Source organism: Pinus tabuliformis, chromosome Q (genome assembly GCF_031772625.1).
Source record: "Pinus tabuliformis cultivar Carrire ecotype Pingquan chromosome Q, CPIR1, whole genome shotgun sequence".
Lineage (NCBI taxonomy): Eukaryota > Viridiplantae > Streptophyta > Pinopsida > Pinales > Pinaceae > Pinus > Pinus tabuliformis.
In genome coordinates this window covers 767,695,244-767,759,198 of record NC_142296.1, presented here as the reverse complement: position 1 = coordinate 767,759,198, position 63,955 = coordinate 767,695,244, and the positions used below count along the sequence as shown (strand labels likewise).

General features: G+C 37.9%; 1 protein-coding gene across 1 annotated transcript; it reads right to left on the bottom strand.

The window, feature by feature from the left end:
* Window positions 1-34,156: 34,156 nt before the first annotated feature.
* LOC149221754 (cypmaclein-like) lies at window positions 34,157-35,228 on the bottom strand. The gene is made up of 4 exons (XM_089383027.1): window positions 35,157-35,228; window positions 34,596-34,640; window positions 34,456-34,492; window positions 34,157-34,335 (listed from the first exon to the last, which is right to left on the bottom strand). The coding sequence occupies exons 1-4, from the start codon at window positions 35,226-35,228 to the stop codon at window positions 34,157-34,159; spliced, it is 333 nt and encodes a 110-aa protein (XP_089239153.1).
* Window positions 35,229-63,955: the final 28,727 nt, after the last annotated feature.

Here is a 63,955-nt window from a genome sequence, read left to right as displayed (position 1 = left end):
AGCTATCATGAGTTCAATTTGGACACCTGGAAGGCCTCCAAAATGTCCTTTCAAAAAGCGTTGTGCATAGAGCTTGGGCACTGCGCATAGGACAAAAATTGTGCTAAGTTTCCATCTCACTATGCCTTGACTGTAATTTTGGGTTTCCTCTCATGGATGGTGTTTTACTAATGTAAATGATGATTAGGCATGTAAATATGATGGATAATAAGTACTAGAAGGTAGATTCATTAGATTAAAAGCTATCTTGAGGACAAATGAAACAATTTCCTCACTTTTAGAGGCAAGTTTTTAGGATGCCTAGATTCCAGTTTCTTGTTCAATTTTGGTTAGCTTAGCTCCTCATTTTAGGGATTAGAACCCTGAGGATGGGAGGAGGTTTAATCAATGTCTATATCTTCTTCTTCTTTCTCATTGTAAAGGGTTGGACTCAGTGGGATGCTTAGGCTTTGATAGACATCATTTTGTATCAGTTATAGTAGGAGATTAATGAAAAATTGCAACTATTTCTTTGGGATCCATGTGGTATGATGCTCAATTCAGTTTTCCTTATGTTTTCATGTGTTAAAATGTATTTTTGAATCCATTTCATCATTTCATGCTCTTTATGTGAATGTATACAAGTCTGAAAGGCAGAATCCATCACTTCTATGCTCTGTTTTTGGGTAGACATTTCACAGTCTATGTTTTCTCCAGTTTAGGAAGAATCCATGTTGCTTACATGATCTTTCTATCTCCTCACCCATCTTAAATCACCTCACCCATCAACCCTAGATTTTTGAGCCTTGTGCCTACCTTGCCCCATCGAAACCCTGCAATTTTGACCTAATTTCCTTGCCCTAACTGTCTGACTCCTCCTGATCCAGCAAAACCCTTCAAAATCAAATCAAACCTTGTGCTACTATAGCTAGCCTAGTATATTTTCTTTGATCCAGTCATCTTGGCTAAGATCCTTATAGAGAGAGCCCTCTCCTGGCCTAGTAGGGCTAGCTACTTGGCTAAGTGTGGTTTGTGGTTACCCTGACATTTCCTTCCTTTCAGCCTGAGGTTCAACCCAGGTGATAACATAATGGTGACCATACTAGGGAGGAAAGATTAGAAGTTAATCACCTCAATAAGATGTTTCATTTGAATTCTTAAGCTTGTGGATGATGAGTTTTAGAATTTACTAGGTTGAATTGGAAAGTTGTAAAGAAATATATAAAATTTCAAAATTAGACATACTAGCTTCTCGAAAGTACACCAAATCCAATCTAGATCGGAATCCTCCAACCATTGTCAGTGATCCTTATAAATTGGGCGAAAATTTAAGAAAGCTGCAGAGAAATCCACTTTAGCCGAAGAACAATCAAGTGAGGATTTCATTCCTCGTTTCAATTCACTCTTGGGAAGGTTAGACACTTTGCAATATATTGAGTTTGATGTTAATTTTGAGAAAAGTTTATTTCGCAGTAAATATTTAAGTTGGATTGATCAGATAGTTGTTGATTCCTCTATATCTTTTGAAAACCCCGTTGAAGACTTGTTTTAAATGAATTAGAGTCACAACTTATTCATACTCTTGATCAGTTGCAGAACCTCTCTTTAAATTTAAACACTTGGGTGCAAAATAAGACTCATAGGCCATCTTTTGATTTTCAAAATATCTCCTTTACATCTACTGCCTCCCAAACCATCTCTCATCCCCTGCCTTCTTCTTCACAAATTGTTCACACCACTCAAGCTATCTTTAATCCCCCTTTGAGTATACAGAGTATCCCAATCCTTGCTTTAAATCCACTACCTCCCCACCTCCAGTTATGGCTGCCCGATATGCACCCCTTGTCTTACCTCAAAATCTTGGTGCCATGCCCACTGATTATCAAACCAAAATACCTTTCTTTGATGGCACCCAAACCATCACAGCTCAACAACACGTAGACAAGATGAATTATTTCTTTCACCTCCATGAAGTTGAAATTGAAGATGTGATGATGAGGCTGTTTGTACAAAGTTTTGGAGGAGAAGTTAGGAAATGGTTTAGAGCCCTACTAGCAGCTTCTATCACTACTCTACCCGTCGTCCACAGGCAGTTCCTAGATCGGTGGGAGGTGAAGAAGAATCCCCTTTAGATTCTATGTGAATATGAAAACATCAAAAGAAATGTTGGCGAGAGTGTGCAAGACTATTGTGTAAGGTTTAATGCAGTGTACAATGTTATCCCTGCAAACATCAAACCACCAAAGGGATTGGCTTTGCTTAAGTTTCCAGATGGATTTGATTCTGATATGGAATATCAGTTGTGTGAACGTGATCCTGCAACTCTAGAAGACATGTAAAAGAATGTTGTGAGCGTAGAAGCGAACTTGCTGGCCAAACGAGCAAGAATGAGATCAGAGAAAAGAGTGACCATGAAAGAAGAAGCATCCACTTCAGATGTGAAAATGGATACATTGATTCGAACAATGGAAAGGATGTTTGATCGGTTGAACATCACAGACAGACCTGAACCTTAGATCCGAAACCCAAACTTTAGAGGGCAGCAGCAGCCCCAATTCCGAATTAAACAAAGAGAGCGAAAAGCACCGAAACAACCAGTGCAACAACAACAACAAATCAGAACTCCCTTACAACAAAATTATGTTCAAGGAGTAGAAGAAGAAGACGAGGAAGATCCGGTAATTGAAACAAATCACTTTTTCACTGCTGATGGTATTCCTATATTTTTGACCGAAGATGAAGAGTATGCAGAAAGTTCCGACATTCAAAATGATGAGGACTACATCTTGGCAAATGATGTTGTTTTGGAGGCTGAATCTAATGATTATTAGTGTGGTTACATGAATTCTTTGAGCGCACAATAGAGACAATATCCTTTGAGGTGTAGAGATGTAACTGTCAATCCTATTCAGAAGAGGAAGGATGTTAAATCAAAGAATGATCCCCCAAAAAATCAGAAAAAGGGAAAGGACCTTGCCGATCAAAATTCCAGCAAGGTAAATCAGCCATCAACAAGTACAACTACACAAGAGAAAGACAATCAGCAAAAGGATAGTGCAATGAAGGAGCAAACAGATAAGGGGGACATCGGTGTCAAAGAGGTAGAAAAGGTCACGTATTTTAATTTAGAAAGTGAAATTGCTAAATTGAAAGTGTCCATTCCTTTGGCCGAGCTTGTTAAGAATAGCCATTACAAACACCATGTGTCTAGAATACTGCAACTTGATCCTTTGTCTGACATGGTGAATGTTGAGGATGATCACCCTGAACTTATTTTTGGTCTAGCTATAAAAGGTCAGCTAGAAGATAGCGAAGTCCCACCCTTTTATTTGAGTTTTACATTGCATGAGTATATTCTTCATAATGCTATGCTTGATTCCGGAGCTTCCCACAATTTGATGCCCAAGGACATCAAGGAAAAGCTGGGCTTGGATATCACCCGAAAATATCATGATTTGTATTTATTTGATTTTGGTAGAGTTTGCTGCATTGGTCTCATAAAAGATTTGGTGGTTTCCTTGGATCAAATCCCAGCCAAGAATGTCTTGATGGATGTGGTAGTAGCTGATATACCACCTCGATTTGGTATGTTTTTGTCTAGATCGTGGGGATCCAAAGTCAAAGGCACTTTACAACTTGACTTCTCTTATGCTATAATCCCTGTTTTCGGTCAATTGAGGAAGTTGTATCGGGACAAGAAGATGAAGTACATGATCACTAGTAAAGAGAAGCCCATAAATCATTCGATAAATGCTGTACATATAGATTTAGATTCTTTTTTTTTTGTACACTGATAGTGGATTAAATGACGTAGATATTCAACTTGTTGAAGTAGATGATGTACCAAAAATTTCCGAGAGTTTTAGAGCAGTTCTTAATCAAGAAAAGGAAAAAATGGCAATTCCTTCTGAGAAGCCTCCAAAAGAGTAGAGAGTCAGTGAAGAGTAGGAAAATGAAGCAACCAACAAAGGTAAGATTGAAACTAAAGCAGAATTCCAACATTTGGAAGATGAAGCCAACCTTTGGAGCATGGACTTCGATGGTGGTTTGGGTCAAGACGAGGTAGGTATTGGAATTTGGATTCGAAGTCCTATTTTTCAGCCAGACAAAGTCCCAAGCAATGTTAGAGTGTGTTCCTATAAATTAGATTTTGATTTCTCTAATAATGAAGCGGAGTACGAGGCATTTATTACAGGTCTAAATTTTTTGAAGAAGCTGGGTGTGAAAAGGATTTCTATTTATGGTGATTCAGAGCTAGTGATTAAACAAGTAAAAGGAGAATATCAAGCGAAGCATCCACGAATGATAGCTTATAGGAACACACTCCTGGATATCTTGAAAATGTTTCTAGAATATACCTTGACAGCGTTGCGGAGAAGTCAAAACATCATTGTTGATTCACTTGCTACAACAGTGAACAATCTGAAAATTCCAATGAATTTTAGCAATAAATTTGAAATTCATGTCAAACATAGGCCTATTTTTCCTGATAATATGAGATATTGGCAAGTTTTCTGGGATGAAAATGAAATTAATTCCTTTTTGAAAAATGAAGGGAAGTTTAAGAATGCTTTCATTGATGATGTTAGTGATTTTGATGAACAAGACTAAAAGGTAAATCAAATGGATGTTTTACAACTGAAGGATAATGTTATTCCTAGAGGTCTTATACCTTTAGAGTAGTTGTTTGATCAAGATGATGTGGTGAGAAAATCAATCTTGGTACCTACTGACAAAGGAGTTGAAGATGTAAACATTGGGACAACGGACCAACCTAAGCTTGTTAAGTTATCAAAAACATTATCTCCTAAGTCAAAGGCTAAGTATGTTAAATTTATTTCTAAATTTTCTGATGTTTTTGAGTGGGATTACTCAGATTTGAAGGTATATGACAAGAAAATCATTCAGCATACCATTCCTATCAAGCTGGATCAAAAACCTTTTAGAAAAAAGTTGAGGAGAATCAATCCAAAGCTATTGCCATCCATCAAGAAAGAGGTAAATAGATTATTTAAAGCTGGTATCATTGTTCCAATTATATTCTCTGATTGGATTTCAAATTTGGTCTCGGTAGAAAAAAAGACTGGAGAGATAAGGTTGTGCATTGATTTTCGGAACCTAAATAAAGTATCCCTGAAAGATAATTTCCCTCTTCCTAAAATGGACCATATTCTACAAAGAGTAGTTGAAGCATCACAACTGTCACTACTAAATGGCTACTCAGGTTACAATCATATCTTGGTGCACAAAAAAGACCAAGACAAAACTGCCTTCACAACACCATGAAGAACTTTTAAGTATGCCAAGATGCCATTTGGGCTGAAGAATGCTGGGGCCACTTTTTAGCGGGCCATGGATATATATTTCGCTAATGAGAAGGATGTTTTCTTGGTAGTTTATTGAGATGACTTGAAAGTATTTTCTGGTTCTGATGATAAACATTTACACCACCCGAGGATTGTTTTTCAGAAATGCAGGAAGTTCGGGATTTATTTAAATCCAAAGAAGAGTCTTTTTGCCATGGAGGAAGGTAAAATCCTCGGTCATATAATTTCTAAAGATGGTATTCGCATTGATCTTTCAATGGTGGATGCAATCGAACAAATAGACCGTCCACGCAACAAAAAGGAAATTCAAGCTTTCAACGGTAAGATGAAATTCTTACACAGATTTATACCAAATTTGGCTGAGCATTTAGGTGAGTTAACTAATATGTTGAAGAAGGACATCACTCTGAAATGGACCAAGGATGCCATGAAATCTTTCAACGTAGTAAATCTTTCTTTCACCACAGCCCCAATTTTGATCAGTCTCGATTATACTCATGATTTTATTATATTTTCATTTGCATCTGAGCACACTTTGGATGCAGTGTTGATGCAAAAGAAGGATCAGATGGAACAACCCATTGCATTTTTTAGTCAGACTATCAGAGATGCCACTTTGCGCTATAACATCATCAAGAAATAAGCTTTGGCTCTTATAAAGGCATTAAAGGATTTCCGAGTTTACATTCTACATTCACATACTATAGCATATGTTCCTAATGCGGCTGTAAAATATGTCCTTATGCAAACTGATATGGAGAGAAGATGAGGTAAGTGGATAGCAACGATGTTAGAGTATGATCTTGAGATTAAGCCTACCAAACTGATCAAAGGTCAAGGCTTAGCAAAACTCATGGCTGAGTCGAATCTTCATGCTCTAGACATAAATCTCATTGCAGCAATGTCAGATGACGAAGATGGTGGCACACTCATTCAGGTATCAGAGATGTTTCTCAACTCACCTTGGTATTTCGATATAGTATATGTCCTTCAAAATCTTTCTCCTCCTCCTGGAATGTCAAGAAGTAAAGGTAGATCACTAAAACTAAAGTCTGCAAAATTCTGCATTTTAGATGGTGCTCTCTATTGGAAAGATCCGGGAGGGGTTCTCCTTAATTGTTTGGTTGAAAATGAAGCTCAGCAGGTAATGAATGATTTCCATAGAGGAGATTGTGGGGGTCACTTGTTTTGGAAAAAAAACAACCAATAAAATCTTGAGAGCAGGATATTATTGTCCATCTTTGTTTTCAGATTTATATAAGATAGTCATGAGCTGCCACAAATGTCAAGTTTTTCAAGGAAAAATGAATATGCTTCCTCTTCCTTTGAAATCGATTGTAGTTAGTGCTCCTTTCCAGCAGTGGGGGCTTGATTTCATAGGATAAATTCAACCTACATCATCAACACAGCAAAGATATATTTTTATGGCTACCGATTACTTCACCAAAAGGATCAAAGCCATTCTGACAAGGCAAGCTATGGACACGGTAATCATTCAGTTTTTAGATTCGAATATCTTGTCTCGTTTTGGTTTCCATCACAAGATTATTACAAATAATGAAACAACATTTAAGTCGAGAGAATGGTTGAGTTTTGCAACAAATACAAAATCACATTGGGTCATTCCACGACATACTACCCATAGGGCAACGGACTAGCTGAGTCTTCAAATAAATCCTTGGTAAACATTATTAAGAATATGTTGGAAGCAAACAAAAAGAATTGGCATCAGAAGCTTGTTAATTCTTTGTGGGCCGATAGAGTGAGCAGTAAGAAATCAATAGGTATGTCTCCTTTTGAATTGGTTTATGGTACTGATACGGTGTTTCCCACATCCTTTGCAGTCTCAGTCATGAGATTGTTGCAAGAAGCCGATAATGAAGAGGATGATATTCAACGTTGGATCAATCAAATGATTCACCTTCAACAAACAAGAGAAGAGGTTTCTCAAAACACTTTCCGACTGCAAGAGAAGATAAAGAAGATTTATGACCGCAAAACCAAGGCAGAAAAGTTTCAGCTAGAAGATGTAGTGCTGCGATGGGATGCACGAAATGAAGAAAAAGGAAAGCATGGTAAGTTTGACAATCTATGGAAAGGACCGTATAAAATCTCAGCCTATCAAGGACAAAATGCATTTTTATTAAAGGAAATGGATGGTCAAGAATGCTCAGGAGGACCAGTTAATGGTAGGCTCTTGAAACACTAAAATTTCTGATGTAGTTTGCTGAAGTTGCTTCAATATCATTGTATATACCAGTTTGCTTTCCTTGCAAGATTTGAAGTACAATGTCATTTGAGCTTGGGGCCCGAAGTGAAGGCTATAAATCTTAAATGATTTGTGCTGAGTTTAGTTGGTTTTTGAGTCAGTTTAGAGTCGGTTGTGAGTTAGTCTTTAGTTTGTATCGAGTCATCAATTTTCAAAATTTTCAAAAAAGTTTTTTGTTTTTCACTTGTTTGACTGTATTGGACCAATTAGCTAGGCACTTGGTCTACAGTGTTCTTGACACCTCCAAGGAGCTGCCATACCCAGTAAGGCCAATGTCAGTGTCAGTATATGCATACTTCCATCAGGGATCAAATCTGCTCTTTGCATTTTCATTTTAGGTGTCTCATACTAAATTTTGGATCATTCCATTAGTTCATGTTAAAATGGTCCAATGATGGTTGTCTTTTTCTTAGAAAATCAAATATTCCCTCATGAGGTACATTTTCTGACCCATTTCCATGTTGTATTTAGTTGAGGTTTCAAATATGTTACTTTAGGTGTCAAGGCAGCTGTCTTTCCATTAGGTTTTAGGGTTCATTTCCAAGGTATTTCCATTAGGTCTTAGGGTTCATTTCCAAGGTCAAAAGCATGATTTCAAGTGTAAATAAATGGAAACAAAGGTATGAGGATGACCAATAAACAAAGAGTAATTTCCAATAAGTCATGATGATTGTATAAAGATCTATTGTCACTAATGTAATTTTCATCTCAAAAACATGTTTTTGAGATGAAAACATAGTATTTTTAGTTGATTTATATTCTTTTGATGTAATTCAATCCATTTTGTGTAATAAGTGTTCCCAACTGCCCCAAACATTTCTCCTTGCTGCAAGAAAATGAAACCACTGAAGAAATCAGTTCAATCCAAGCATCATCCACCTAAAGAGAGACAAAGAGAGAAAGGTATTATATAGAGATTTGGAGGTAAGAAGAAAAAGTTCCAAAACATTAGAAAGTGGGTTTTTCTAATGAAAAATCAAAATAAACCTCTATATAAGATGTCACACTCCTTTTCCAAATTCATCATTCTCATTTGACAAAGAGAAAGAAAAGAATTGAAGAAGAGAGGGGAATTGAGGCCAATTGGTGGCTAAGGAGAAGAGGCGCTGTGCATAGGAGACAGGGTGTTGCGCATAGAAGACAGGGCGTTGTGCATAGAGAAATTTGAGGAGGCTCTGCGCACAAAGGCCAGAGTGCTGTGCATAGGGACAGAGCATTGTGCATAGGGTAGTTTCTCCAGTGCAAATTTGAACGACGCTACACATAGAGCCGAAGCGCTGCGCACCTGTAGGTGGCACTGCGCATAGGTCCAACAAGTTCCAAAACACTCTCTTAGCCACTCAAAATGTGTTGTTTACCTTCTATATCTTATAAACAAGTAAGTGTAATCTCTGAGCTATCCTCTTGCCATTCAATTCATCATTTTGAAGTTGGTTTGCTATTTCAAAAATCAAACCCTAGATTGCCTACAAATCCCTCCACCTATTCCTTAAACCCTAATCCCTCTTATACATCCCTCCACCTATTCCTTGAATCCTAATCCCTCCTATAAACTCCCCCATATCCCTTTTACCCTAATTCCCTCAAACAAATCCCTCCGTATCCCTTATTCCCTAATCCCCAAAGCAAAATCCTAAAACCCTATTTACTAAACAATCTCTATCAAAGAAGAATACCCTCCTTCTCATTCTCATATCATATATATTCCATCATACACTGCATAAGCTCATTTCCCCTCCCCTATCCCTGTTCACCATAACTCATTCCTTGATTACCTTCTCTAGGGTTACACAACTTCAAAATTCGACAAACATGGACAAAGAGGATAGAGATTATGAGAAGGAAGAAAATAGTGGCAGTGAAAGCATGGGAGATGAACCTCAGCATCAGAGAAAACCACATAAGGGAGGCAAAATTATTAGGGAGGCACCATCAAACATCAGAGAGTTACATGCTTCTCATATGACTGTCACTTGTTTCAAACATCTAGGGTGTTATGAGTTTTGTGAGCAGGTGGAAAGAGTTCAACATCATCCTGAGTTGACCAAGCTTTTTGTAGCCAATCTCCGTGATAACAAGGTAACTCTTTCCGGGGTGAAATTTACAATTTCATCCTCCATCATTGCTGATGCTACAGGGATTCCAAATGTGGGGGAAAAATGGTATAAGGCACAAGATTTGGATGAGCACTACTATGAGCCATACATCAAATCTAGGTACAGAGATTGAAAGAAGAGGACCTTTCCTTTCAAGTTCCTTGAAGACAAGTATGCCCCGATGATGAGGATCATTATGAAGTACTCTGCATGTGAGGGAAAATTTTTCTAGATTGTACACCTATCATATTAGTCTTCTTATGCACTTCACAAGGGTAAAAATGTTGAGCATCCCTTATTTCTTATTCAGGAACATTGAGAAGATGGCCTACATTGTGCAGAAAAAGCCATACCCCCAGTAGATGAGTAGTATCTATCACTATTCCCCGATTAAGATGATTGTGCTACATCATCTCACCCTACTAAACATATCCTAGGATACATTCATTGCAAATGACATCTTCAATGGTCCTCAGATTCCTCCACTAGTGCCTCAAGGAGTAGAAAGGTCTTCTAGCAGTGCCAAAGTAAAGAAAGATGAGAAGGTTAAAGAGATTAAAACTGTTGAGGAGCCAAAATCCTACAAGAAATATCAGAGAGGGGCTAGAAAGTTGTTTGTAGTAGATAGGTAAGTGTTTACTCCACTTGATGTGGATTATGCAAGAAGAAAATATTTTCCTATGATTGTATGCAGTGAAATACATTTTTTGAAGTAATTAATTCAATAATAAAGAGATAGTTTGGTGTTAGGATTCTTGTGTCAAGCAAATGGTGATGTTTCCGTCTTTGTAAATCTATTTCCTTTCAAGTTTCACATGAATCTTTTCCTTATTAAATTTTTTACCAGAAGATTAAGGGCTAAATTTACTTTCAGTACTCTGCTCTAGCTTGTTAAACAATATCAATGTTTTCTTTATGATATTAAGTATAGAATTCATTTGTGTATGCTCTAAATTTAATTCAACTTAATTCTCATTCATCTTATTCACACCACAAAAACTCTACAAGATCCAAGAGTTTTCCTACCTCGCCTTGTTTTATGCTCCTATATATTATAATTAATTTTTGAAGAGTTTATGACTCCATGCCCAATGGACTTATCTTCCATTTTTCAACCAAAAATTTATAAAATATATCTTTTCCTTTCATACCTAGCCTAAAATATAAACATTAAAATTAAAAATCATACAGATAGAGCCCTCTCTGAAGCTGGAAGGGCTAGATCCCAACTTTGAAAGTGGTTTGTGGTTGCCTTTGCAGTTTCCTTTTCAGCATAGGAAAACTACAAAGTGCTAACACAACCAACTCCAGAGCCATCCTACATCTTTGAACCATCAAAGTATAAAATCAAAATATAATTAGCTAGCGAACTACTTCATATACTATTATTACTATTACTATGTACATCTATATTACAAGATTTATTACCACCAGTTGGAGAACAAGGAAGGGGCTCCAACTATGTATCTAGTGGGATGGGTGATGGTTGTGCTTGATAACACTCATGATGAGTTTTCAAGAAACAATTTCTAAAGATTAAATCAGCAAAGACAACGGGTTCATTATGACCCTCAAGTGGTGTCATGGTGTATTTCATGTATGATTCACTTTCCACTCGAATCTGGTTGTTTCTGCCCTTATATGGAAGCCACACATGTGACCAGTATGTAGCAAAATACCATTGTAATTTAGTAGAACTGTCTCTACTCAGGAGTACGCCATAGGCTTCAGGGATGACCGCAATTAAAATATTTATACATTGATGTACGCAATTATTAGATGATAATCAGATAATGATATTCTTGAGTTCACCAATAGTTTGGAGAAGATATATTTCCATCTGAATATTAACAACAAATGATGGCATTACATTCACTGATGCACCCAAATCGTCTAAACAATTATCTACATTGTAATTAAAAATTTCAAAAGTTAACAAAAATGGAGGGTAGAGAGTGTTAGCATCTAATGTTACAACATTAACCATAGATTCAAGGGAACCAGAAGACTTACCAGACACCTTTTGAGAGGTAGAAGCTTTGTCACCTGGAGAAGGTTGTGAAAAGGATTGGACAAGCAACTCTCATTGACCTGCTATCTTCATAAGCTCAAAGATAGAAATATTGGCACGAGCTCTCTTCAAATATTTAACTATGTTATAATCAATTGTTTCACTTTTAGCAGGAAATGTTGAAGTGTCTAGGGGAGTAGCTTTGTTTGACACTTCCAGAGTGATGGAATTCCTTTTTTTACTATTGGAAGTGTTCTTAGAAGAAGTAGCATTCCCAAGCTTTCTTTGTGCTTTATGAGAAGGAATGACCGGTGGTGAGATGATTCTTAATAATTGTTCCTTCAATTTTTGTCTCGTCACCTCCTATTTAGAAATGGTCCCCTGGATCCTCAATTTATATTGACCATTTTTCTTTTGAGGGGGCCCCTTGTTTTGAGGTGGTTATCAACACTCTTCTTGTTAGCAATGAGGATATAATCAAAAGAATTCACTGCATATCCAATTACCATTCTTTCTTCAGCTGCTGAAGGTTTTTTTGTTTCTTCTATTTACTCAGACTGCTCATCTGCTTGTAAGGTATCTACAATGTGTGTGGCCAAAGCATTCATGCTGTGGTTATCAAGGATGGGGACTGGGCCGAGGAGGAGGAGGACTTGGTAGAGGCCAGGGTCAAATTATTTGTTACAACTGCGGACAACCAGGGCACTATGCACGCGAATTCTAGAATCATACATGCCTGTCATGTCAATACTGCAGCCAGTTTGACCATACTATAGAAGAATGCCCGATGTTGATAGCTAAAATGCAAGAGAAGAAAGCACAACCTTAGTAGCCTACACAAAACTTATAGATGATGAGAGTTGATCCCTGCGAGGAGGATCAAATGGTGAATATAGTGCTGAGAAGTGAAATAATGACTAGTGATGATAAAGGAAAATAGCCTGAAGAGGATGGATGGGTCTGCAAAGCACTAGAGAAAGAAGTTGGCTTTGATCTTGAGTGCGCTAAGGAAATATTTATGGAAGCCAAGAAGAGCTTCGCTGGGGCCTCCACCTCAGGAGACCAAGACAATGTGTAAGAAACAAATTTGCTTATAGAGGTTGATCCCTCCATACTCACTATGTTTTTGGAGACCTACATAAAACTGTTGTGCGATAGAAAAGCTGTGGAAGGCCTAAAATAATTAATAAAAATATGCACCAGCGAAGAGGAGGTCCCTGATGGACACTGGGTGGTTAGAAAAATTGTAAACCTAAGGCACGAACAGGGCGCACGATGAGGCTCACCACGCAGATAGGTGATTATGAGATGGATCAGGTCATCTTGGATCTGCAGTCCAATGCTAAGGTATTACCAAAACAAACATGGGAAAGAATGGGGAGACCTATGCTGCAGTGATCTCCAAATCAGCTCAAAATGGAGAACCAATATAAAATCATCCCCATGGGACAATAATATGGAGTAACAGTTGATATAGAAGGTGCGGGAATGATGGCTGACTTTGAGGTTATACAAATCTTTGATGACAGTAATCCTGACTGGGCCATTGATATGAATGGGGTCATCAATTTGAAGAAGAGGACAATGTCGTTTGAAAGAAAATTGCTTCAGGTTGTAGTACTGTTGGACCCTGCAGAAGGGGTGCGATATACTAAACCAATCCACGATTATGAAGAAATTGATGATGAACTGGATCAAATATACAAAATAACAACACAATATCAGGACTGGATGAATTTGACGACAGATGGGAGGATTGCATGGGATCGGGAAAGTTCCTGCACCTGTGATTCAGACGAGGAGCTAGAACATTAGCAGAATCGCTTGCATGAAGTGTCTATATTGTGATGCAATATGATGATGAAGTCGCTACGCTGTGTTTCGTTAGAGGTAAGGAAATTACCCTCTTATGATGGTTTAACGGATATTGATTTGTTTTTGGATGAATTTGAGCATGAAGTCCCTAAGGGTCGCCGCTTCCAAGCATTAGAGTTGGAACTGCACGGTACACCTGCACGATGGTGGGGTACGCATAAGGATAGTTTTGATGGGTAGAGAGATTATAGAAGAATGATGAAGTTGCGGTTTGGGCGTGTTAACACCAGAATGAATGAGAAATATAATGGAATGGATGATCTGCGTGATCACCTAGCAAAATGGACTAAAGCATGGGGGACAGAACCGTAGCCAGAGTGGGTACACATATTTTTCCATACTTTGGATACAATCCCATGAATTGGTATCTGGAAACAGAATCCGCCATGGCACCGGGGAATGGGATATATTGAATGAAGGGTTCTGATTGACCTTCAACTTTGAAGATGGATTCGCAAGCATCAATGAAGTGCTACAAGAGATTAAGGCAATTATCTTCAGAATGCCAAAGGAACCTATGAAATGGAGTCAACCAAATTGGAGCACCTAGCTGCACCATGCGCTGGAATGTTATAATGTAACCGCTGAAAAGGAGGATGAAGAGCCATGAAAAAATAATATTCCAGAGGTAAGAGGGCATCGTGAAGTCGAAGGCCCACAAATAGAAAACCCAGACATCTCCGTGCCATTGAAGATAAAGCAAGTAAACATTGGCACTAAAGCAGAACTGAAGTTCGCGAAGATTGGAAATTATTGGGACAACGTTACCATGGATAAAGTTGCTGAGTTACTTCACTAATACCAGGATCCCTTCCCTACTAAGTTTTCGGATTTGAAAGGCATAGTTAGCGATCTGGGTGTCATGAAGATCACTTTGAAGCCAGACGTGAAGCCTATTAAACAAAGGTTGTATCGCCTTAATCCTAAATACAAGGAGAAGGTTTCCCAAGAGTTGGATAAGATGCTAGAGGCAGGCATCATAGAACCAGTTGAAGAATCTGATTGGGTGAGCCTGATGGTGGTTCAGGAGAAGAAACAAAAAGCTGAAATAAGGATTTGTGTCGATTTGCAAAAGCTTAATGATGTGTGTGTCCATGACCCATTCCCAATGCCATTTACATATTAAGTGCTAGACAATGTTGGAGGGAAGGAGGCCTATTCCTTTACTGATGGGTTTTCTCGGTATCATCAAATTAAGATCACGTTTGAGGATAGGAGCAAAATGAACTTCACGACAAAATGGGGTTGTTTTAAATACATTGTGATGCCATTTGGGCTTAAGAATGCGCCTGCGATATTTTCCCACGTAGTCATACCAGCATTCAAGGAGTTCATTCATAATTTTCTGGAAGTCTACTTTGATGACTGGATGGTGTTTGGATTAGTGAAGCACCATGTAGCAAGGCTGTGCCTGATGTTGGATACATGTCACAGATACCAGATCGCGATGAATTTGAAGAAATGCATATTTTGTGTTCCCTTTGGGATCTTGCGCGGTCACTTGGTGTACAAGCAAGGATTGATGGTGGACCCTGCAAATATTGCGGTAATAGCAAATTTACTAGCCCCTAGGAACATCAAGCAGCTACGTGCGACGCTGGGACATATGGGATATTATAAAATTTTTATCAAAGCTTATGCTCAAATTACGATGCCCATGGAGAAACTGCTGAAGAAGGACGTAACATTCAGTTGGGATGAAGAATGTTAGCGCACCTTAGATGCATTGAAATAAAATGTGGTCGCTGCATCGATCTTGGTATTCCCTGATTGGAAAAAGGAGTTTCACGTACACGTGGATGCCTCTTGCATTGCGTTGGGTGCAGTGCTAATGCAGGTCAGTGAAGGAGAAGTGGACCATCCTGTATCCTTCCCAAGTGGGAAGTTATCAAAGGCTGAGAAGAATTATTCAACGACTGAGCACAAAGGATTTGCCATGGTGTACACGCTACAAAAATTCAGGCACTATTTGTTAGGAGTGAATTTCAAGATGTATACAGATCATTCTGCATTGAAATACCTGGTCAATAAGCCTGTGTTGGGGGGAAGAATTGCAGATGGTTGCTATTATTTCAAGAGTATGACTTTGAATTCATTGTGAAGCCAGGAAGGTTAAATGTAGGACCTGACCATCTGTTGCGGATCGAAACAGGAGAGGAGCCTAATAATATGGAGGAAGGGTTGCTAGATGCACATCTCTTTGCAGTGCACGTAGTGGATGATCATTTTTCCGATATTATTCACTTCTTGACTACGGGGATGGCACCAAAAGGATATACAAGTCAGTAAAATAAGGAATTAGTAGTTCATGCGGCCGATTTTTCAGTCATTGTAGGAAAATTGTATAAAATGGGGGCTGATGAAATATTACGAAGATATGTGCTGGACTTTGAGCGAGATAGCATTCTCGCTGAAGCTCATGCGGGAGTTACAGGAGGTCATTACATAAGCAAGGAAATTGCGCAGAAGATTTTGCACGTAGGTTTGTGGTGGCCTACCTTGCACAAGGATTCCAAGGCATATTGTAAGGCATGCCAAAGAACAAGCAAACCATCACAAAGGGATGAGTTTCCATTACATCCTCAAGTATCTTTGCAACCATTTGAGAAATGGGCGATTGATTTCGTTGGGCCAATTCAGCCCTAGGAAAGAAAATAGGCATGTGCTATATCATCACCGTGACAGAATATCTAACGAGATGGGTAGAAGCACAACCAGTTAAGGATTGTATAGGGGCTACGACAACAAAATTTTTGTTTGAGAATTTCTTAACTAGATTTGGCTACTCGAAAGTGTTGATGAGTGATAGGGGTACGCACTTCCAGAATGAGACGATCAATGCATTGACTGAAGAATTCCAGGTATACCATCAGAAGAGTACACAATATCACCCATAGGCGAATGGGACTGTTGAAGCCTTCAATAAGATTTTGGAGAACAAGCTGACTAAGATTTGTGACGCGCAATGAAATAACTGGGATGTGCATGTACTTGTAGTACTATGGGCTTATAGGACTACTTATAAGAAGCTGACAGGGAAAACGTCGTTCAGATTAGTATATGGGGTTGAAGTTATAATGTCGATGGAGTACATTGTGCCTAGTTTACGCATAATAGCCCTAACGGATATGGCATATCACGAGGCCTTGGAGGAGTGACTCGTGCAACTAATGGAGCTCGAAGAGGATTGATTTTTGGCAGGATTTCATCAAAAAGCATAAAAGAAACGTGAAAAAGCGTGGCATGATCACCATATCAAACTTCACACCTTCAAGGTAAACGATCTTGTCCTATTATATGATAGTAAATTCACTAAATTTCTGGGTAAATTCCAGATGCATTGGTTAGGGCCATATATTGTCAAAAAAATTACAGATGGAGGCATAGTTCAACTTGCAAAGCTAAATGGGGAACCCTTCCTGGGAAGAGTGAATGGAAGTAGGTTAAATTTATATACAGGGGATCCTTCACAATGACTATATAATAGGAGGATAGTCTTAGTTCTCTAGGCAGTTGCAAGGGTGTGCGAGACTATAAAACACAGTGTCCAATTTGGAGGCAACGTAGTGAGCAGGCTGCACGAAAAATGACGAAGATACGACTCAGGAAGCTGCACCGGGGGGGGGGGGGGGGGTACCACGCAATGCAGCAGGAAAATGATCATTGGAGTTATTGTTCATGACTTGGCGGTTAGAAGACGGTTAAGTGGATCAGGGTGGCAGCGGCAAAAATCTTTGAAGATATGTCGCCAAAACAACATTTATTGTCATAATTTGGGGGGAATGATCGGATTTGAATTCAAAACCCCCAATAAATTGCGCGTTCTAGTCCAACAGAGAACACTTTGCGCTCTGAGAGTTGTTAGCGGATTTCGTTATTTGTTGCCTATGAGCTAAGCGTTTTGAGAAGATTTAGTTGCGATCCCCTTGTTTTTTGAGTTGCCTGAGATAAAATAGAAGCGTATTCTTAACAAAATGTTTGTACCTAGTCCTGTTGAAACCGTTAGTACTGGCGATGTCGCCTCTGATACCGCTGCCCTGGACATTGTAAGTATGGAAGCTCTGGATGTTGTGCCTATGGCGCCGAGGTTCCCTAGTTCGAAGCCTACCCATACTAGAGAAACCCAACTAGCCAAATCAAATCAATCCGTGAAGGACAAGTAGAAGAAGCCAGCATCGGTGCTCACATCCCCAAGGAAGCATACCGAAACAAAAGTAGAAGAAAGATAGGCAGCCGAAGAAAGTAGTGGACCTAGAGGCAGAAGAAGCCTAGGGAAGAGAAGATATTGATGCTGAAGGAGTGGAACCCATAACAAGGCTACCCAAGTATATCCATCCACAGAAGGGAAAAGTAAAGGTTGCAAAGGACCTAGATGCCGAGAAATTCACAATATCCACACCCTTGCTACCTGAGCAAGTCCCCTTTGAAGGTCCATGGCTCTCAAGGGTCCCGTTGTTGAAAATGGAGGATTGGGACCTTGCAAACCACTCTAAGTTCCCACACTTAGTGACGAACAAATATATGAGGATGGTTTATTCTGCAAAATTAGGTGTTACAACATTGGAAATAGAGGAATGGGTTTATGATGTTGAGCACTCAGGGTTGCTCAATTTTCTATGGGTGCCACATTACCACCGCACCCCCATCAACACAATATGTGTGCCATAGTTGCTCACATTAGTGCACGATGGTTGATTATGGCTGGGAGGGCCTATCCCCATTACAAACATACTAATTCACAGAATCACGCACCTGCCTTATAAGGGCACGGACCCAGCGAAGGAGTTTGGCGGAAAGACTGGGAAAAGGCCTCACAGAAACGATGAAGACGGATTGTGGCCTCCTTAACAAGTTGCGAGGGTATTCAATTATTTCTATAACAAACCCAACAGTTCAATTGGCTGCCCATATTTTAGTAGGGAAGCTGATGTGAAAATTCCACGTGGATGAAGTTCTGGCACTAGTAGTTTCCCTGGCTACACAGTGGGCGAAAGGCGTACAACTTAATTGGGAAATATACCTCTGTCAGGAGTTCCTAGTGAACTACCGCGAAGCCTAGGATGAAACCAAGTCATTCCACTACGCTTGGTTGTTGCTATCAATTGTGCTCGTTGCATGGGAATTTCCATAGGATAGCCAATTTCCTCCACTCGAGGAAGGATTGCCAGAGGCAACGCAATTCTCTTCCTTATGGTCTACAAAGGATGTCGCACAGATTACAAAGACAAAGATATTTTGGGTTCTTATGGAAATGAATCTCTACATGGCCATCAATCAACGTCCGAGGTTGTCCCCAACATTGTTCACGCAACTCCCAGCCTATGCAACATTCAAGGCTTACTTTCACAGAGTATATATTCAAGCGCGGAAGGATCTAGAGCAAAAATGGCACAAGTTTCCATATTTCGTGTTAGAAACAGACGTCCAGGAGGTTGTATCGAAATGGCCTGCACAGTGGCACGCCCCGTTAGACTTAGCTGTTGGACCCAACATTGGTGCGGAAAGTTCTGTGAAGCAAAAATGGAAGGAGGCCGCTAAGAAGGCTGTGTGTACCCTGGAAGAACAAAAAAAGGAGGAGGTCGCAGAAAAGGCTCGTGTGGAGCAAGAACGCACTACCAAGGAGCTGGCGGAACAGGAACAATGCAAGTTACAAAAAGGTGATAGGTCACCTTCGCCGGAGACAAAAGAGGAAGAAATCTTAGGACAAGGTGACAGAAGCGATGAGGGTCACAGCACCCCATTTATTTTGAAACAATGTGGCAATGAGCAGCAGGGTGGAATGCGGAAAAAATAGAAATCAAATAAGTCACAGGTTGATCCCATTGTGTTAATAGAAGGCGATCTTAATGAGATCGGTGATAAAATCAGGGATACCACGGCCGAAGTGCTGCAGTAGTTTAAGCATTAATACATGCAGACGTTGGGGAGCGTCCAAAAGGATCTGCGTTAGTTTTAGATCCAAGCAAGAAGAATATAGGTGGGCACCGGACAAGTGAGCATGGAGCAAGTGCGCGTGGAGCAAGCGAGCCTGGCAACTGGGACAAGCCAAGTAGTAGAGCTAGTAAGGACCCTAGATCTCAGAGATATACCATTTCCAGACATGTCCATTCACGTAGATTCCGTCGACGATTGGATGATACTTAGCACAATCAAGAACCTTGGACAAAATATAGCGACACTCTCCAATGAGACCCTTCATGTGCTCCATATGGGGGTGGTAGATGAATTGAGAACCAGGGATCAACGCGCCTTCAACCTCATCAGTGAGTACAAAGTCAATAATGAGAAAATGTTCACTGAAAAGATGCAGGCTTTGAAGGAAAAAGAGGCACTTCAGATGCGGAGTTCAAGTCTAGAGTCAATAATAGCAGAGGCATGCAAGATAGTGCTTGAGCTTCACATCCCTGAGGATGCACAGGAAGAAGCCAAAATCAGAAAACTAGCCGCTGGTGTGCGTGAGGATAAAGCAAAAGTTAGATGGGTAACCTTTGAGTTCAACATGAATATTGTAGAGCTATAGTTGAATTTACAGCCCACGACTCTGCCTGACGTCCGGGAGCAGGGCAGAGCTGCAATAAATGAAGGCATGGCTACCTTGGATGCCACAGTCACTGACTGTGCGACATTGTTCAAGCAGCCTATGGAGCTAGTGACCAATCTGTAGTAGGATTCGAAACTGCAGACACTGAAAAAGAGGTAAGGGAGCTACAACAACAATATGATGAAGTCAGGGTGACTGTGCGCTCCTTAGCACCAACACAATGCCTTGCCAAATTACATGAAGGAAAGAAAGTACTAGCACAGGTGGAGGAAGCGTAGAAGAAGGAGGCCTTGCTAAAGGCCAAGTTGTAGTTTTGGTTGGAGGAGGCTTATCAAGTGACGACTACCATTCAGGATAATCTTAAGGGACTGTAGCAGAAACAACGAGCGATGACGCTGGTTGTAGAAGGACCAGCCATAGAAAAATTTGTTGAGGAAGCCAAGCAGGTAGCTACGCAGAGCGCTACCGAAGTTGCAGTGGTCCAGGTGGAGCTGGGGGATCTTCACAGTAAGATCGTAGTGCCAGCAGAGTGACTCGAGGGCAAGTCATGATCTTTGTGTTGGCGGCCTGTTAGCTTTGCTGTTCAAAAGAATCAAAAGTGGATTCAAACACTCTCAAAGGCTACAAACATACTTATAATCATGCCAAAGGATCCATTGATGCTGTTGAAATCCTCAAATTGTGGCTAAAAGCTGCCCACCGATCAAAAAAGTTGCAAGAGAAAAGCCCCTTGGAAGGCAGAAATACACTATCAGGAGGCGGAAATACCCCAAAAACTATGTAAAAACCAAGATTACAGGCTTAAGGCTCTGCTTCAATCTCAGCCATTGGATCTGGCTGATCAACGATCCAGATCGTGTCGGCATATCGCAATGGAGGACTTAACAAAGGGGCCTTATTATGCGCCGACGAGCGATCACCGATATCGCATCGACGTATTGCTATCGACACTTCCAATGGAGCATGGGCCTTTTATGTTCCGATCCGACGGGCCGGACCCGATATATGCACAACACTCCATTTCATATTTTTCAAGTCCGCGCCCATAGTGTTTTCAATGTATTTTGTGTATTTTCTTTGCATAAAGAAAATACAAAGGGAAGCCTGTGGCAAGCATCGATTGCGATGGGATTTCGGATCCGAAAGGGTTCTAAAGGTCAAATATATATATATTTCAAATCCGCCAAAGCCAATTTTTCATGGTTTGCGGCAGTTTTGCAGGTATTTGTCAAATATTAAAAAACAAGGGAGGGGCCTATTTTAACGTGAGGTGCGAGCCAAAGGCGGACCCGATAGTGAATAGACTATGCCTGAGCCTTTTAAAAGTTAACATGGAAGCAGTGATGGGCGGGAATGCATGGTTTGGGCATCGTTTCACTGTTTTTAAACCAAAGCAGTCATGATAGAGTCGTTTAATGATTCAATAGCATCATTTAATCAGCAGTATGGCCAAGAAGGAAACAGGACACCACAGATCTAGACAGAGCATTCAATGGTTATGGGTTTCATCCATATTCCATTCCACTTGCCCAAGGAGGACCGCAGAAAGCCAGAGAGGGTCAAATCTATTTAAAACTCAGACAGATTTGCATCAGAGGCCCATTTCTGAATATGAATATGGTTGGTGGCCATTTATGGACTCCTCCATGCATTGTTTAATAGATATATTTTGTATTGTAACACTATATATACTCAGAACTGAGATGTAATCCGATTGATGAGTGTTAGATGAAGAGAACCCTGTTGTAAGGTTCAACTTCTGGAGACTGTAACTACTTTGTAACCTGTAGTGTCTGGTCTTCATTTCCAGCTAATACAAGCTTCTTTTGCTATTCATTGCTCACTTTCCACTTCTCTTTCTTGTTCCAGGCTGTGCCTGTTTGCATTTGTTCTATTGCTGTGAATGTTTAGCATCAGAGGGGCTATCATCCCACCTCTGTGGAGGATTTAGCATGTATGATAGAACATGTGTGCAGGTTTCTGTTGTTTAATGCATAGAGAGCTGTCATCCTGTTTGTGCATTAGAAACTAGATTTACAGACCTCTTAACTAGTTGCAGCCGGCCATCACAGGGTCCTGTGCATCTGCTGGTGTGGTCAGTCTTCTCCATTATCACCTTATCCTCAAAATATGAGTAATAGGTGGTTAAAAGCCTTGTAGTCTGGGGGTGTTCACCCATGTCTGGGGTCAATCATAGTAGAAGTGGTTATCTGGCTTGAATATGCAGCATTTGTTCCATTCATCCACCATTTATCCAACTATATTTGGTTGAATTTGTAATGTTCCCGAGCATCACCGATATGCAACCTAGGTGAGTTTCTTTGGGTGATAACATTAAATGGCGTCGTTGCTGGGGAGAGGAGAATCGAAGCTCAACTTCCCTGGGAGACGACACAACTTCAAGCTTTTATGACAGACAAGGTTTGAACACAGACGTTGGTTGTAATCATCTGTTTGGCGACTCCACTGGAGGAAGGCCATCCTTTGGCGACTCCACATTGAAGTTCTGGCGCAGTTCGTGAAGCATGCTCGGAGAAATCTTCAGAAATCACTAGCTGGCCAGTGCTTGATCCTGAGAAGATCGATAAGCAGAAGAAACTTTGTGGAAGGGAGCATCAGGATCAGGTAAGCCTTAAATAATTTTTATGTGTCTCTATTAGTGAAGTTCACCTTCAGAGATTCATACAGCTCCTTATTATTCATTTCCTTTTCGGACCTCAGTAGAAAAAGTATCCCATACTATCCATCATATTCCTCTGTTTCTGTCATTCTTTTCATTGATTCATTTCACTCAGTCCACCAGTATCCCTTTCGTATACCTCAGCCATGGCAAGTCAGCAAGCTCTCACAAAGATAGAACGAATTGTTGCTGCTATGTATGGGCCTTTATTTTTTCCTACCCCTTTGAATGCCATGCCTGTAGGAGATTATATGGAATATATGCCTAAGTTTACTGGTGCAGAAGGAGTATTAGCTGAAGAGCACCTCGAATCTTTTTATTGTTATGCTGATAACCTAGACATCAATGAAGAGGATGTCTGGATGAGGGTTTTTGTTCAAAGCCTAGATGGGGAGGCTAGAAAATGGTTTAGAGATTTACCCCCTAGGTCCATTGCAGACATTGATGCTTTAGATGATGTATTTTTAAAGCACTGGGGAAATAATAAAGATCTGCACTTCTATCATGATGAATTTGGGAACTTGCAGAGAGAAGATGGTGAGCTACTGCCTGATTTCAATATCAGGTTCAATCATTTGTACAGCAGAATGCCAGTAGAAATAAAACCTACCCCTACTTCTGCCATGATTATTTATTCAAATGCCTTCGATTCTAGGTTCTGCCTACTATTAAGAGAACGAAGATGTACTTCTTTGGCTGATATGCAAGCTGCAGCCTTTGAAGTAGAAGCAAATATTATGGCTGCAGAAAGACTTGAAGGTGATGATGAATGCAAAAGTCAGGGAGGTGAACCCTCATCATCCTATGAGCCTGAGATAGATAAATTGGCCAGGATGATAAAGCTATTGTCCTCTGAAGTTTCCAAGTTGAAAGCTGAGCAGCGTTTTGAAGAAGCAGGAGCTCATTGTTCCAGTTCTTTTCCAACTCCAGATCCATGTGGACGAACACATGAGCATGCACAGATTTTGCAGAGAAACAGAGTTACAAATGAAGATGAAGGGGTAAGGCCCCTTTTACAGAATTTAGTCATGAAAGAAGAGTTGTTTGAAGAGGAGGAGGTCCATGTTTTAGAAGGTGCCCCCTTCTTAACCTGAGCTGCTTATGAAGATGCACTATCCAGAGGCACTTCCTGTCAGTTTGTTGTACTTGCAAAACAACAAGCTTATCAGCAGAAGCAATTAGTAGCAGGTCCCTTCCTCCAAGAATTTGAGCTCGAAGCCAGCTCGTCTTCACATGGCTATGCAGATCTACAAATTAGCCAGCCTGCTATCATCCCCGGCCCAGTAATCAAGAAGGGAGAAGAAAGCTCCCCATCATCTTTTGTCCCTCCGTCTGTTCTAGTGAAAAGCCCTCTAAGCTACTCCCTACACACTGAAGCAGAACAAGATTCAAGGCTCAAGGCTGAAACTGATCAATTCAGTCTTGATAGTATGAAACCTGCTCAGTTGGACTCTACACAGCATGAAGCAACAACTTATCAGATGACAAAGGAAGAGGGTGCACAGTCATGGGACTCCTCCTTGGATGAAGATTGTTCAGAGAAATATTCAGGAGCAGATAATGTTTTTGTTTCCCCTACACATGAACATATTGGCACACCATTCATATTTATTGTGCAGGCCACATAAGACACAGACAAGTACACATCCACCATTGTTATATATCAGGTGTACAAAAGCTCCCATAAAGAACATCCAAGGAGGAGAATACGCAGAGGGGAAATGAAATTTGATCCCTACCTACCTGTCAAGCTCAAATGTCCTAAACTCTTTGAGGTAGAGGATCAAATCAATCCAGTCTTGCTGATCTATGATGAACCGGGCTGAGAGCAGGAGAAACAGTTTTGGTTGCCCTGCTAATGGGCAAATTTTGAAGTTTAAGTTTTCAGGCTTTTATGTTTGTAATTAAGTTCTTTTACAGTTTTATGTTGTATGCTTAATTGACTCCATGCCCAATGGACACTAGGCAAGTGTTTTTATAGCTGTTTTTGTATGAAGGCATTGGTCTGCAGGTTCTTGAGACCTCACAGGGAGGATCTCATCCCCAGAAGGAGCCAGTGTTAGCTTTGCTGTGCAAAAGAATCAAAAATGGATTCAAACACTCTCAAAGGCTGCAAACACACTTATAATCATGCCAAAGGATCCATTGATGCTGTTGAAATCCTCAAATTGTGGCTAAAAGCTGCCCACCGATCAAAAAAGTTGCAAGAGAAAAGCCCCTTGCAAGGCAGAAATACACTATTGGGAGGCGGAAATACCCCAAAAACTATGTAAAAACCAAGATTACATGCTTAAGGTTCCGCTTCAATCTCAGCCGTTGGATTTTTCCGATCAACGGTCCAGATCGCATCGGCATATTGCAATGGAGGACTTACCAAAGGGGCCTTATTATGCGCCGACGAGTGATCGCCGATATCGCATCGGCGTATCGCTATCAGCACTTCCAATGGAGCGTGGCCTTTTATGTTCCAATCTGACGGGGCGGACCTGATATATGCACAACACTCCATTTCATATTTTTCAAGTCCGCGCCCATAGAGTTTTCAATGTATTTTGTGTATTTTCTTTGCATAAAGAAAATACAAAGGGAATCCTGTGGCAAGTGCCAATTGCGATGGGATTTCGGATCCGAAAGGGTTATAAAGGCCAAATATATATATTTCAAATCCGCCAAAGCCAATTTTTCATGGTTTGCGACAGTTTTGCAGGTATTTGTCAAATATTAAAAGACAAGGGAGGGGCCTGTTTTAACGTGAGGTGCAAGCCAAAGGCGGACTCGATAGTGAATAGACTATGCCTGAGCCTTTTAAAAGTCAACATGGAAGCAGTGATGGGCGAGAATGCATGGTTTGGGCATCGTTTCACTATTTTTAAACCAAAGCAGTCATGATAGAGCCGTTTAATGATTCAGCAGCAGCTTTTAATCAGCAGTACAGCCGAGGAGGAAACAGGACACCACAGATCTAGACAGAGCATTCAATGGTTATGGGTTTCATCCATATTCCATTCCACTTGCCCAAGGAGGACCGCAGAGAGCCAGAGAGGGTCAAATCTATTTAAAACTTAGACAGATTTGTATCAGAGGCCCATTTCTGAATATGAATATGGTTGTGGCCATTTATGGGCTCCTCCACGCATTGTTTAACAGAGATCTTTTGTATTGTAACACTATATATACTCAGAACTAAGATGTAATCCGATTGATGAGTGTTAGATGAAGAGAACCCTGTTGTAAGGTTCAACTTCTGGAGACTGTAACTACTTTGTAACCTGCAGTGTCTGGTCTTCATTTCCAGCTAATACAAGCTTCTTTTGCTGTTTATTGCTCACTTTCCACTTCTCTTTCTTGTTCCAGGCTGTGCTTGTTTGCATTTGTTCTATTGCTGTGAATGTTTAGCATCAGAGGGGCTGTCATCCTACCTCTGTGTTAGGATTTAGCATGTATCATAGAACATGTGTGCAGGTTTCTGTTGTTTAATGTATAAAGAGCTGTCATCCTGTCTATGCATTAGAAACTAGATTTACAGACCTCTTAACTGGTTGCAGCCGGCCATCACAGGGTCCTGTGCATCTGCTGGTGTGGTCAATCTTCTCCATTATCACTTTATCCTCAAACTGTGAGTAATAGGTGGTTAAAAGCCTTGTAGTCTGGGGGTGTTCGCCCATGTCTGGGGTCAATCATAGTAGAAGTGGTTATCTGACTTGAATATGCAACATTTGTTCCATTCATCCACCATTTATCCAACTATATTTGGTTGAATTTGTAATGTTCCCGAGCATCACCGATATGCAACCTAGGTGAGTTTCTTGGGGTGATAACAGGGCCTATTGGGATAGGGTCACCTAGGCCAATTTTGCGGTTAGGATAATACAAGTTTTGGTACAATTTTTGTAAATAATGTAAAGTCTCCATGATTTAAGGATGCAAAGTGTGTAGATGAATAAGAGTCAAAGGGGTTTAGCCCCTTGTTTTATGTAAAGTTTGAGTCAATTTTGAGATTCATCCATGGTCTATGGACCATGACATTGTATGAAAAATGCTATAAATATGTGTGTCTTAAAGAGTCTAAGGCAATTAAGAATATAGGGGAAGTGATAGCGAAGAGAAGTGGGTTGGATAAGAGAAGAAAGGCTCTGCATCTCAGTGCACCAAGGCCTAGGTAGAGTCCAAAACTGAGTGCGCGGACCCCTGCAGCTGTGTGCACAGGGAAATTTTGAGTCTGTAACCTTGAATTGAAGATCAATAAGGAAATTTTCCAAAGAATTCTTGTGTATTTCTGTTTATTTATGTTAATGCTATATCTTGTTGATGAATGATTTGTTTTATGGAATATTGATTGAATGTTACACGATTCTCTTGAATAAGTGTTAATGATGTATGCAATGCATGTATAAGTACTTTCATGAAGACTCTGATGAATTCTCTGATGTTTATTAATAACTTAAGTAAATCTGCGTGAACCCTAATTTAGGACTACTCTCTGATGCATGTAAGTAGACAAACTTATTGTTAAAGGTTCACAAGAATGGATCGTAGAACTTCACGAAGGTCTAAAGGATGTTTAATGGAGTTGCAGGAATGAGCCCTGAGAGTGTATCGATGTGCGTGAAGGTAAATCTGAAGAGCTAAAAGACATCACACTAGTCTCTGGATGCAGAAACTTGGTTCTTGCATTCCCCCATACTGCTTCGAGTGAGACTGTAGCCTGCGCTACGTAGGTTGTTGCCAAAAGGGCCAGTAGTGTAGGATTTTGTTGGTTGGCACAACTAACTCTGAAACTGGATCAGGACCCCGTAAGCCAACATGTACCAACCCCATATTTGAACACAACCTTTATACCCAAACTTCTTCCTTGCTTGCATGAGTGGCTACCATGTATTAAACCTCTGTAGTTGAAAGAGCCACTACATATTGTCTCTTTCTCATCCAATTGACTCCTCCTACAAATAGGTTAAACACATACCCACTTGTATATATTTTTCACTTAATATATTTAGCCTAGTCAACATCAACAAAGCCAAGGATGTCCAAAAGTTTGTCCAATCCTAGTGTTCCTTGGTAGCACATACCATAATCACTAGTGCCATGCAAATACCTGAAAACTCACTTCACTGTTGTCCAATGCTCCTTCCCTAGTTTTGACATAAACTTGTTCAATACTTCCATTGCATGTGTAATGTCTGGTCTAGTACATACCATTGGATCATTAGGCTACCAACTGCACACGCATATGGAACACGAGACATGTCCTCTTTCTCTTCTTCTATCTTGGGAAACTATTAAGTAGATAACTTTACACCTATAGGAATAAGAACCTTCATCGATTTACTATCCTGCATATTAAACCTGTCCAATATTGTCTCAGCATACTTCCTATAGTTTAACCAGAGCTTCCTCTTTGCCTGATCTTGTTTAATTGCCATGTCCAAAATATAGTTTTCAACAACTAGATCCTTCATATCAAATTTGGAGGACAATTGGGTCTTCAAATCCTAGATAATTTCTTTTTCATTTCCAATCAACAACATATCATCCACACACAATATCGAATAAATAACACGGTCACCAATTAATTTAAAATACACACAGTGATCTGCTTTGATTTTTATGAAGCCAAGTCCTTGTATCTATGTATCAAATTTCTAGCACCACATCCTTGGTGACTATTTTAATCCATACAAAGACTTTTTTTACCTGCATACTTTTTCATTCTTACCCTTCACCGCAAATCCTTCTGGTTGCTTAATGTAGATCTCTTCTTCGAGATCCCCGTGAAGAAAATTTGTCTTCACATCCATCTATTCTACCTCAAAATCAAAAGAAGTAGATAACCTTTTGCTACCAATCAAGCTTTGTGTTTATCCACCTTTCCTATTGCATTCATCTTCTTCTTAAACACCCTTTTTCTACCAATGGATTTCCTTCCAGCCAACAAATCCACTAGATCCAAAGCCTCATTTTTGTCCAAAGATTCCACTTCATCAACCATGGCCCCTTTCCAGAGTTTTCCATCCTCTAAATTAACTACCTCCCTCATAGTTCTGGGATCATCATCATTAATAGATAAATCAAAATTTGAACAGAAAGAATATGGACTATACCTCTTTGGTTTCCTTCTCTCTTGAACTGATATTCTCAAAACTAAAGTCTATGACTCTTCCTCTTCTGATTCTTGTTCTGTTGTAGAGTCTGATTCTTCCTCCTTCATATCAAAATCTACCATTTCAGGTTCCTTTGGTAGCAATTACTGTCTAATAACATCCTTCACCTCTCTAAACACCACATCTTGGTTGTACACAACCTTCCTTGTTTCTAGATTTCAAAGCTTATAACCTTTTAAAATATCCTTATATCCAATAAAAATGTACCTTTCAGATTTCCTATCCAACTTGATTCTTTTCTCCTTTGGAACGTGTACATATGCATCACAACCAAATACCCCCAGATGTCAAAGAGAGGGTTTCTTACTAGTACATACCTCATGTGGAGTCTTATCCTCCAATATTGATGAAGGTGATCTGTCAACCGGGTAACATGTAGTATCCATTGCCTCTGCCTGTAATTCCTACCCTAATCTAGTTCCATTGAGCATGCTTCTTGCCTTTTCTATCAAAGTCCTATTCATTATTTCTACAACTCCATTTTGTTGAGGTGTGTGTGGAGCATTCCTCTGTCATTCTACACCACAATCCTTATAGAACTCTTCAAATTCATTCTTACAAAAATATCCACCGTTATCTGTCCTCAACACCTTAATCTTCTTATCTATCTGATTTTTCATTAGAGCCTTAAATTATTTAAGCTTGTTAAAGACTTCAGATTTCTTCCTAAGGAAATATATCCATGTTTTCCTTGAGAAGTCATCTATAAATGAAACAAAGTACACAAACATACACAATGATGGAACCGACACAAGTCCAAACACATCACTGTGTACAAGCTCTAATATCCCTTTGGCCCTCTTAGCACCCAAGGGGAAATCACTCGAGAATGTTTTCCATATACACAATGTTCACAAAAATTGAAATCTAGAGAGAAATTAGACGTACATTCTACCATACCATTACCATGTAGTATTTGAAGGCCCTTCTCGCCAATATTTCCAAGCCTTTGATGCCATAACATGGCCTTTTCTCCAAATACCACTAGATTTTCTACTCCACTTTCAAGAACCACAGAACTATTGCACCCATCAATAATAGTGCTACCCGGAAGCTTGTATAGAGTTCCAATCCGAACTCCCTGCATCAATACCAGTGCTCCCAAAGTCATCTTGCAGGTATCTTTCTCACTAGTATAAAATTGTTAATTAGTTACTAAAAAAATGACTAAAATTTGCATATAAATGGCCATTTTTCACTTGGTGACAAATAGTGTCTAATTTACAGTATCTTATAATGCGACCAACTTTTAGTGATATTTAGCTTAGTCATTAATTGGTTGTCTCAATTTTATCATTTAGTAGTATATTTAGTCATAATTTTGGTCATTAATTTAGTCATTGATTCAGTGATTAATTGTCTCAATTAATGACCAAATACATAACAAAATATACTACTACATGAACACCTGAGAAAACCAATTAATGACCAAAGAAATATCCCAAGATATTAGCCACGCTATAAAATACTATAAATTAGCTACTAATATTAATATATATGAAAATTTCAATCATCGTTTGAAACCAATTAGTGACCAAATAAATATGACTAAATTTTGGTCATGTTATAAGATACTGAAATTAGATATTAATAGTCACATATGCAAAATTTATTTGTCATTTGTAACCACAAATTTGTCATTTACAGTAGTCATTTATCTTTTTTCTTGTAGTTTCATATTCATTATATAAATGACTAATTTAGTAGTTTATATTCATTTCATTTACTTTCATTAATAATCATTGTAAATGACAACTTTAATTGTCGTATATTCATTTTATTTGTGTTCATAATTAACCAATATAAACTACTAGTTTAGTAGTTTTAGATTGATTTTATGTGCTTATTATTAATCAACATAAATTAATTAGCATTATTTTACAACTAAATTTAAAAACTTGTATACAATGTGCATGTTCATTTAATATGGAAACACAAAGTTACATATGTTAATTAGAACACTAAATAATACCAAGTACAACTATAAATAATTTCAACCACACAAATTATATTATATGAAATGTCAAGTATTACAGTATAAGTTTCCAACTTAATATTGGTTGGATTACAATTTACAAATGAAATATTGTTTCATCACTTCAAAACATTATTGTGTTTCCAAGACATTACGGATGAATTCACCAACTCTAAAGACTTGACGATCATTCTGTATGTGTGTGTCTCATGCAAGATATTGACTTTAAGGGTATCAATCAACCGGTTATATTCTCTCTCTTTCTCTTTCTGCATTTGTCACTCCAGTGTCATTGTTCTCTTCTTTCTTCAATTCATGCTTCTTACCATAAATATTTGTTGAAAAGTGTGCAACAAGAAATGCTAAATTTAGAATGTGCTAAAAATAGACATGCTAAAAATAGTCTATCTAAAAATAGCAGTTTGGCCAGTGAGGTCATTGGCCACATTGGGTGAGAGGTGAAACTGCTAAAAATAGAAAGTTTTAAAAATAACATTTCTAGGTCCCTTCCTTTTTATAACAGTCCCTAGTCTATCTATAGGAAGTAAAATTAATTTTGGTCTTAACAACAGTTGGAAATATTAATTAATTAATTCAATTGAGTTAATTAGTTAAAGAAATTCGAATTTGAAGTCTTTGTGAGAATGCACATGAGTTTCCTCCACTGATTGAGGGAATAAGTATGAGTTCTATAATGAGAGAATCAGTTGACTTAGTTCTAACTAGTCAAGTCCAGTTAGATTATTTTAACAAGTTGTTAAAATAATAAAATATAGTTTGTTAATGCTTGCATGCATGTGACAACTATTATTTTAGATAACTAAGGATTCACTAATGGATAACTGTTGCATGTCAGTTCTATCAGAGACCCAGTTGAGATCAGATCTATCCATCTAAGTAGTTTCCAAGTTCACTGGAGATGATATGCTATGCTAAAAATGGCTCCAAAGTCTGTGTTATTTGATCATCTTGCTTGCAATCATCTTTGTCTTTTCCATCAATAATACCTTATATCTACATCCCTAATTTCTTGATGAAATTTGAGAATTCCATAAAAGAAGCTTCAATCCCTTGACTTGATTTTCTTTATTCCATATTTTAGTAACCTTTTTCTCTTTTTATAGCAATTCTTTCAATGTTTAACTTCCTTGTCTTTTTGATATAGCTAGCATGATGTGTTATTATGGATTCTTCTTGAAATATAGTTGGCCCATCATGATCCAATTCCTCTGTAATCAATTAAATTTCAACCATTCAGAGTTTCTCCTAAGCAGGCATTTCATTGACAATATTCACTTTCATGTTTGTTGCATATCTTTAAACCTTCCATAATATTGAATAATTTTTACACTTGTGCTTCTCTTTCTTTTTGGAGTAATGAAATATTTTTTTTTTCTAAATGAAAGTGAGGGGGATCGCTACCATCTCCATCTCCCACACATCCTTCATCAATCTCTCTTCTTTCTTCAATAAATTTGTGACCTCTGCGGGTAGAAGAGGAACTCTTGTGGAGTTCATGGGAAGAACAAGCATTAGTGCTAGCTGTGTATTTCTCTTTCTACTTATGGTTGGATGATCATATTCCTTCCATAGGAGAACCTTCTTAAGATGTGCACTCGAACTAACACAAGTGTATGTATCATCACAGTATAACTACCGATTTTATTTAGAAATAATTTTATTAGTAGTGGGACCAATTTTGTAGCTTCATTTGGACTCTCATTTTCATATACTAACCTTTGGTGCTCTAATAAAAGAAGTATTGTAACCAATTGAAATTAGGAGTTTTGCAAAATTCGTTATGGGTTAAAACCTTTACATACCTCAACTTCTTTCATGTGGAATGAATTCAATTCTTCAGCCATCTTCAACAAATAAGATAAATTTTGATTGAAATGTCAACAATTCTAGAAGGCAAGTGAATAAATTTTCACTTTCTTTTCTTATCAAATAAAGAAGACCATATTTTATATTGTTTGTATAGTTAAAAAATGAGATATGTATTACAAACAAAATGGGGAAGGAGGAACGACTTCCCCTCAAAATAAAATAGTCTGATAAAAGTGTATTCATATATATGTATGCATATGTTTATGTGTGTGTATCTTGAATTTGACAAAAGTTATAAGGTGCATTATGTTTCCACAATGTGGGTTACCATAACTCAATTGGATCTTCAATAAATCACCCTCAAAATGAAATAGTCTGATAAAAGTGTATTCATATATATGTATGCATATGTTTATGTGTGTGTGTATCTTGAATTTGACAAAAGTTATAAGGTGCATTATGTTTCCACAATGTGGGTTACCATATTTCAATTGGATCTTCAATAAATCAACCTTTCCCCTCAGGGGAAATATTGCAAAAACATTGTAATGAATTAAGGAAAAAATAAGATGAGATGTCATGGAGAACCTCTTATTCGAAATAAAGTTTGAAAATTGATAGGAAATATCATTAGAAATTATTTCCTCCTAGTTGAAGACCATCTTCATTATATAAAGAAGTGAAATATAAAAAACATATCTAGGAATTAGGGTAGTTGTTTCTTGACTGAAAGTTCAGAAAAAACAACTAAAGCAAGTTGTTATATCCCAATTTGACTCTCTTCGAAAACTGGGTTACCTCTATAAAATCGATATCGCATAAACCTTTATCTCATTTCTTCTAGTCTTACTTGACTTCCCAAACTCATATTCAACTCTTTATAGTATGCCCCTAATCACACAAAAAGAAAATCAACAAAATAAATTAAAACAAAACTTCAGTGATGAAGAATGACATTAATGATATAAGCGACACTATTTAAAGAAAAGATATCCATAAAAGTGCATAGCTACCGGATGAACATTTAAGATACCTTAAATTGACTTAATACTTATGATCCAATCAAATGTTTGAAAAATATATTTTTTTTAATAACAATAAAAAATAAATATTTGTTTTTAAAATTTAAACATTATAACTTATATAGTTAAACTAATATTCGTCAACCTATCAATCTATTACAAAAGTCTTACCTTAACCAGACTAATAATATCTATCCATTCAAAATTTAATATCAAGAAGTAATACATGTATCCAATCAAAAAGCTAACGAGGCAACTGAGTGAGTGAGAGGGAAGCTTCACCCTACAGACCGGGCCAATCATCCAATGGATATACCGATTCCAAGGAAGCTTTTACACAAAATTATTTTTCCTATTTGACATTAAAAGCGGTGTCACCCACTCCCTTTCCTAAGGGCATTTGGGTCCTCCCTCCTTGGTCTTCCAATTGTTGTAACAAGGACAAACCTCCTTGTTCCCATAGGTGCCCGGGGGAACACACAGACACTTCTTGCAGCAGTATTGACAGAAGTCCATGCAAGCTGTCTTCCTTGTCTTTGAACATCTGCGTTTACATTCAGAGGGGCACTCTGTACGTACAATCAAAGATGAAACACAAATAGTATCAGATTTCTCCATTGAAGACTACGATTTACAGGAGCGATATAAGCGAACAATCTCTATGTACAAAGTTGATATATATGCCAGACCTGAACGATGAAGGTGCCTGAAAGAAGGCACAGACACCTGTGTAAGAAACAAAATGCAGAATTAGCATACTTTGCCATGCTCTTTGGATGCAATTGTAACCAACAGTTATAGCCAAATAAAATGCAGTGATCGAACTTACTTTCTGGGAGTTGAACTCATGAGAATCTATGTCGGAGTTAATTCCCTGCAACATGCAATTTTTCAATTGACCATTATACCGATTGAAGTCCATCTACTAGTGTAATCACTTTTTTCTTTTCTGATAGGTTACATTTCTGAACAGGGTCATATTTAACAAAGATATATATTTTAAGCCGGATAAATTTTAGGGATGTTTTAAAAAGATTTAGAGAATATTTTGAAGCGAAAACAATTTTGAAGATATCTCGAAATTCAATGGGCAGTTGTGAGGTCTTTGTTTCCCTGGGAATCTAACTATTCTGCAATCTAATCCAAAGGATTAAAAACAAACCAAAATACCATCCGAGTAATACCTACAGCATAAAATCAAATAATTATCCCATAACATTAACATTTCAACGAATTAATATATAAATAACATCTTAAAAAATTGAGATTTCAATTTCTATATTTAAAGATATAGACTAATTGAAATAACTTATATTTATTAGATTTCAAAATATTCCTAAAATCTATTATAAATATAAAATAAAAATATTTTCGTAAGCACACTGATTACCTCACATTTATATGTCCACTTCTCCAAAAGTACTACAATGATCAAAACTGCAAGAACTTGAAAGCGTGCCATTTTACAGAATTCGCTGCTTCTAATATTACGCCACTCTTGAGTTCACTGTAATTGAGGGGACTCTGTGGATGAATACTTGACAGGAAGGGTGGGATATTTATGTTGAATTTGAAGCATTGAAGTTAAAGCCTGTGGCCTGTGTGAAGCTGGGGTTTGTTGCATCATGGCGCATTTATCAGATTTGCAGCTTTCACGTGGAGGTAACACGCTACTTTGGTGATAAAACCATATAAAATTGAGTACATTATTTTCTGTCCATGGATACGCTGCATCCATGCAGAGCTCGGCTTAGATATGGGTGAAATGTGGGGACAATGTAAGTGCATGTAATTATACCTAGCACTGGTATGGTTGAGCAACACTGGCATGGTGGAGTAAGGGTAGGCTTGTCACATGGTGTTCAGCTTCACCTTTTCATTTCGACACTTGCATTGCTATAGTTTACATTTTTTAACCACCGACAATTTATGGGCACGTGATATGCAACGAAATTCCTTGTTAGTGTAGCTCGCTCACAATCATGGCCCATTTGCCCATCGGTAGAAGTACCAAAACCATTATTCGATTACATCGAAGTTCACTTTTTTCACCTATATGGTCGCACGCTACTTAAATCTAAGCTCTTTCCATGCAAAACTACCGTGTGTACATTTGACAACTCAAATTTTGTTGAATTGAGGTTTCTGTGATCCATATTAAATTTATAAGAGATTTGTGATCATGTGATTTAGGCTGAAAAATCTCTCATAAATCAAATTTTATTATGACAAAATTAATTAAGAATTAATTTTTATTATTAAAAATAAATATTTGATTTTATTTGTAAAAATGAATATTTAATTTTATTATTAAAAATGAATATTGGAAATGGTGATGAATATTTATGGAAAACTGTGTTCTTATTGAGATGCCTGATGTTTTAGGTAATATTTTACCCATCTCCAGGAACATAAACATCGAACATCTCAATGATAACATAGAGTTTTTTAAGAAATCTTTATTACCATTAAGTTCTTAATTGTGATAATCTTCATGCTCAAAAATTATAATTTCAAATCATTTTTCATAAAATTATATAAATAGGTGGAACTAAATTAATTATAATTATAGTTTCATAATATGTGAGTCATAATGCAAATATCCAAAAACAATAATTATTAGAGATTTACACAATGAATTTAAATATGTATAAAAAGATGAAATGTAAGAAAATGAATTAGTTGTCTTAATATATAATCTTTATTTGTAAAAATTGTATTTAACTACATGAATATTGATTTTTCGTAGAGTAATATGTTATTTGATGCAAAATATAATGCATATGTTTTTATTTCCATTTGTGTAACCTTGGGTACCTAAATGATGGAATCCTTGTACAATACAAAAATTTGTAAGGTGGTAGAGAATATATATATATATATATATATATAATTGAAATTATGTAAGTGCAACTTAAAATGATCGTAACATTATCAAACAATTATTATTATTATTGTTATTATTAAATTGGAGGTCTCAATGTCATTTAATGCATCATATATATTTTTTCAAATTGTTAAGGGAAACAAATATTATAATGGAAATGAAAGAGGGATGCATTTTAAATTTTTTATATATGTAAAGTGAAAATATATTAAAAATAGTAAGCTCTATTATTTATTTATTTATTTGTAATTATGTTTAGAATATAATTTTGAGATCCACCATGTGAGATACCAAATCTATATCTGAAGCGACTAACTAATCGCATGTATAAGCTTCTCACTAGAAAAAAATTAAATTCAAAAAAAATTGCACACATTCCTAGCACTAAAAGCACACACACATTCTAGTGCTAGGAATGTGTATGCGTGTTCCTCCCACTAGGAATGCACATGTGTTCTTGTAAATAACAACTTCAACACATGGGGAATGGTTAAGATGGGGTTGGAGGGGAGGGGGAATGGGGGAGAGGGAGGGATAGAGGGCCTGAGGGGGAGGAGAGAGCTGGGGGGGTCAAGAAGAATGAGTGGGTGAGTGAGGGGCAAAGAGTGGGAGAGAGAGGGAGTGGGTGAGAGTCAAAAAGTGAGAGAGATAGGGAAAGAGGGTGGGCAAGGGAGAGAGAGGGAGAGTTAGGAGGAAGAGAGAGATAGAGAGTTGTGGGAGACATAGGGACGAAGAGAGACGTAGAGTTCAAGAGAGGTTGTCGTGTGTGTGAGTGTGTGTGTGTGTGTGTGAGAGAGGGGGAGAGAAAGAGAGAGGGAGAAATAATATGAGTGGGTGGGGGGTAAGAGAGTGAGAGCAGGGGGGAGAGAGGAAGAGAGAGAGGTGAAGCAATGATGGGGAGTGGAGAGAATGAGAGAGGGGAAGGGAGTGGGGGGTAAGGATAGGGAGGGATAGAGGAAGGGGGAGAGAGGATGGTAGAGAGGGAGATATAAAGGGAAGAAGTGATATATATCTATATATATACATGTACATGTACATGTATGTATATGTATATATAGATATATATATATATATATAGATATATATATATATATATATATATATATATATATATATATATAGATATATATATATATATATATATATATATATATATATAGATATATATATATATATATATATATATATAGAGAGAGAGAGAGAGAGAGAGAGAGAGGGAGTGAAGGAGAGTTAGAGAGAATGAGAGAAAAAGGAAGACAAAGATAGAGGAGGGTTGGAGAATGAGAGAGGGAGAGTGCAAGAGAATGAGAGAAAAAGGAAGACAAAGATAGAGGAGGGTTGGAGAATGAGAGAGGGAGAGTGCAAGAGAATGAGAGAGGAAGGGAGACAGGGATAGAGCATGAGGGAGATGAGAGAAAGACTGGGGTGGGAATGAGGGGAGAGAGAGAGAAGGGAAAGGAAGAGAGATAGAGATAACAATGGAGATGGTACAGAGAGAGAAAGAGGGAAGAAAGAGTGTGAGGGAGATACATAGAGAGAAAATGAGAGAGTGGGAATAAAAGAGCGATATATAATGAAGAATAGGAAGACAGAGTGACAAGAGAGAGAGAGAGAAAGAGATTTGTGATGCTTACTCAAGTAAAAGGAATGCCCCATATATTACTTTCACTAATAAAAGGTATGTCTTATACAATATTGTCACAAGAAAAAGGAATGTTTCATGCAATTAAAAGGAGGAATACAATAACCATGTTTTTTGCAAAACATAGCGAATCACTAGATGTCAAATGCATTGCAAAAACACTTTGCTAAAAGTGTCATTTTATAATGATTTTGGTAGCCTTGGGTATTGCTTCATTAAACATTTCATCCGTTAGATGTAACAACCCAACCTAATCACACAACTCACTGGAGTGAGGGAGACAACCCACCATGCAATGTACAACCTATATACAATATTTATATGGATCATAAGGAATCCCATGGCCTCCAATTAAACTTGAGTACCGCAACTAAACTTTAGAGGTGCATATGACCTCAATCTCATCTAATTTGTTGGTGCTTTAGCTAATAATGGCTTCAGCATCACTGAGTTGTTATACTTCATATGCAAATTAGAAACTTAACTAAAAATTGCATATAGCTAGATTCTAACAGCCCTTGATCTCAATTCAACATGAAATGGATAGGTTTCATTGTGCCATCATTGGAACTCATAAATAATTATTGGGGAAGATTTTTTTATGAGGAAATGATTAATTTTAACCATGAATTCAACTATATACAACACATGAAACATAACTAAAAATGTCAATAGATCATCCATAGTTTTTACCACAACCATAGAGAAATTCATACTCAAAGACATTATATTTACCCTAGAAATCCAAAATGGAAAACTAGCCTTGAATAGTTTCTTAGTCTTTATTTGAAAAATCGTGTGTTACAATAAGTCATGATTATACGGCCATTAAAAGCTTTACATAGATCCTCTTGATCTAGGTGGATATCAATTGTGACCCACCTCTTCCATTAACTTAATAGTTCTCTCTCTTCTTGGTATTTTATGATGGTTTTTTGAGCCCAAAACTTCTAGAGTTGTTTTGAGGCCCTAAACAAAGTTGATTTTTCCATTCAAGAGGCTAGAAGTTTCCATGGCATTCCCTATCCCCAGAAAAATGATTTTGATTATCATATATTTCTTGATGGCAAAATACAAGTGCTATAAACAAATATTATATGCAAAAGTTGCGCCCCTAGGAAGTTGATGTATCAAAAAACCACCTCAAGGCACACAAACCTTTTGATGCTTTATATTCTAAGATTAGGGTTATGGGCCTTTAGGGTTATTTATTTATGTTACAAATCCATTCTTTTAGCCTCTTTTAATATCATTTTCAAATGAACGTAACTTCCATCTCGCTATCTTTAAAGATAAGCTATCACCATTCTAGATAAATTGTGTTCTACATTATTTTGCTATTTTATTGGTTAATAAAAGTTGGGTTTCACTTTATTATTGTGCTCTTTGTTATATTTCTCTATGTGTGTATTCCATTTCCCTTCCTACCTTTCATTTCATTCCTTATACAATGCATATCAATGGTATCAAGGTAGTTTTCTCGGTGTTTCTAAGTGCATGTCCCTAAAAAGGTCAGGGTACAAAGACTTCGATCTCAAGTTGGTTTCACTTGTGAATGATCACTATTACTAGCCCAAGTTGCCTCCCATGGAAAATGAAAAGAGTAATGATAGAGTAGGATATTCTATCAAGTTTTTGCTTAAGGGATCACTCATGTGATAAAGGAGAGATATAATGGACAATTTCACCCAAGTCCTTTGATGACTACCAACAGTGATTGAGGCACCTTCAACAAGTGATAATTTTGGAGGTGTAACACCCTTAAACATACAAGTTACTTTGATATCTCCTTATTTGAAGGCCAAATAGATACACATGTGTTAGAGAAATGGTTAAATCTATTAGAGGGATATTACTCTACCTAATTTTTTTTACAATGAATATATCACCTTCATGCTCTTGAAATTGATCCCTATGTCAAAAATTGGTGAGAAGGTTACCAGGAGATACAAAATGAAGATGAAAATATGATATTCAAGGAAGTACCCACTTGGGCTTAAGGAGGAATTTTACCTTGTATGGAATTATGATGACCAATACATGAGATGGACAACTCTGTGATAGGAGAGAAACTAAATGGTGTTGGAGTACCCAATATTTTCCATACGTCATGCTCAAATATGGGTATCAAAGACTCTAAGTGGAACTTGGTTCTAAATTAACACAGTGGTATATATAGGTACATCTAAATAGAGATGGATTTCTTGGATATCTCCTCACTAGGAGTCACTTATTAGTATGTTGTTAAAATTAGGCAAAAATTTACGTAGAGGAATAATCAAGATTTCAGGTATGCAAATTTGCCACAAAGAAGCCTGGAAAAGGTGCCCCTAACTCATGGAACAAGAGATAGAGAAAGGAGAGTCAACCTCATGATAAGTAACCCAAGTCAAGGTAAAGAAGGGTAATTGGAAGTTGATGAAAGAAATTAAAAAGTAGTGTGAGTTCACAAAAACCCCTGTAGTAATGAATGTGGCTTAAAACAATATTTTTGGGTAAGCTTAAATAAAAAGAAATAGACATTGGCTCAGATTTTGATTTAGAACAGGAGAAAGGAAAGAGGAACATGGATGAGAACCTAGTACTGCCATCATGACTACAAAGATCAAGCAAGAATATTTAGAGGATCTTGAGGAAGGGAAGTGCCTCTTCCATTCATAGTTGTGGGTGAGGAGAACCCCATTACATTTCATTATTGACATTGGGAGAAAGAAAAACTTAATCGTAGTTGAATTCATCAAGATATTTAAGTTTTCGACACCCCCAACCATATTCCATTGGACATATGCATTACCCACTAATGCCACTTGGCTTAAGATGCCAATCCTTTCAAAGATGAGGTACTATATGATGTTTCCCACTCCAAGTTTGTTATGTTATTTTAGGACAACCTCATATGTGGAAAATCCATGCTATTTATGAGTTTCGTCCTTATATGTCATTGTTACTCAAAGGAGGTTAGCTCTATATGGTATTGGAGGTAGTTTTGGCTACTACAATTCCATTTATCTTGAGAAAATAATTTTGAAATGTATCTCTCAAATTACAAAGTTTGTCCTCTTCATGGTTGAATGAGAATGTGAAAGGAAGGTCACTATGACCACCACAACCTCTATAAAGGAATCTCTACACAGTAGAATTAGGTGGATAAGGTTGTAGAGGCATGCATATATATCTTCACTTCACTAATGGGGGTGCCTCTGCACCAATAGAAAAACATTAAATTGACTTGATAATTGGTGCTCCTTTGCCTAATGTTCCAATATATAGATGCTTTCTTATGGATAATGAGGAAATAAAATGTCGGATTCATGAGCTCATCCAAAAGAGCCACACTCAATCAAGCTCCTTAGTTTGGGAGCTCAATTATGTCAATGCAAAAGAAGGATGGAATAGGGAGACTATGTATTGATTATAGGGCCATGGAAAAAATCGCTATCAAGAACATACAATTGATTCCATGAATTGATGATCTTCTTAATCGACTTAAGGGTGCCAAGTTCCTTAGTAATATTTATTTGAAGCCATGCTACCACTATGTTCCAATTGAACAAACCGATGTATGGAAGGAAACCTTCAACTCTATGGAAAGCCTTTTGAGTGGTTGATCATGCCTTTTGGCTTGATTAATGCTCTGCCAACATATATGAGGATGGTGGATGGTACATAAGTCCATTCATAATTCTTTTATGGTTTCATATTGGATGACATCCTAATCTTCAAAAAAATATGGGTGGAACATTTGCAACAAATTTAATAGGTCACAAGCACCCTACAACAACACAAGTTGTATGCCAATATGGAGAAATTCTCATTTCATGGCATGCTAAGAATTTAGTATTTGGGATGCATCATGGATGAACATAAGGTGCATGTGGACTTAGCCAAGATATTTCATTTGGAATTAGACAAGCCTAACAAGTCTGATAGATCTTCATAGCATCTTGGGCCTTGCTAACATCTACATAAGTTTTATGTTAGGGTTATCTCATATTGCTTGGTATTTAATTCATGTGACCAAGGGTGGAGCTAAATCAAAATTTACATGGTGTAAGTTGCAAATAAAAGCTTTCGAGGATCTGAAACAATGGTTCATGAGAAATTTAATTTCTTATATTGTTTTACATTAAATTATTGACTAGGAGTTTGTAAAATGATGAGGTGTCAGAAAAATATATGCAAAATAGGCTTAATTGGTTTGAAATCAAAAGGAACTACAAAAATCTACTAAAAAAATGCTTCTCAGGGGTTGCATTGAACATGGATTCAAAAATTACATGCCCCATAAACGAAAGAATAAATAATAAAATTAAATTGTCATTTCATTAATTAGCATCATAGAAGTGTCCAATAGGTTTAATAATTATTGTAACAACAAACACATTAAAAAAAAAAAACTAAAATAAATAAATAGGAGTCGTATATCTAGGCCCTCTATTATTTTAGTCACTTATTGGGTCCCTAGGTTAACAAATCCTCACACTAGGGCCCTAAAAACCACACCACGCAATCACGAAACAATCTAGATAGAAAAAATTAAGCTATTGGATTCTGTGCATGAAAAAAAAAAAAAAAAAAATATAAAATTTACAGGAACATAATGTAAAAATACTTGAATATGGTAATCTAACTATGTAGAAAATAAATAAATAACATCTACCAAAACTATCTATTCTGCAAGTAAATCCTAGGACAGGGGACCCTTCTTGGTTGGGGGCACTGTAGGAATACATAATTAACTCACAATATAATCAACAACATGAAATTTTTATTAATTATCTAGAAATTATGGAATACAGGTTAAAACAACCTTTTAGAATGCTCCCACTATATCAAAATCAATATTATCCTCTCCTCTCTATTAGGTGTTGCTTCAACTAAATTATATAATAATTCTTATTAGACATAGCTAAGATATTTGATCCTAAAATCATGGATCTTCCAGCTAATTACTATTAGTAGAATATATCGCATCATTACAATGTTATTATCTTATATAGAAATTAGAATTTTAAAATTCTTGTTTAGAATTTTGTTGAAGTATCATGAAATTGTGACTAACAGTTCGATGCTATAAAATGGTAAATTACATGTTGTGTTTGGGACCAACAACCAAATGTATAAGAGAGGATCCATATATAGTGAATACATAGAAAACTCATGTATCCATTTATGCTTACTTGGCACGGGAATATCTCAACCGACAATCACATCGTTGACGATCACCTACAAGTGCATAACTATCATAATATTGTGTCTACTAGAATAGTGTATCCCAACTTTTAGTAACTTAGCTTCTTCTGGTAGTTTAGTTGGATCAACATAGCTTGTGCACTTCCAGTAACTCAACCATTTTGTACTTCTAGTAGTCAGATTATTTTGTGCTTCTAGTAGTTAGAGTAACACCTAATAACGCAGGAGGATGCATAGAAACTACAATAACCAAGCTAGGAAAACCATCATTAGTAATAAATCAAGAATTATCCACTTTAATCCGTTAAAAATAAAGGAATATGACAATAATTAACAACTTGAGCATAATTGGATTTATTATGGCACATTTATGAAGAAACTGGTTAAGAAAGGAAATGGATAGGTAATAAATGATCAAATAAGTATGATAAAATAATTGAAAATGGGTGCTTAGAATAGTGAAATAGGTGACAATTGTGAAACTCATCATCTCCCCCACGTATGCATTTTTGCATGTCCTAGTTAGAAACAAGATAACATTGACAACAAAGAGTCGCCTAATATTTTCAAATGCAGCCAACCTTCATGGCAGTAGTGGGAATCTTATTAACAATCCTATTAGTCTCCTTTATTTTTTGGACTGTAAAATTAGTTTGTGCTTTGCCCATGTTCTTTAAAGAGAATTCATACCATCCATGCTCTTCATTTTACAGGTTCCCTTGCCAAGAAGTATTGAATTTCCTGATTGTCATCAAGTTCAACTACAAGTTTTATGCTATTATAGGAACATTATCCTACGGAGCCCATATATAATACCAAAAGACTTGAGCAATGTAATTCCATTTTTTTTACTTTAAATAACTTCCCGTACCTTTCCATTAGACCTATTATAAATAGTACAAGCTATGCTAATTTGGAATCTGATCCAACCACCTGAGAGAGTTCAAAAGCTATAAAAATGTATGTTACCTACATGTGCCCTTTAAAACATGCAATGGCTCACATACTCTGCAGCATTAGCAATGTAACAATCATCAATTTTATCTCCTATTGCCTCCAAAAAAAAGGAATACCATTGGAACAACTTACCAAGAAAGGGAGAAATATTCTTGCATTAGCCATAACATGCTTAATTTTCTTGATAAGATTAACTTTTCACTATTTTTCCAATAGTTCGTAGCTGTGATGAAATTCCCATACCATTCTTCTATGTGGAATCCTCTAAAAATAAACCCAAAATATTAAATAGAATTAAAAATAAATTAATGAAATCATCTATCAGTGAGAAAAGAAAAAAAATGCTACCTATACCAAGCCTTTTCTATAATTTTCCCAAAAATCTTTTTTTTTTTTTTTTAATGAATCATTTAATTACAATTTTTTTTGTAGCTACTAGTAAAGTCCAAGGATAAGGGATTTCCAAGTCATAAAATACCAAGGTAAGTAGATACAATACTAGAGGATATCTCACCCAAAATCAATGTATTCAATGCAAGGACAATGAATAAAAAAATTCCCATTTCATTTAGACAAGCCCATCAAAAATTTGTTTGCAACTGGAAGATCTGATATGGGTGTAGAAACAAACTTAATTAATCAACTTATCATAAAGTATAAATTAGGTTTCCATGAAATTCCTTGATTAGGTTTGTACCATCTTAATGCCTTCCCACACCGAAAATTAGAGCCATTTGATGCACATATCTTGAGTTATACGTAAAATGGTTGTAAATGATTATGCTAAATTTCTCAAAGACTATAAATTGGGTTTGTTTGAAATTTAGTGGGTTTTTCATCTTATCTTAATTCTTCTCTCCACCAAATTTAGTGGCCATATGATAGATGGTTTGAAAGATATCCTTAAATCAATTTCTGCATTTTCTCTGTAGGAATAGGGGTAGGAATTTCTGATGCCATAATAGAAATATGAATTTCTAATGCCATAATAGAGATACAAATTTTTGATACCATAATAGAGGTAGGTATTTTAGATATGAGAAAAAAGATAGGCATTTAAAATATCATAACATAGGTAGCCATTTTTTAATCATGTCCTCCACCTCCTGCAAACCTTGTTATAACTTCCCCCGCTTTACCCATCATCAATCTCTGGTCTCTCATATACATGCCCGTTATCTTCTGAAGAAAAAAATTGTAGGGATAACCACATAAAGAGGTGGGGGTAAAATAAAATAAACAAATTTCTTTAATACAAAAATAGGAAGTGAATGTTCTGACAACTAAAGGTTTCTTGGTAGATATAGACATCTGATTGCAACAAGATGGACTAAGGGCACAATTTATGATGATATAGAAAAATAATGTCACAAAGTAAAGGTTGGAATAAAAGGGTAATCCTTTAATAGTTTCTTATCATCATTTCCTAAATATTCAACCAATCAAAAAGTTTCATGCTAAGTTTTACTATAGGTTTTACTTGTATGCCGATGATGATGTTAAATATGAATTTGAGACTATTGTACCATGCAACTGATCCAAAGCAGATCTTTAAAAATGATGTTAATTATTGAAGAGTGTGAGGCTAGTAACAATTGATAATAAAGTTGAGTCAAAATTATCCACGTCAGGATGATGTCGAGGCATGGTGGTTGTATAATGTTGTTGATTGATAAAGGTTACTTGTGCATTACTAAATGCTAAAATTTGAAGTTGATTGTGTTGTGTTATTAATGTTGATGCACTGTAGTGCTGGATCTAAAGATTGTCAACTGCTGAAAAAAGAACAAAAGAGTATTGTTGAATTGCTATAAGGTTTATTTGTATCATACTATGGTCTATAACAGTACTTTCTAAAATCTTTCCTTACCATCAAAGTTTATACAAAACATCTCATGAGCAGCCTAAGTCAGAAATTCATCAAATTAATAACCTCATTATAGATAACAATGAGTTGAATGCCATGGTATTAAATAGGGATGAAAAGGGGATACAACATAGGGGAAAAGGATGACAAAAATATATATTTCCATGATGAACTAGTTATATATGTCTTTGGCTCTCAAAACCTTACCATTATCTAGGTGTATAATAGAAACCCCCTTATATGACAAACGTAAATCGCCTACACTAAGGGTCCCACTTCCATAAAATCTCTTTATTTTCTAAAAGATAAAACTTCAAAGCATAATATTTGAAGGATATTAAATCCATTCTTCAAAATCTAAGATATGATGTTTATTATTCCTAGCTTTAAATTTAATGAAAATTGTTTCAGAATGTGACCTGAGGCCTTCCCTTGGAATGAGTTATATGTGTTCCAATGTGTGTTCCTTATCTCTCTTACCCAACATAGCCCCACTGTCAGCAGTTATGTTCAGTACCCCAATGGGTTTACTTGCACTTCCCGATACTTCAATTTATTATTCTTTCTCTTTCTTTGTGTGATTTGTTTTTATATATACACTAATAAAGAGATTTAGAATAAAGTACACTGCTCATTGGAAGTTGATAGAGTGTAAGGAAGTCAAGAAATATGAGATTATTTTATATTTTCTAGGCACATAACTCATTATTCAATATTAGCCCATGGGTGACATGTTCACAATAGTCTTAAATATGAGATATCTAATGTGTAGTGAAATGAAGCATCTCAAATAATAACTAAAATACCCCTTTAGTCAATCATGCTAGAGTTCTCATAAAATACTATTGAGGTTCTATATGAGTGGTCCACCATAGTAGGTTTTTCAACAATACCCCTTAGAGGAACTTGGAAAGATTTCTTGGATAACAGATTTGGAGGGAAATTAGACTTATATGATTTATTCAGTTGATAGTAACATTGTTTCTTTTTATATCTCTTAAATTCCCCACATGATTTTAAACTTGGGAACATGAGGTATCACACATGATAGTGACAACCCCCCCAACACCTCCCCCCCCCCCAAACTAAATCAATGGAAAATCTTGGCCAGGTGACAGGAAGAGGATCAACCAATCAAAAATCATAGTCACTTTAAAAAATATTGAGGAATCAAGAGTGAATCATACTTAAAAAATACTTACCAGAGGAGTGTTTGATATCGACCCAAACAACAACCAATGGTGGTCAATCCAATGATGACAATGGTACAAGGAACTACAAGAAGTTGTAACATGTCTTATCCAAAAGAAGTTGTAGTAGTTATGACTCTAGATGTAGAAACTGAATATTAAAGAGTTTCAACTTCAATAGGTATTAATAAATGCAACAATTTTATTTTATTTTATTTTTCTATATTATCACACCCTACTTTACGTGAAGAAAGGAAGATCTCCTTCAAGTGTAGGAATACTTCCAGTGCAACCATGTGCATAATAGATGTAGAAATACATTCATACTCAGGTTTGAAATATAAAATTTAATGTATACTAGAGCATGAGGAACCAACTACTTCATTGGATATGATGACAAGAGTTATTGATGAAGAGAGTGGGGCTCTAGCCTTATGACTATTTGGAACTAGTGCTTGATATAGTTGTAATTCTCTTTAATAGTTGGTTGTTCACTAATGCAGATTTGTATGTTCTCCTTTGGCATGCCACATGGATCTTCTACAAGTTATTGAATATTCTCTTGGGTGCACAAAATATTTGAAGATAGGCATGATAGAAATTCCTCATTCTCAGGTTCCTCTATATGCTCCTCATCACATTCTGAGATACTCAAGCGATTTGATAATAAACATGAGAAAAATTCATTGATCTATAGCTCTAAGGGTCTCTCATCATTGATTGTGTTCCATGGTTTCTCGATTTATTTTGGATTTTCTTCTAAATGTTTATCATAAAATTTTTATCTTCTATTACTTCCTGGAATACAGGTATGTTCCTAATTATTGTGAGGATTTTTTCCTCCTTATATGCAGAGATGTTTCCAGCTATGACTAGGGCTTGAGAAAGTTCCTAGAGTAAAATTCTATGAGCTCTTGATCATTCCTAAATACTTCCTACTAGTTGTTAATCCCTGACTTGCACATGGGTTAGCACAGTGGGGGGGAGGGGGTGTTCTTACAAAATCCTAGAAACCTTGTAGGGAAATAAGAAAGATATGCGAAATGAAGGTAAATTCAAAATAAGATTCATCACATACTTATACACCGTCATGCTACTAAGGCCTATTGTTAATAGTAACTCATTCATCGTGAGTCAGATTCCTCCTTGACTCATACAATACCAGCGTCATCTAAATCCAGTGAGGCGAGTTAACCCACAAAATTGGACACACATGTTCTTACCTATCATATTACAACTCCTGCCACTTTGTGTTTTAGGATGCTCATGTGTTATAGGAAAACAGATCTAATCACATATAAAACCAATCAAAATCTAATTCCTTGGCACCTCCGGCCCACCAATGGTGCCAAAAATGATGGTAAATTTAATTGATTAAATTGATGTACATTAAATTATTGATCGAGAGTTCATAAAATGATGAGGTGCCAACAAAATATATGCAGAAATAGGCTTAATTGGTTTGAAAACAAAAGACTCTGCAACAATCTACTAAAAACACACTTCTCAAGAATTGCATTGAACATGGATTCACAACTTGCATTCCTCATAAATGAAAGGATAAATAATAAACTTGAATTGTAATTTCATTCATCAACATCACAAAAGTGTCTAATAGGTTTAATAATTCATGTAGCAACAAACACATTCAACACATGACTGAAATAAACATGTAGGAGTCACAGGTCTAGGCCCTATGTCCTTTCAGCCACTTGTTGGGTCCCTGGGTTAATAAATCCTCACACTAGGGCCCTGAAAACCACACCACGCAAGCACACAATAATATGTATTGCAAAAATTTAAATACTAGATCATGTGCATGAAATAATAAAACAAGAATATAAAATTTAAGGAACAAAAAGTAAAGATACTTTACTCTAATCTAACCATGCAGAAAATAAATTAAATAACATCTACAGAACTATCTACTCTGCAAGTTCATCCTAGGACAGGGGGACCTTCCTAGATGGGAGCATTGTAAGAATATAGAATTAACCCGCAATATAATCAACAATATAAAGTTGTCATTAATTAGCCATACATTACAGAGTACATGTTCAGACAACTTTATACAATGTTGTCGCTATATCAAAATCAACGTTATCCTCTCCTATCTATTAGGTTTTGCTTCAACTGAATTATATAACAATTCTTCTTGGAAATAACTAAGATATTTGATCCTAACAACATGGATCTTCTAGCTAAATACTGCTACTAGAATAGATCACAATGTTACATGTTATTTTATTATGCAGAAACTAGAAGATTTAAATCCATTTTAATAATTCTATTGTAGTATCATGAAATCATGACTAATAGTTCGCTGTTATGAAAACATAAATTACATGTTTTTTATGGGACCAACAACCACGTGGATAAGAGAGGATCCATATATAATGAATACATAGAAAACCTGTGTCTTGATTTATACTTACTTGGCGTGGAAATATCTCAACTGCTATTCGCACTATTGAAAGTCACCTACAGGTGCATAACTACCGGAATAGTGTGTCTAATGGAATAGTATATCCCAACTTCCAGTAACTTGGTTGCTTCTAGTAGTTTAGTTGGATCATCATAGCTTATGCACTTCTGGTAACTTGGGCATTTCGTACTTCCGATAGTTGCATTATTTTGTGCTTTTGGTAGTTAGAGTGATACCTGATAACCTGAGAGGCTATATAGAAACTACATGAACCAAACTAGGAAAACCATCACCAATTCAACATGCTTAGATTTATTACAACACATTTATGGATAAAATAGGTAAGAAAGGCAATGGATGGATAGTAGATGGTCAATGAAGTATGATAAAATAACTCAAAATGGGTGCTTGGAATAGTGAAAAGGTGATATTCTATGCTAAAAATGGCTCCAAATTCTTTGTTCCTTGATAATACTTCTTGCAACCATCTTTTCCTCTACCATCAATGACAACTTATATCTAATATTCTTCACCTTTGGCATTGATGTCTGTTAGCGTTTGAATTTGGCCTCAGGCTGAAAAAGACAAAATCCAAGGCAACATCAAACCACTTAGCCTCGTAGCTAGCCCTACGGGGACAGGAGAGGGCTCTCTCCGGGTCTATCTCGGCAAAAGGTCTTCAAAGGGCTGAGATGACCAATAAAGAACACTGATTTTAGGCTAGTAAACTGATAGGAAAAGTTTGATTTTAAATTTTTAGGGTTTTGTTGGAAAACTGAGCACAACAATTTTGGGTGCGGGGATGAGACATAGTTTTTGCAGAGGTCTTTTTGGGGCAAGGTAGGAGATTGTCTTGATGCCTTTGAAATAAGTGAATGGATAGATATGACTGGTGAGGAGCTAAGGAGAGCAAGAAACCACCGAGAGTTCTCCTTAAACAGATGAAAACATAGATATTAAGCAAAGTTAAAGGCAGAGCATAGAAACCATGAATTCTACCTTAACACTTCATTTACTTAATTTGCAGAAGAGAGGAGTAGGAAAATGATACACATAACAAAATTACAAGTACATGAGAGAAGCACACCATCAACACAAATCACCACAGGAATCCCAAATAGTGCTGCAAAACCCTGGTCTTTCCTTTGCCAAAATTGCAGAGATACAAAGAGTAAAACAGTCTAAGCTTATCCCTCAAGAGTCCAACCATGAAAATGACTAAGAAAATACATAATATAGGCAAGCTAACACATTCCCTTGCCTCTAGGGGTCGATCTCATCATCCTAGGAGCTGTTTCAACCAATTCTAAACTGAGCACTACAATCTAGGCAATCAAAACAACTTGCCTCTATAAGCTAGGGAACCAATTCATTCATTAATTTTTTGCCATTTTATGAATGAATCTTCTAGAATAGGTAAAAAAGTGTCATGTCAACATGAAATTACATCAATTACATCAAGGAGGATGAAAAATCCCACCAAAAAGTCAAAACTGGTCAAATGCTGCGTTTTCCTGAGCTGAAGGTGAAAAATTGAGAAAATGTCCTGATGCGTAGCGCGCCATTTCTCAACACGTAGCGCGCCTTTTAGCCCACTTTTGGGCACTTCCCGGCATCCAAATTGAGCTCAGGTGGGCTTGTTGGAAAGGTCTGGATGTCTACTTTCCAACAAAAGTAGAATTTTTCAATTTGGTGCCCATTTGCCCCTCCAAAAATGCAATCTCCCAAGACTGCTTCCTGTGTGTCCAAAAAGTGGCAGAAGGTCATTTTTTGCTTGTTTTTTGACCTTTTGAGGGCTCAAATCTCCATGAAATGTCTTGGCAGTAGCTGATCAAGTGTAATTTGTCATGAAAAATCCAAAAATGCTGAGTTTTTGTGAAATGGACCTCCCCAACTTAAGGGTAGCGCGCGGCGCGCTACGCGTTGAGGGCAAAAACCTGTTTTTAGCAAAAAAAAATCAAAATTGACCAAAATTGCTCCAAATTTTCTGAATTTTGAGCTGGGGGTGTATCATTGAGCACCATGCTCCTTCAAGGTGGCTTCAACCAAAATTTGAAGTGGATCGGGCCTTTTCCTCCATTTTAGTGCCTTGGCCAAGCGTGCTTTGAGTACCTTCATTTTTGCTTTGCACACATGAATGCGGGCCCAATAATGATTCTTCATGTGGCGGAGCATATCTTTGTCCCTATTTGCCTTGGCTATCAACCTCTCTAAATGAGTGTTCACCCGAATGAGCATAGACCCTTGCTCAATAGGTGTCAAATCACCGGGTCTCTTGCGAGCCAAGTTCCGGTCTTCTCGAATCCTCCGCAACTCATCAAGAGTGTGTTCATCCTCTAATTGGTTGTTGCGCTGCTCTAAGTATGTGATTTTCCAATTTTCCATTTCCAACTTTTGCTGCAACAAGTGATTTTCAGCCTTTAGTTACTGAATGATCTCCTTTGGCTCCGAGCTAGGAGAACTGATGTCAAGGTCAATGATGTCTATGTCTGGATCACCTGATGGTCCCTCATCAATCATGGGCTGCTTGCCTCTCTCTTGTACCTGTGCTGCTGTCGAAAACGAGGCCCCTTCCACCTGATGTGGAGATAACACTCGCTGTGCTGATGAAGGAGGCGAGACCCCTTCCACCTGGTGTGGAGATAATACTCGTCGTGCAGATTCAAATAAGACCCTGTGGCCTCTCTGGTATGTAACACATGCTGGAGTGCTGACATGCTCGGGCTCTGGAATGTGAAACTGCTGTGAAGGCCCCCCCTCATCATGGACAATCTCAGGAGGTGGCTGTGGCACCATGAAGAAGTCGAGAGAAATGAAATCCTCCCAAGCAATACCCTGCTATGCCAATTGATGCATCACTATGATCTCGATCAGTGCATAATGATATATACTTTTGTGTTGCTGTGCAGGGTTCTTCCTTTGCACTACGGGCACCATCTTCTCTATATTTCGGCACATGAAAAATGGAATGTTCATCATTCGTACCTGGGTGAAATGCATCAACAAACGGATATGGTACGAATATAAACGTGAAAATCTGCCCTCACAAGTGAAATAGCGCATAATGAGCCTCATCAAGGGTGCATACTCATCCCTTAGGAATCTGAAAGGAAAAACAGAAGTTAGGTGTCTCATGCATCCGGGTTTGATGTATGGTTGATAATGAAATCTGTCTAGCTGCTTGCGCTTGGTCCACTCCTCCCCAACATTCGGTATCCCGGTGGCTTGAGCAACAATTTCAGGTGATAGAGTGAAATCCACTCCTGCAAGGTTCACATGACCATTGTGCAAATGTAGGACAAACAAGCAGACTAGTTCTCTGTGATGTTGAATTTGTGAGATTCGCTCACAATATCCAAGGCATGATTGATACTGAAAACATGTCATTGCAAGTGGACAATCTTGCAAATGAGCCAGAGAAGTGGGCTCCTCCCTGACATGCCGACCACCCTTACCACCCTTGTGATGCCTCCTTGGCACTTCTACCTCCGGTGTTGAATCACTGTCATAACTTTGCTGATATTCTGATTCGGTTTTTGACATGGTTTTGAAGGCAAGATCGCTGAAATGTAATGCTGACTTTGCACCCAATTAACTACTGTTTGACTTTTTCAAATGCTGTCACCAAGGGGATTGTTAGGGAAAGGGGAACATGAGGGAATTAGGGACAATAAACAAAAATAAGGAATTTAGGGAAAGGAACATGGGAAATTATAATATTGTGGGACTTTAAGGTGGAAATGGGGTTTGGGAATGTAGTAAGTTTTAGGAATTTTAGAGTATGAAATTTTATGGGAAACTTTGAAGGAGAATGTTGATGGAAATAAGGGAAAAGAGGGATTACAAATGGGCAACCTTGGACAACAAAAGAAATTTGAAACCCTAGCACCATAAAGGCTTTAAATCTTCCACATCAAAGTAGGGTTTTGACTTTTCATTTTCATGGCATTCAAACATATTAATATCTCATTCAACTTGCAAGACCAAATTTAGCCATGGAGGAGAGGCCTAACTGCAATTTTCTTGAGAGAAAAGTCGATTTGATAGCTTGCTGACAGTTTGTTGAGCAAAAAACCCAACGCGTAGCGCCCCTCTGACGCGTAGCGCACGTGTAAATTTGTTTTGAGAAAGGCAGCCTGATGCGTAGCGCGCCCCTGAAGCGTAGCGCTCCCCTGACGCGTAGCGCACCCTCCCTGATGCGTAGCGCGCATCTGAAACTGCCCAATTTGCTCAATGACTCATAAAATCGCCTTTGCAAGGATTCACTTAGCTTATGAGAGGCAAATGAGTTGCTAATGAAGAGTGATGTGCTTTTATAGGCTTCCTTTAGATTTTTATTTGCCCAAAACCCACTTTATAATGTTTGAGTGTTGACACTTTCTTTGAATTAATTGGCTCTGACTTTTGGTTTCCTTTCTTTGAAAAATTGGTTGAAATGATGATTTCTTCTGAAATTTTTTGCAGGGATAGCTTCCAAGATGCGTTGGCAAAGGAGACCAAGGCTGTGCTTCAACATTTGAAGAATTTGAAATTTTGATAATTTTTACAAAAACGAGATAGTGACCTTTGTTTTTCAAAAACAGAGTTTTGAAAACAAGGTGAAAATTTAGCTGTACAATAGTGAGAATTATTGAAAATGATGTTTTATGAAGGACATCCCTCTGGCCTGCTGGTCCTTTATGACCTCTCAAGACAAAAATGGACTCAACCCTAGACCTAAGACCTCAAAACTTAAAGCAAGATGAATGACCCTTTGAAGATTTTATTAACTTAAACAAACTTGAACCAGCAGTGCCAAACAAGAGGGGAATAAAAGACACAAACTCCCTCCACCAGGATTATGGCATGCCTAACGGAATGCAACATGATCACACTGATGTGACACCTAATCATGAAATGCAAAGAGTTTTGATCTCTGGTTGAGGGCTACTAGACCGACTCTAACATTGGCTCCAATGGGGATGGTAGCTCCTTGGAGATGCCAAGAACCTTAGACTTCTGGGAGAGCAGACCAGTGCTTTCAACCATTGGGCAATGGAGTCATTATTTACTCATTTGACACAAACTCTAACAGCTTTAGTGACTGCAGATTTGACTGAAAATTGGACACAACTTGGACCCAAACTAACTCAATTTTGGACAGAAAATGGACTGATAAAAACACCTTGGCAAACCTCAAACCAACCAATCTTCATCTTCAGAATTATAGCCTTCACCGTGGGCCCCAGACTGAGGATGAAAGATCAGTACACACATGCGATAAAACAGAAGTAAAATGGTATATACAATGATGGTGACAAGAACAGAAAATGCTCAGACATGGTACCTCTTTAGCAGCCGACCATTGATCGATCCTCCGGGATAATCATCTCCGTTCATTTCCTTGAGAAGAAAAGCATTTTGGCCACGATATGTTGCGATCTTATAGGGACCCTTCCATAAATTGTCAAATTTGCCGTGCTTCCCTTTGTCTTCATTCCGAGCATCCCACCTCAAAACCACATCATCTATTTGGAAGTCATCTGGTTTTGCTTTCCTGTCATAAATCTTCTTTATGCGCTCTTGCAACTTGAGAGTATTGTGAAGAACCTCCTCCCGTGTCTGCTGTAAATGAATCATTTGATTAATCCGCCTTTGCATGGGATCTTCCTCACTATCAGCTTCTTGAAGCAATTTGACTACCGGAATAGCAAGCGAAGTAGGAAACACTGCATCTGTCCCGTACACCAACTCAAAAGGAGACATGCCAATTGACTTTTTATGACTTACCCTATCAGCCCACAGTGCATTCACTAACTTTTTATGCCAGCTCTTCTTATTGATTTCCAGCAACTTTTTAATGATATTTACCAAGGACTTATTTGAATATTCTGCCAACCCATTTCCTTGCGGATGGTAGGCCGTAGAATTCCCCAAGCTGATATTGTATTTGTAGCAAAAGTCAACCATTCTCTTTGATTTGAATGCTGCTGCATTATCTGTAATTAACTTACTTGGACAGCCAAAACGTGACAGTATATTATTTTCAAGGAAAGAAATAATTACCGCATCCGTAGCCTGCCGGGTGGGAATGGCTTCAATCCATTTTGTGAAGTAATCGGTAGTTGTCAATATCCATCTATGCTCTCCTGATGATGCCGGATGAATCTCGCCGATAAAATCCAAGCCCCACTGCTGAAATGGTGCGCTGACTTCAATTGGTTTGAGAGGCAATGGCTGTAATTTTTGTTTCCCTTGAAAAATTTGGCACTCATGACAACTCTTAACAGCTTTATATACATCTGAAAACAATGAAGGCCAATAAAAACCTGCCCTTAGGATCTTATTTGCTGTAGTCTTCCAAAACAAATGGCCCCCGCAGTCACCTTTATGAAAATCTTCCACCACTGTTTTGGCTTCCTCCTCGACCAAACAATTCAGCAATATTACGCCGGGGTCTTTCCAATATAGTGCAGATTTAAGGATGCAAAACTTGGCTGCTTTCAACTTCAATGTCCTACTTTTATTTCGAGGCATCCCGGGAGGTGAAGACAAATTTTGAAGTACATATACAATATCAGCATACCAAGGAGAAGAAATAAAGATGTCAAATACCTGTTGTGCTGAATTCTCCTCATCTTCATCGGACATGGCAGCTATCAAATTGATATCTAGGACGTGGAGATTTGTTTCAACCATCAATTTGGCAAGACCTTGCCCTTTGATCAACTTAGTGGGTTTAATTTCCACATCATACTCCAATAATGTAGCAATCCACTTACCCCGCCTTCCTTCCGGTTCTGCCTGTACCAACACATCCTTTACTGCTGCGTTAGGAACATATGCTATAATGTGAGAATGCAATATATACACACGGAAATCCTTCAAGGCCTTCACAAGAACAAGTGCTTGTTTTTCAATGATGTTATACTTTAATGCTCCGTCCCTTATAATACGGCTGAAAAAAGCAATAGGCTTTTCAACTCCATCTCTTTTTTGCATTAGTACAGCTGCCAATGTGTGCTCAGAAGCAAAAGAAAATAAAATAAAGTCTTGTGTGTAATCCGGACTGATTAGAGTAGGGGCTGAAGATAGAACCAACTTTACCAAATTGAAAGATTTTACCGCCTCTTCGGTCCACTTTAGCTGGCTGTCCTTTTTCAGCATGTTTGTGATTTCTCTAAGATGCTCAGCAAGATTTGGAATGAAGCGACGCAGAAAATTCAGCTTACCATTAAAAGACTGTATTTATTTTTTGTTCCGAGGCTGCTCAAGTTGCTGAATAGATTCAACACGTGCAGGATCTATACGGATGCTGTCTTTGGAAATGATGTGGCCCAAGAGCTTGCCTTCACTCATGGCGAAAAGACTCTTCTTTGGATTCAGCGAAATACCATATTTTCTGCACTTTTGAAAAACAATTTTCAAGTGATATAAATGTTCTTCATCAGATTTCGAAAATACATTTAAATCATCAAGGTAAACAACTAAAACGACATCTTTCTCATTAGCAAAGGCCATGTCCATTGCACGCTGAAAAGTGGCACCTACATTTTTCAAACCAAACGACATCTTTGCATAATGAAATGTTCCCCATGGAGTAGTGAATGCCGTTTTGTCACGATCATCCTCATGCACCAAAATCTAATTGTACCCAGAATAGCCATCGAGTAGCGACATCCTTGATGCTCCAACTACTCGCTGCAATATATGATCCCTCTTGGGCAATGGATAATTGTCTTTTAAAGACACCTTATTCAAATTTCTGAAGTCAATGCATAAACGGATCTCACCGGTCTTCTTTCTTACAGGTACCAAATTGGATATCCAATCGGAAAATCTGATAGGTACTATGATTCCAGACTTGTACAACCTATTCACTTCTTTTTCTATCAATGGCAGCAATTTAGGATTGATTCTCCTCAACTTTTGATGGAAAGGTTTCTGATTTGGCTTTATAGGAATAGTATGCTGAATGATATTGGTGTCATATGTTTTTAGATCTGAATAATCCCATGCAAAAACATTAGAAAATGAAGATAACAATTTGACATACTCCTTCTTTACCTTTGGTGACAGTGACTTAGATAGCTTTACCATCTTGGGATTCTCAGCTGCTCCAATGTTTACCTCTTCAACACCTTCTTCAGTTGGTCTCAATGTTGGTTTGCGGGCCACATCATCTTGATCAAACAGCTCTTCCAAAGGAATCAATCCTTTAGGAATAAAATTGTCCTTAAGTTGCAGCACATCCATTTGATTTACTTCATCTAGTTTAGTATCTATGGAGATATCCTTAAACTCACCTTCAATTTGCAGAAAATCTTTGATTTCTTCATCATCCTGGAAGACTTGCCAACATCGTTGATTATCCGGAACTGTGGGGCGGTGTTTCACATAAATTTCAAATTTGTTGCTGGAATTCATTGGAATTTTTAAGTTACTTGCTGCCTTGGTCAATGCATCAGCAACACCATTTTGTATGCGGGGCACACATGTCAAAATATGTTCAGAAAATAATTTCAAAATATCTAGGACAACATTTCGATATGCCCTCATGCGAGGATGCTTGGCCTGAAACTCACCTTTAACTTGCTTTATCACCAACTCGGAGTCACCATAAACTGCAATCTTCTTTGCTTTCAGCTTACGAAGAATTTTAAGGCCAGCAATGAGAGCCTCATATTCTGCCTCATTGTTTGAACAATCAAATGCTAGTTTATAAGAACACACTCTCACCTTGCTTGGAACTTTGTCTCGGGCAGAAAAGGGACTTCGAATCCACACACCAATACCATCACCATCGCTGCCCACAGCACCATCAAAATCCATGGTCCAAAGACCATCTTCATCTTCTTCCAACTGCTGAAACTGTGTTGCCTCTGTTTTTTCTGTTTGCTACCCCTTAGCTTCAGCTGTTTGTTTCATGGAAGCTGGCTTTTCTTCTCTTTCCTTTTGCAGAACTTCTCTAAAATTTTCAGTAATCTCTGGTATATCCTCTGCCTGAACTAACTAACTATATATCTCATTAAAATTATCAACAAACAAAACAAACGACTCCAAATCTGTATGTACATAATTTACAGGATGTTTTATTGGCTTTTCTTTGCTAGTTATCATGTATTTCATCTTTTTCTCCCGATATAACTTTCTCATTTGATCGAAGACTGGAATTGTAGCATAAGAAAAATCTAGCTGAAGTGTACCTTTCAACTTAGCTCCCCAAGACCTTGAAAGTAACATACCAAAACGCGGAGGAATATCCGCCACAACCACATCCATCAAGACATTCTTAGCTGGAATCTGATCTAGGCTTACCACCAAGTCCTTGATCAATCCGATACACTTTACCCGGCTGGAATCAAATGAATACAAATCATGATATCTTCTTGTGATGTCCAGTCCCAGCTTTTCCATGATTGCTTTCGGCATCAAATTATGCGAAGCACCCGAGTCAAACATAGCATTATGTAAAACATACTCGTGCAACCTCAAACTGATATAGAAGGGAGGAACATCATTTTCAGGAGACTCACCATTTAAAGCAGGCCCAAAAATTAATTCTGGCTGATCATCTTCTACATTTACCGTGTCAAGCATTGGATCAATATTCAGAATTTTGGAAATTTTACCTCGGTAGCTGGTGTTTTTCATGATTTCGGTCAATGGAATAGATACTTTTAGCTTCGAAATTTCATTCTCCAAACTAAATGTTGTAACCTTTTCACCTTCTTTGGCCGGAACTTCTCTTCTTTCAATTTTATCCCTCATTGTGCTTGGTGGCTGATTTACCTTATCTGCTGAAGATGATTGACTTGCTGGGGGATCAATTACCTCTTTTCCTTTTTCCTGTGGGGAAGCTGAATCATTTTTTGCTGAAGTATCTTTCTTCTTCTGAATGGGATTTATGGGAACAACTCGATTTCTTAATTGTTTCTGCTAAGCGGACAAAGCATTGAGATATCCTCTTTGGTACTCCTCCGATTCTTCCTCAAGTGCTGCATCATTTGATAAGATATAATTCTCATCTTGATGGATGATGGAGTTTCTCACAAATTCTTCTTCTTCTGTAATATAGGTAGGCAGATCATCAGGAGTGAAAAAATGATTTTCCTCCCCGATAGTATCACCTTCATCCTCAATTCTTGACTAACAAAATTCTGCTGAAGTGGAGGTTTTATTTGCTGCTGAACTGCTGATTCTTGTGCCCTTGTTTCACGCTGCTTAATTCTGTATTGTGGCTGCTGCGGACCTCGGAAATTAGGATTGCGAATCTGCGGTTCCGGCTTGTCGAGATGAGCGTTTTCGAGCAGCCTTTCTACCTTGCGAAGGAGCTGATCTGATGTAGAAGCTTCTTCTTTAATTGTCACTCGTTTTTCGACTTTCATCCTTGCTCTTTTATCATTCAAATTTGCTTCAAGACTAACAACGATTTTCTGCATATCCTCCAAGGTAGGCGGATCTCTATCTCGCAATGAATAAGCCATCTCCGGATCAAAGCCATCCGGGAATTTGAGAAGAGCTGATTTTCTAGATGGTCTTAAATCATCTGGAATAGCATTGTAAACTATGTTAAATCTGATAATGTAATCTTGGACAGACTCACCATGATTACGTTTGAGATTGTTGTACTCGGCATTGATCTGAAGTGGATCCTTTCTGATTTCCCATCGATCTAGAAACTGCTTCTGAAGTTCATCCAATGTGGGTATGCTTCTAGCTGTCAAACCTCTGAACCATTTTCTTACTTCTCCTCCGAATGTTTGCACAAACAAACGCATAGTTACATCTTCTTCATCTATCTCATATAGATCAAAGAAAGTTGTCATTTTGTCTATATGCTGCTGAGCGGAAACACCCTGAGGAGTGCCATCAAACATGGGAATTTTACTCTGATAATCAGCTGGGATATCATGCAGATTTTGAGGAAGAGCAAGTGGGGCAAACCGGGTAGCCATTGCTTTAGGTAGATTGGGTCTAGGAGTAGTAGGTGGAGCTGTAGTATGAGGGGTATAGGGAGGTGTAGGTAGAGGAGAAGCGATATGAGATGAAGAGGGAGAATTGACTGTAGATTCAGGATGTGTAACTATAGGGGATATAGATATAAAAGGAGGATTGGTCTGTTCGTGCGGAACTGAAGCCGTGATAGTAGATCCAATATTGCCAGATATAGTTTCGAGGAAATCATCAAGATTAGTGACTTGGATATCTGTCTGAAGATGTCTTAGGATAAAATTTTCGACCAATTTATTGTGTCTTTCGATTTCAAGGGCAGCAGCAAAATCAGGGTTGGGAACTAGAGAATCAAGTGCACTTTCAAATTTGGTTTTGAACAGGGACAACTCAAAACTCTCGTCAAAATCAATGTCTTCAAGATACTCAAAAACAGCTGGACATGAATGAGATTTGAATATATGACTAGAATTTGAAGCCAGTTTGGATATCAAGGAACAAATAGCCAATCCGCCTGTGAAAACTCTCAACTTATCATCAAAAGTTTCAGAGTTTACAAATGTACTGGGGTGAAATGCAAATGAAGTGCTATATTCACAAGCTCACGGAGATGGACTGAAGCAGCGTTTATCTACTTCCGCTTATGCAAAGCAAAAGCATTTCGAAGGCTACCTAGCATAACTTTAGGCTCCGTCTAAGACTTATGAAACAAACACATCAACCCACAAACAAGTTTGTTCTCCCCAGTATGGTCGCCAATATGTTAGCGCTTGAATTTGGCCTCAGGTTGAAAAAGACAAAATCCAAGGCAACATCAAACCACTTAGCCTCGTAGCTAGCCCTACGGGGACAGGAGAGGGCTCTCTCCGGGTCTATCTCGGCAAAAGGTCTTCAAAGGGCTGAGATGACCAATAAAGAACACTGATTTTAGGCTAGTAAACTGATAGGAAAAGTTTGATTTTAAATTTTTAGGGTTTTGTTGGAAAACCGAGCACAACAATTTTGGGTGCGGGGATGAGACACAGTTTTTGCAGAGTTCTTTTTGGGGCAAGGTAGGAGATTGTCTTGATGCCTTTTAAATAAGTGAATGGATAGATATGACCGGTGGGGAGCTAAGGAGAGCAAGAAACCACCGAGAGTTCTCCTTAAACAGATGAAAACATAGATATTAAGCAAAGTTAAAGGCAGAGCATAGAAACCATGAATTCTACCTTAACACTTCATTTACTTAATTTGCAGAAGAGAGGAGTAGGAAAATGATACACATAACAAACTTACAAGTACATGAGAGAAGCACACCATCAACACAAATCACCACAGGAATCCCAAATAGTGCTGCAAAACCCTGGTCTTTCCTTTGCCAAAATTGCAGAGATACAAAGAGTAAAACAGTCTAAGCTTATCCCTCAAGAGTCCAATCATGAAAATGACTAAGAAAATACATAATATAGGCAAGCTAACACATTCCCTTGCCTCTAGAGGTCGAGCTCATCATCCTAGGAGCTGTTTCAACCAATTCTAAACTGAGCACTACAATCTAGGCAATCAAAACAACTTGCCTCTATAAGCTAGGGAACCAATTCATTCATTAATTTTTTGCCATTTTATGAATGAATCTTCTAGAATAGGTAAAAAAGTGTCATGTCAACATGAAATTACATCAATTACATCAAGGAGGATGAAAAATACCACCAAAAAGTCAAAACTGGTCAAATGCTGCGTTTTCCTGAGCTGAAGGTGAAAAATTGAGAAAATGTCCTGATGCGTAGTGCGCCATTTCTCAACGCGTAGCGCGCCTTTCATCCCACTTTTGGGGCACTTCCCGGCATCCAAATTGAGCTCCGGTGGGCTTGTTGGAAAGGTCTCGATGTCTACTTTCCAACCCAAGTGGAATTTTTCAATTTGGTGCCCATTTGCCCCTCCAAAAATGCAATCTACCAAGACTATTTCCTGTGTGTCAAAAAGTGGCAGAAGGTCATTTTTTGCTTGTTTTTTGACCTTTTGAGGGCTCAAATCTCCATGAAATGTCTTGGCAGTGGCTGAGCAAGTGTAATTTGTCATGAAAAATCCAAAAATGCTGATTTTTTGTGAAATGGACCTCCCCAACTTAAGGGTAGCGCGCGGCACGCTACGCGTTGAGGGCAAAAACCTGTTTTTAGCAAAAAAAATTCAAAATTGACCAAAATTGCTCCAAATTTTCTGAATTTTGAGCTGGGGGTGTATCATTGAGCACCATGCTCCTTCAAGGTGGCTTCAACCAAAATTTGAAGTGGATCGGGCCTTTTCCTCCGTTTTAGTGCCTTGGCCAAGCGTGCTTTGAGTACCCTCATTTTTGCTTTGCACACATGCATGCAGGCCCAATAATGATTCTTCATGTGGTGGAGCATATCTTTGTCCCTGTTTTCCTTGGCTATCAACCTCTCTAAATGAGTGTTCACCCGAATGAGCATAGACCCTTGCTCAATAGGTGTCAAATCACCGGGTCTCTTGCGAGCCAAGTTCCGGTCTTCTCGAATCCTCCGCAACTCATCAAGAGTGTGTTCATCCTCTAATTGCTTGTTGCGCTGCTCTAAGTATGTGATTGTCCAATTTTCCATTTCCAACTTTTGCTGCAACAAGTGATTTTCAGCCTTTAGTTGCTAAATGATCTCCTTTGGCTCCGAGCTAGGAGAACTGATGTCAAGGTCAATGATGTCTATGTCTGGATCACCTGATGGTCCCTCATCAATCATGGGCTGCTTGCCTCTCTCTTATACCTGTGTTTCTGTCGAAAACGAGGCCCCTTCCACCTGATGTGGAGATAACACTTGCTGTGCTGATGAAGGAGGCGAGACCCCTTCCACCTGGTGTGGAGATAATACTCACCGTGCAGATGCAAATAAGGCCCTGTGGCCTCTCTGGTATGTAACACATGCTGGAGTGCTGACATGCTCGGGCTCTGGAATGTGAAACTGCTGTGAAGGCCCCTCGTCATCATGGACAGTCTCAGGAGGTGGCTGTGGCACCATGAAGAATTCGCGAGAAATGAAATCCTCCCAAGCAATACCCTGCTGTGCCAACTGATGCATCACTATGATCTCGATCAGTGCATAATGA

What these genes read in the sequence shown, in the direction of transcription:
- LOC149221754 (XM_089383027.1), bottom strand. Translation starts at nt 35,228, where the DNA reads ATGGCACGCTTTCAAGTTCTTGCAGTTTTGATCATTGTAGTACTTTTG. An exon ending in AGTGGACATATAAATGTGAG is followed by an intron (nt 34,641 to 35,156) that starts GTAATCAGTGTG and finishes TGCATGTTGCAG; the next exon opens with GGAATTAACTCCGACATAGA. An exon ending in CAGGCACCTTCATCGTTCAG is followed by an intron (nt 34,336 to 34,455) that starts GTCTGGCATATA and finishes TTGTACGTACAG; the next exon opens with AGTGCCCCTCTGAATGTAAA.